Source organism: Protopterus annectens, chromosome 4.part0 (assembly GCF_019279795.1).
Source record: "Protopterus annectens isolate FY-2018-M chromosome 4.part0, PAN1.0, whole genome shotgun sequence".
Lineage (NCBI taxonomy): Eukaryota > Metazoa > Chordata > Ceratodontiformes > Protopteridae > Protopterus > Protopterus annectens.
Window position 1 is genome coordinate 786,667,487 of NC_056733.1, and position 72,089 is coordinate 786,739,575.

The following is a 72,089-nucleotide window of genomic DNA, read 5'->3' on the forward strand; positions in this document are numbered from 1 at the left end:
TTTGTAGGATATGTGTGCTTGCACATCTAGTTTTAATTTTTCTGGTATTTTTTATATTAGAACATTTTTCATCTAGATTTAATTGATAGATATGTATATTTTCTTTTTGGAAATGTTCCATATAGTGATTTCTATAGGCATCAAGAATGTGACCTATATCTGAAACATTTTTGCCTTTCTTTTCATGGAAGATAATTTTAATGTTATTAGCTTTTGATTGTAGTTTGATTCTTGTGGATAAATTATGTAGATATTTGGGAGAAGTGGCCAAGGTATTAATTTTTATTTTTCTAAAGCTAAACTCATTTTATGTGTTAGAATTTCATTCTATTTATTGTTTAATACTTCTACTTTATTTTTCATCTCCAAATGATTTTGATTTTTTCAGCTTTTACTAACAAAAGTTTGGATTGTAGCTCTAATAATTCAGAATCCCATTCTTTGAGTTTTTTAATACCAAGTTAGGGTTTTACCATATATGTAAGCTTTTAATAAGTCCCATAAAATTATTTTATTCATCACTGTGGTGTAATTAATATCTAAGAAGAACTTACCCTGAACTAGCTTGAACTGTTTTTTAACTGTTTGCTGCATTATTTTAAAATCTGCACTTAAAGTTACATTTTAGTCGAATTTGATCGAAAGTTTGTTTGTTTGTTTGTTTAACTGTGGAGGCTGCCCACTAAAGTGTGCTAGCCTGTGTAACTAATTTATCGCTGTTTCTGCATTTTCTGTGTGTTTCTACCAAAAAAACAAAAAAACAAAAAAATAATCCTTGTTTTCCCGCCTCTCCTCGACTAGTTTAGACCAGTTTACAGGCATTGCTGTATTCTGGGCTGTTGTGTAGTTCCTGTGTTGTCCATTACCTTACTTGGATAGAAGGAAGTTTCTTTGCTCACCAGTGGGAGTGGGGAGCCTTGAGCAGCCTACCTGTCCCTGTAGGAAGTGACCTCAGCACAAGAAGCTGTAGTAATTGGTAGTTTTGGACCATTTCTAGCTCTTTTGTAGTTCACTGTTTAAAATCCGCCTCTGGGCATTTTTTTTCTGGCTATACTGCTCAGACAAGCTCCTCGTGGTTCTGCAGAGTGGTCCTAGCAGCAGGGAACTCAGAAAAGCGACTACTTTCTGGATTTAAGTATCTTTGCTTTTTTTTCACTTGGAATAGCTTCTGTAGCTTACCCTGAACTAGCTTGAACTGCTTTTAACTGTTTGCTGCATTATTTTAAAATCTGCACTTAAAGTTACATTTTAGTCGAATTTGATCGAAAGTTTGTTTGTTTGTTTGTTTAATTTAACTGTGGTGGCTGCCCACTAAAGTGTGCTAGCCTGTGTAACTAATTTATCACTGTTTCTGCATTTTCTGTGTGTTTCTACCAAAACAACAAAAACCAAAAAAATAATCCTTGTTTTCCCGCCTCTCCTCGACTAGTTTAGACCAGTTTACAGGCATTGCTGTATTCTGGGCTGTGGTGTAGTTCCTGTGTTGTCCATTACCTTACTTGGATAGAAGGAAGTTTCTTTGCTCACCAGTGGGAGTGGGGAGCCTTGAGCAGCCTACCTGTCCCTGTAGGAAGTGACCTCAGCAAAAGAAGCTGTAGTAATTGGTTGTTTTGGACCATTTCTAGCTCTTTTGTAGTTCACTGTTTAAAATCCGCGTTTGCACGGCTTTGTGCGGTTGTGCGGGCAGCGCCGGTTAAACAAGGTTAAACTTTTTCTGGCTCCGCCAAGTCTGCTCTTCAAATTTTCCCTTAAGGAAGCTCTACTCTTAGTATAACCAGACTACTCACTATATTATAAGCTTAGCACTTGTTCTCAATACTTCTCTACTAAGTAAGCACTCTTGTACTAAGTAAAGCACTACATCTACTTACCACCCCTGTGAATATCCACTTCCCTTAAAGGTACAGCACTCCCTTATACTGTTCTAGCATGTCAAGTGGTAGATTACTGGCGCCTCCAATTCAGCTGGTCAATCTGGGTATCTTGAGACAATGCTACAATTGTCCCATGTACACAGACAACCCTCTCCTCCTCCCAACAAACACAAATACATGTGAGAGATGCAACTATATAGCCAAACTGGAGGCTGAACTCTCTCAACTCAGGGCTGGCATGACCAGACAGGAGGAGATGGCAACCACACACACAACAATCCCAGTCCCACATAGACCTACCACAACTGCAAACCAAACACATAAAACACAAAGACATACCCGGAGGCTCTAATAAAAAACTTACCAAAACAACAGAGGCTCCCAAAGCAGACATCCAAAAATCCACCACCTCAAAACAAAACACATGCAACACATACTTCAATAAATCAGTGTGTCAACTAATCACAGCCCTTAAGGCCAAACACCTTGCCTGATACACTAGTAATAGGTGACTCTATAGTCAGACACACTGATGTCCCGCTGACCAGGCTGAACAAGGAGAAGGTGACTGTGAGCTGTCTATCGGGAGCTAGGATCCGCCACATAACACACACACTCAAGTCACTCCAAAGCAAGTACAAATATGACTCCGTCATTGTCCATGCTGGTGTGAATGACCTGAGACGTACCTCCCTGGACTACATGAAAAGAGACATAGAGGAGCTCTCCGATTATGTAGCCCAGGCTGGTATGACCCTGACCCTGAGCAGCAACTTGCCCTCACCAAGAATGATACCAAAATACAAAGACAAGATGATCAGCTTTAACAATTGGCTCAAGTACTGGTGTCATTCTAAGGGGATCCAATGTCTGTCTGCCTGGGATGACATGTTGGACAAGCCACGCTGCTTCGCAACGGATGGCTTACACCTGTCACCACTGGGCTTCCAGATATTGGCTAAGGCTCTTGCCACCCCCATAGTGCCTTTTTTAGGCAAGGCTCAAAAGACAAACCCACCTCCTTAGAAAACAAAAATGGAAAAAAACTAAGGGTAATGCTGCTCAACGCCAGAAGTCTAAATCTCAAGATGCAGGCACTTGATGCACTCCTCAGCATGGAGAACATTGACGTCTGTGCAGTAACTGAAACCTGGTTCAAGGCTCCTGAGAGCACCCCATTGCTACCAGGCTATACCTCATATCATGCTTTTCGGCCGCAAAACCCAGGCCGAACCACAAAGGGAGGGGGGAGTGTCCATATTCATCAAGGACACCCACACCTCCAGGTTAGTAGCAACACATGAAGCATCAGAGACCATACAGGTGCAACTAACCATAGGCAAAACTGCTATACAACTGGTAGCATGTTACAGACCACCCTCCCAATCTCAGGAACCCCACTCAGCCTTCCTGAAGACATTGGAGGATATGAATGTATCACAAAATACCATCATACTGGGAGACTTCAACTACCCAAACATAGATTGGGTACATTATTCTAGCCCTAATACCCTAGCCCAAAGGTTCCTGGAATTCATAAATTCAAATGCACTGGAACAACTAGTCACCTCTCCCACTAGGGGAGATAATATACTAGACCTGATCATCACAAACATGGGGACAAAATGCTCCACACTGGAAGTATACCCCTCACTAGTGAGATCTGACCACAAACTAATCACCCTGGATATACATATCCCACCTCCACCCCAGCACAAAAGACCACAGTGAAAAACTTCTCAAAAGCAGACTTCACTCTTCTTAAGACTGAGATGGTATCCTTTAAGCCCACTGTGCCAGTGGATACCACATCCCACAATGCCGAATCCTTCACAAATGCTTTCTGTGGACATCTCCAAGAATGCATGGATCATGCAATCCCAAACAAATCCAAGTCCCTCTCCACCAAAGGTAAGCATCCTGTCTGGTGGACCTCAGCCATAAACAAATTGTATAACAAAGAAGGAAGCTACTGCACGCCAGAGCAAAATCCCATGAAGGGAAGACATCTCTGATCAACATTAGCAGAAAACTACGTTCTCTCATAAAAACATCCAAGGCCAACTTTGAGAGAAAAACGCTAAGGACACTAAAGATAACCACAAAGCCTTCTTCAGCTATGTTAGAAACCTGGGCGGAAACCCTCAGATATGCTCAGAGTTGGTTCAAAACAACAAAACATACACTGAACCCACAGATATTGCCAACATTCTGGCTGACAGGTTCAGTGCAAATTTCTCCCCTCCTTCACCCCAAAAGAAGAAATACTTATCCCAGCTGAATGTAATCTCCTGTCATCTCAGATGTCCAAGTGAGAACCGCCCTAAACAAAGCAAAAAACACAGCATCAATGGGACCTGACGGTATCCCGGGTTGCGTGTTACGTGAACTCCAAGAAGAGCTAAACCCACACATAAAAATGCTATTTAACCTTAGCCTTACTTCGGGATATGTACTTGAACACTGGCGTACAGCAACAGTGGTCCCACTCCACAAGGGGGGTGCCTCTACAGACCCTGGAAACTACCGCCCCATAAGCTTAACCAGCCTGGTCTGCAAAGCTATGGAAAGAATCATTATGGCACTCATAAACAGAGACATAGGGGACCTACAGACACTTGACCCCACCCAGTTCCGCTTTGTAAAGGGCAGATCCTGCCTTTTAAACCTGGTTGACTTTTTTGAAACAGTCACTAGAGCCATTGATGAGGGCAAAGCAGTCCATACAGCATACCTGGACTTGGCTAAGGCCTTCGACACAATACCCCACTCAGGCATCATAGATAAGCTCAACAGCTTAAAAGTAAACCCTTATGTCACTAGATGGGTTGCAAACTGGCTAAAGGACAGAACCCATAAAGTTAAAATCGCTGGAGCAATGTCAAACTCAAAGCCAGTCACAAGTGGTGTCCCACAGGGATCTGTCCTGGGACCCCTCTTGTTCGGCATTTATTTCTCAGATGTTAAAGCAAACATGGGAGGGCTGTGGCTGACAAAGTTCGCAGATGACTGCAAACTAGGCGCCATAGTCGATACACCAGCAGACACACACATCCTACAAAAAGGCCTCACAGAAATGGACAACTGGTGCCGGAGTCACGGCCTTAAACTAAATGCCAAAAAATGTATAGTCATCCCCTTTGGGAAAAACAAAGTACCCACAAATTATCACATAGACAGCAACCCACTGAGTATGGAAAAAGTAATCAGAGACCTAGGGACCCAAGTCGACAGTGACCTCTCATTTGACACCCACGTTGCCAAAGTGGTTAGAAAAACATTCTACCTTGCACATCTCATCATGAAGGGATTCACATCCAGATCCAATGATGTCATTGTACCCCTATATTCCTCCCTCATCAGACCCATGATTGAGTACAATGCCCCATTTGGTATGTACCTCACCCGGCATTTGCAACAGCTGGAGAGACCACAAAAGTACCTCACCAAGAGGATCAAGGGTCTCCAACATATGTCTTATTCTGCCAGACTAAAGAAACTTCAGCTCTATTTAGTAGCATACCACCTGCTCAGAGGTGATCTCTGCCTGATGTACAAGGCTATGTCCAATCAGGATCTGATGGACATGCTCCACCTCAAAAAATCCAAATCCATCAGGACCACGAGAGCTAAAGACTTAAACCTCGGCACAAGTATGAATAGGACATGCTGGAGGGATAGATTCATAACCCAGAGGCTTCCCATGCTTTGGAACAAGATCCCAGTTCGTATTAGGCAGAGCCCCTCACTGACTCTCTTCAAGAGAAATCTTGATGAGTGGATGGGAGATCGTAAGTTTACCCCAGGGGTCACATCTGTGTCACTGCTAGACAGGGGCATAGTAAACTAATTCTATTATATAAGGGGACCTTCACTGTGTCACTACTAGACAGAGGCACAGTATTCTAAATTTATTCTGTACATTTCTTGTACCATTTCATGGGGTGGCAAAAGCCACATCACTATGGCTAGGCTTACAAATGCCCCAGGGCAGATAGCCTAGTACTATACTATGAAACTATGAAACTATGAAACTGTAATTCAAATGATAACCAGGGTAGAACTCTTTAATTTTAGTTTATATGCTGGAATTCTGGAGTTAAAGATTAATGGTTTGTACCCATTTTAAAGTTTTAGTATCAATGAATTGTTGTCTGAAAAGAGGCAGGGAGTGATTGAGAAATTAATGATTTTAAATTGTAAGTCATGGACAGCAAATATTTTATCTATTTTATTTTGGGTACTAAATCTCTGATCTTGATGGGAAAACAACAAAGATTTATCTTCTTTAAATGTGAAAGTATCTACAAGATGAAATGATTCTACCCACTTCTTTAAAGCTTTTGATACAGCAGATGTACACATCGGTCTTTTATTTGTAGTTTCAGAAATATCAGATATACAGTTAAAATCTCCTTATAATATTAAGTTGCCTTTATAATTATTGGAAATGAAATCCAAGTGTTTTTTAACAGTTCCTGATGCAATGCCTGGTAACCAGTATAGATTGGCTAGAGCCCATATTCTGTTATTATATTTAAATATTGCTAATGCCATAAGGCCTTCTTTATCTTAATACTTATAAATGATTTCTGGGTTAATCACATTTGTTTTCCATAAAATTGTTACCCCTTTTGTCTTTGTCTTATAAGTGGATTGTGCCAATATCATATATTCCTTAGAATTCCATTTATAATTGTCATTTGTTTTGAAATCGGTTTCTTGAAGGAAGACAATTTGTGCTTTGTTCAGTTTTAAATATTTCAGTAGATTTGATCTCTTGCTAGGATTATTTAAGCCATTGCTATTTAAAGATAATAAAGTTAAATCCATTTTAGGTTATTTAGACTATATATATTTTTTTGTTTTATTGTGACTATTAAACATTTTCCTCTGATAACTATAAAGTATATGTTTGAGCTTTTAAAGGAAATTATCAGTTTTATACTTTGAGTGTTTACCAATAACATAAAGTTTTGGTCAGGCATACTAAAATGTTTTTGTGAAATAACAAATTTAAATAAATAAATATTAATGAAACTAAGATCCGCACTAGCCATGGAATGAAAATCATTCCTAATCTGATGGATAATCCTAAGACCTTGACAATACAGAACATCTGAGCTCCATAAATTGAATATTCATATGGAGAATATTTGTAATAGGAATAAGCACTATTTATATTATTTTGAACAGATATAGTACTATTGTTGATTAGACAGAATTCTAATACAATGTAAATGTCTACTTATTGTATAACCAATTAATATTTACATGAAAGATAGATGACAAGCAATTCAATCACAGTAAATTAGGATGTATACTATATAAAACCTCAGTAAAAGATTATGCCACACAGTCATTTAACATATTCACCCTTATTGATGAAGTCTTTCAAAACTTATTACTTAATATAAATAGATGGTAATAATATTTATACCTAATGTTTATAATGTAATGTATTTTACTGGATATATCAGAAGTTATATTTCATTGTTTGCCAGCATTTAAATAATCACCTTGTTTGTTGCTAACTTAAAGTATCAAGTTTGTTTTATGTAAACATTGATGAAAGTTAGTGCATTTTAATTATCAGTGCATCCCTCTTCCCCCCATTTCCTACACATAAAGATTTTCATATCGTTAATTTCTTATTATAAAATGAGTGAGATTATAGGTGAAAAACAACAACTTCACTTATTGTGATTAATGATTACAAGTTCCCTTTCCATATTCATAAATTGCCATTTTATGGCATATACTGAATGTTTTTAGATTTAAATGGCAACATGCTATTTTCTATAGTCAGCAAAGGTTAAACTGAGTGATTATTGTCAGTTTAATACAATTTATTCAGAATGTGATTGTTACATTCTGTGAAATTCCTAGTTCAGGCTTCTATTGTTTCCCTTGAACAACTTTGTCAGTTTGATGTCATGTATAAAACATTAGTTACCTTGGTAACAGCTTAAGTATTATATATGGTCAAGATATGTTACAAAACCACAATTCAAGTTAGAGGAATTACATGACTTGCTATACACATTTACTTATATGAGAAAAGCATCATGCTTCCCCTTGATGTTCAATATAGTGTATGTCATTTATGACACATTAAAACAGTAATGTTATTATACTCAAGCCCATGTTATTAAACTGTCTATTATCAATTTAATACTAAGTTCAGAATACGGTTGCCACACTCTGTGACATCTCAAGTCCAGGCTTCCACTGTTTCTCTTAAACAACTTTGTCAGTTTGATGTTGTATAAAACATTAGTTACCTGGGTAACTGCTTAAGTATTATATATGGTCAAGATTGGTTGCAAAAGCTACAATTCAAGTTAAAGCAATTACATGACTTGTTATGCATATTTACTTATATAAGAAAATCATCATGCTTCCCCTTGATGTTCAATGTAGTGTATGTCATTTCTGACAAGTTAAGACAGTAGTGTTATTATACACAAGCCCATGTTATTAAATCCTGTCTTTAATATCTAAATTCAGCAGACTGCTTCATCTTTTATGATGATTATATATTTTATGACTAGATTTACTAAAATCATACATTACATAACTATTGTGTATGTCTTTTTTTTATTAAGAATCAACGTAATGAGCTAAATGAAGTGTTGGGAGACCATCAAAATGTGTACATGTGATTTAAAACAGCTCTTTTTTTATATTTTTCTTTTTTAAAGCCAAAAATGTCATTGCTGAGAATCATCTCGGAGGCTCCTCATAGCCTGTCTCCATTACCATAGCAACCTGGGAGCGTCTGTTTCTGTTAATGTGTCTGTATACTGCATACCAGAGGCTCACAATGCACCTGAAGCAAAACTTCACTTCACTGCAACTTCAAGCTTAAATTCCCTCCTTTTCAGCAAGGCAGCAGCAAGGAACAGAACATAGAGCAAACAGATAAAAAAAAAACTCCCAACAAGAGACAACACATTCCTCCAGCCCTCACACCTCTCACTCAGCAGACATACAAAGAAACCATTCTCTGTCAAAATATCCCAAATCACAGTTCTATCCACCCCCTTCCCCTGGATCCAGGCTAAAACACCAAATGTCTCTTCCTAATACACAAGCATCAGTAAACCTCAAGTACAAGCCACAACCCACATCTTCCTGGAGACGAAAATGGCAACATATAACAGCTGACAGGCATAGCTGCATCCACATACACCATGTCAGGCTTAATCAAACAGCACTTGAAGCTATGATGCCTGCCATAATTAATATTAATTATGTTTAGACAGAATAATAATGACATTTGTATTAGCTGCCAGACACGGCTGTATTCATGCACACCATATTGGGATTGATCAAACAGCACTCAAAGCTATGATACCTGCCATAATTGATATTAACTATGTTTAGACAGAATAATGATATTTGTACTAGCTGCCAGACACAGCTGCATCCACGCACACCATATCAGGATTGATCAAACAGCACTCATAGCTGTGATACCTGCCATAATTCATATTAACTATATTCAGACAGAATAATGATGACATTTGTACTAAGAGCTTGCTACTATTATTTAACCAGGATATACATGACATTTCTAAATCATACTTTAACTGAAGAAGGCATTAGTCTCCATGACAGCATTTTTTTTCCAAAACACTCTACTGTTACTGCTATTATATATGATGATGATTTGTTACATGTGAGTCTGAACTCTGATAAATGGTACCTTGTTGAATTAGTTAATTAATTACTTAAATTATTATAAGTAAAATCAATGAAAAATGAACAAGATAAGTATTCATTGAGTTGAAGTAGGGGAATAGAAACTTGTATGTTTGTATTATATGTTGCTTTGTTTGGCTTATATTTAACGTAAATAGTAACCCAACCTGACCTGCCTTTGTTTGTGAACAATTATTGGACCCTGAACATTCTAAATAAATCACTACTGTTTCTCAGTTGTTTAAGAGTCTCTCCTTTTTTAAAAATAAAAACAGATGACAAGTGATGTACCATATCAGTTGATATTTTGAGAGATGTAGTTGTAAGAGTTACTTTTTTGGGACAGCTATCTTGGAATCAGTTTTTTGTTTCTTCTTTCTAGCATCAGTCCAATGATTTGTTACTTTTATTCTTTTAAGAGTAGGGGCCATCCATTCCATTTCTTCCGGGATAGACACTATGTTGTTGTTTTTGATGAATATAGTAGCTTCTTCTAAGTCATTAAAGGTTCTCATCTCATTGGCAAAAAGTATTTTTATCTTGGCTGGAAAGGCCAGGTGTGCTTTAATGTTGTTTTGTTTCAACAGTTTTATTATTGGCCAGACTTTTTTCCTCTGTTCTAGTATTCTGAAAGAATAATCATTGTCAAACCTTATCAGGCTTTGATTGTATTTTAAGGGTGATTTTCTCCAAGTAGATTTTAATATTAGCTCCTTGTCCAGAAATGAAAGAAATTTTATAACTATGGATCTAGGTGGAGTATTTGTTGAGTTAGAAGCAAGTTTCCTCAGTACTCTATGCACCCTTTCATTCCCAAATGAAAGTCCCTCTTTCAAGTCTAAAAATTCAAGAATCCAGGTTGTTAAGAATGAAATAATGTCTTCACCTTCAGTTGTTTTCAGGCAGACCAAAGATCCTTATGTTGTTTCTCCTTTCCCTGTTTTCTAAGTCATCTATTTTGTTAAGCAGCCATGTATTCTGTTTAAGCAGAAATTCTTTTTGGAATACTTTCTCTTTGGGTCTCCCTTCAATATCATTCAGAGAAGTCTCCATATTTGTTATTTTTGTATGGTGTTGCTGTAATAGTTCCTTAAGAGTATCAGTCTGTTTTTGACAATTTAATTTGAGATTTTCTAAGTCATTTTTAAAGCCATCCATCTTCAAAGATAGTTCCTGTAAGGTAGATCTCATCAATTGCAGCTCTTCTTTCAAAGCAGCATCTGGATGAGAATTCCTTGAGTTGTTCATATTCAGTGACTCAATATATCTCCAAGTTACTTGACAGGAAAATTTTTGTATATCTCCACCAAAATTGATATTTATGTAGTTTAGTAGTTTATCTATAGATTTTTGATGTTTTAGACTTGAAAATAATAAAATGTTCCTATATTATTATACTATTTTATGGAGCTCTCAAAATTCACTGATCTCAGTTAGCCATCTAGGCTCCGCCATGCAATTATATGATTAATCTTCACCTTAATTCAAATGAATTGAAATCTTGTAATAATATTTTCATATGACTGATACTTTACAATATATTGCATTAAAAAATTAGAAGGTTAAGTTGTATCACAGGATTTATTTATTATAAACTTCTTCTTCTTCTTTCAGCTGCTCCCTTTAGGGGTCATCACAGCAGATCAACAGTTTCCATTTCTTCCTGTCCTCTGCATCTTGCTCTGTCACACCAACCACCTGCATGTCCTCTTTCATCACATCCATAAACCTTATCTTAGGCCTTCCTCTTTTCCTGTTACCTGGCAGCTTCATCCTTAGCATCTTTTTTCCAATATACTCTGCATCCCTCCTCAGCACATGTCCAAACCAATGTAATCTTGCCTCTCTGGCTTTGTCTCCAAACCTTCCAACCTGGGCTGACCCTCTAATATACTTATTCCTAATCCTGTCAATCCTTGTCACACCCAGTGCAAATCTTAACATCTTCATCTCTGCCACATCAAGCTCTGACTCCTGCCTTTTTGTCAATGCCATTGTCTCCAACCCATATAACATAGCTGGTCTCACTACCATCTTGTAGACCTTCCCTTTCACTCTTACTGGTACTTATCTGTCACAAATTACTCCTGGCACTCTTCTCCACCCACTCCCATCCTGCCTGTACTCTCTTCTTCACCTCTCTTCCACACTCACCGTTACTCTGAACTGTTGATCCCAAGTATTTAAACTCATCCACCTTCGCCACCTCTACTCCCTGCATCCTCACCATTCCTCTAGCCTCCCTCTCATTCACACACATTTATTCTGTCTTAGTCCTACTGATCTTCTTTCCTCTTCTCTCTAGAGCATATCTCCACCTCTCCAGGGTCTCCCCCACCTGTTCCCTACTCTCACTACAGATCACAATATCATCTACAAACATCATAGTTCACGGGGACTCCTGTCTGATCTTGTCTGTCAACCTGTCCATCACCATTGCAAATAAGAAAGGGCTCAGAGCTGATCCTTGATGTAATCCGACCTCCACCTTAAACACATCCATCACTCCCACCGCAAACCTCACCGCTGTCCCACTACCCTCATATATATCCTGTACCACTCTTGCATACTTCTCTGACACTCCCCACTTCCTCATACAATAGCACAACTCCTCTCTAGGCACCCTGTCATATGCTTTCTCTAAGTCCACAAAGACACAATGCAACTCCTTCTGACCGTCTCTGTACTTCTCCATGAACACTCTCAGAGCAAACATTGCATCTACAGTGCTCTTTCCTGGCATGAAACCATACTGCTGATCACTAATCATCACCTCCCTTCTTAACCTAGCTTCCACTACTCTTTCCCATAACTTCATGTTGTGACTGATCAATTTAATCCCTCTGTAGTTACTACAGCTCTGCACATCACCCTTATTCTTAAAAATCGGTACCAAAACACTTTTTCTCCATTCCTCAGGCATCCTTTCACTTTCCAAGATTTCATTAAACAATCTAGTTAAAAACTCCACTGCCATTTCACCTAAACACCTCCATGCTTCCACAGGTATGTCATCTGTTATCAAATATATTGCTCTACATATGGACTACAGTGTAATCACTTACCACATACCATGTTAAAATGTTCCATTTTCAGTGCTACATCTGGTGATTTTTCTGGCAAACTTGAGCACATTATTAAAATTCCCTCTGTCGTGTTCAGACATTCAAGTAAAACAATTATGTATTTCAGTCTTTTTGCAGGACTGCATACATAAATAGTCATTTTTAGCCACAAAATAGACACTCTCTTCTCTCACAATCTAAATATTCCAGCATCCTTTTACTCCATTTGTATCTTATTAATTTTAGGGCAGTTCCTTTATCTTTGCTATCATTTCATATGGAGTCTCAAAAATCAATATAACTTCAGTCCAAACCTCTTTTATCATAAAGGAAAATGCCAATTTATACACATGAAATTTACATTCTTTTATCACTTCTGCACATTGCAGAAACTGTTTCAATGAGTACTCTTGCTTGACATATACAAGTCATCCAGCCATTGCTACTGTTCAGATTGCCAGAATTGCCAAAGAACTCATTCTTTCTAGTAATGAGTCAAAACTAAAATTATTGCAGGTATAGGCTTTCCATGCTTTATAGCTTGCTCCAGTATTGACAAATCCTTCACTATCAGAATCTTCAGTGAATCTTTCTCAAGCCTCGCCCAGTCCATTATCTTGGTTTTAATACAGGTCATCAAGTCCGATACTTCCACATTTTCCACAGTGCCACAAAATCATAAATTCTGATTCCATGTCTTGTCCTTCATTCCAGTCAATAGTTGGTCTGTCTGCTCAATTGTTTTATTTGTTTATTTATTTATTGTTTATTACTTTTGTTTACTGGGAAAATTCGACTGGGCAAACAAGCCCCTTTTCATCGGAGGTCTGGGAAGAAAAGGTCCATAAAAAATTATAACAGTACTACATGGAATACATGCATATGACTGAGTGACCAATAGTCGAATTGCGGCTTCCCTGAACCTAAATGTCAATGCTTCAGGTGTCAAATGGTCAGAATGTAGCATGAAATTCTGAATTCGACATTTCCGACTGCTCTACCACCTAAATAAGCTCTACCATGGGTCAAAATGGGGGGATGTTTTGCTGTTCGACATAATTGTGTTTGCAATTAGGCAAAGTCGCTGTACTGCCGTCGAACATTTTCCAGTCGGCCATCCACCCATCGACCAAATGCATGTATTCTTTACTACGTATCCAACTTAAGGCACTTTTAGCAGTATTACACACAAAGTGAGAAAAAATGATGCAGATAATTTAACATAAAGAAGTGTATTTTGCAGCAACATAATATTGGGTGCATTTAAGTAGTATATATTAGGTCAGCTATAATTATATGGATTTTGTCATAAGAATATTAGAAGACAGGAAAAATAAGGGAGTAAAGAATGTCACTGACATGTATGTGTTCATAGGAGAGGTAGCTTATGAATAATTTAGCCTGGCGAATAGCAGTATATCCAAAAGTCAAGCAGGAAAAGTTTTAATTTATCTTCAAAAACGTGTGCTGTTGAGGAATGTAACTGGAGTGGGAATTGAGTACTAGGGTTTTGCATTACAAACAACATTTCTGCTTTGTTTTAAGCTTTTTGAATTGAGAGGATTTGTTTGTCAGTAGATTGGAGAGCTGTGTTGGCAGACTAGAGACATAGTATATCTCTTCGGGCAGTGCATTTTTCAAGGTGAAAGACTAATCCGTGTGCAGAATGAAGTTGAGAGTAGGTGAGAAGGTGAGATAGCTCATCCCAATTTAATGCTTGAGGGCAATACAGTGATGTGTTGAGTATTGTTTACTGGAAGCAAATTTGGGTATTTTATTGTAGCATTCTTATTCTTTACTTGTCAGGTTGGACTTGAAGTTGATGAAAAGAGGAGAGGCATACAGATGTGCAGGCAGCATATATGTGGATGCTAACGTTATCTGGCTGCTTTGGTCAGGTTCTATGCTTAGTAGCAATTTTATGGAGTCGATGAAGTGGGTATTGAAATAATGAGACTATATTTTCAGGGTATGGATTGGGCTCTTCTATTCTATTCTATGTGGGGATAAATGTTTTTTTATCTCTGATGCTTTTTCTGTAGCTCAAAGGCTTGGCATTTTAGCAAGTTCCAAAGTCAATTGATGGTCATGCAAAAAGTCTACATCCTCTACTGCAAACAATTTCACTTGTTTTAGGTATGGTGAAAACAATATTGTTACGTTCCAATCTTCAGCTCTTATCACCTCTAAGTTGTTAGTCATTTCTGATGTGTTTAATAGCAATAAGCAATCTTGAATCATTAGTTGTTGGTCATGAAGCAGTATGTCCAATCTTTGCTCATTCCATCACCAATTTGTTCACTTTCAGCTGCTTACTCCACTTCTTCCATCAAGAAATGGTTAACAACATTTTTGCTTTTCTTTATGCCAACATTCATGCCAAACAAACTACCTTCACTTTTAAAATGAAATTTAATTATTAGAATACATTTAATTACTAGAATTATGAAGTGACCTGTGGAGGCAAAAGACTTCACCAAGCATGGCAAGACTTTAGATGTCATGGTTTTAAAGTTGACAGCTTTTTTGGAAGAAATGAGGTTGACTATTGAGAAGTGACTGAGATCCAGATTTTCAGACTTTAATAGAAGAGGATCATCAGACTGAACAGATACACTATGGGAAGAACGCTCCAAAACAGACTTTTATCCTCTAAATGTGGACAAATGCAATGACAAGAGACCTTTGATGATTTAGAGCCAAGTATAAAGTTGATGTCAGGGAATGTAAATAGCAATTTTAATACTTTATTGTATTTTCAATTGGCTGCTATGTTTTAAGTCATCTGACTGTTCATTGCAGTCTTGTACAAGTGATATGAGTATGGGATATTTAGATAACAACTGCATGTTTACTCCCTATATTTGTGTGCGTTATACATATGTATATATATATATATATATATATGTGTGTGTGTGTGTGTGTGTGTGTGTGTGTGTGTATTTATATGGGGCTAGTTTAACCACAAAACACCAAGACTATAACATTGAAAACTCACAACACCGAAGAATTACATCGTAATTACATAATACTGAAAATTTAAAGCATAGAGTCATGTATTGAATATGCTACATGATTATGGTTTAATTTGTTAATTTTGTGGTATCACTTTAAGACATTGTAGTTTGCTGTGAACTAACATGACGGATGATACGTTTTGGGGATTTAAAGTAGATTTAATGATGTGTATTAAAAGTTTATTATTAAAACATAATGAGTAAATATTGGTGTTTTTAAGTGATAGATTTATTGCTTTTAAGCAAGTTATGTTAGTGTTGTGATAAGTACCAGGATAAGTGGGTAAGGGAGGAAGTTTTTATTTTGCCAGTATGTACGTGTTTTACGACAATACAGGTACATGAGTTATACATTATTTTTACATTCTGAATGGAGATTGTGACACAATAGAGACTGGGAAATTAACTTTTCTCCACTGCAGTGTGATCTCAAAGTTGGTATATTTAGTTACAGGGGGGTTTGGCGGGCAGAGCCTCCCACATGAGGGTGCAGAGGGGCTTGCCCCCCATGGAAATGTATTAAAAAGTGAGTTTGTTGGTTTAGTTTTATTTTAGGTGGAGGGGGTGTTAGTTACATGTGTGTTATAATTTTTATAATGTTATGAGATGTGGTGATGTAAACTTTCAGAGTTTTGTGGTTTTGTTGCTTTAACATTTCAGTGCTGTGAGTTTTTGATGTTATGGTCTCAGTGTTTTGTGGTTTCTTGTTATGGTAATTCAGTACTTTAAAGTAGACCCATTATATATATATATATATATATATATATATATATATATATATATATGGGTCCACTTCAAATACTGACTTTCAAAATCCCTAAACTCAAAATACTGAGACCAAAATCTCTAATGCTCAAAATAATGAAAACTCAAAATACTGAAAACACACAGGATACCAACACTTATTATATTCCAGCATAAGTACATATTAAAACAAATAAAACACAAACCATATTACTCTTCTCCAAGTATAAGCAGGGGGGCAAGCCCCCTTGCACCCCCCTGTGGGGAGCTGCGACCCCACACCCCCTGCTACTTAAATATATCAACTCTGAGATTGCACATTAGTGTACTGAAGTGCAATCTCGGAGTTGATATATTTAAGTAGCAGGGGTTGTGGGGGGCACAGTCTCCCAAATGGGGGGTGCAGGGGGGCTTGCCCCCAGCCTATACTTGCAGAAGAGTATTATGTTTCTGTATGTAGTTCTGCTGCAACATAGTTGTTTTGCCGTACTGTGTTTTTTTTCAATATTTTGAGTTTGCAATATTTTGAGCTTTAGAGATTTTGGTCCCAGTATTTTGAGTTTAGGGATTTTGAAAGTCAATATTTTGAAGTGGACCCATATATATATATATATATCCATTTGAACTTCGAAGTTTTCAAAGTTCAGTGTTCTGAAGTAGATTGATATATATATCAATCTACTTCAGAACACTGAACTTTGAAAACTTCGAAGTTCAAATGGACGAGACCATAAGACTGAAGTTTTGAAACTTCTAAAACGTAATAAAAAAAAATAAAAACAAAAAAAAAATGTTTACATTTTCGCAGGGGGGCAGGGCCCAATGTACCCTCTACACCTCCTGCTAATTAAATATACCAACTCTGTGATCACAATATAGTGAGAAAAACAGTAAATATACCATTCCATGCTGCACGGTGATCTCCATTCAAATTTTATGGTCTCGGCCTTTTGAAGTTCAAAGTTTTGAAACTTTGAGCTTCTGAAGGGGATATATATATATATATATATATATATATATATATATATATATATATATATATATATATATATATAATGACCAAGGTTTTATTACTAAAGCTGTGAAACATTATGTTTTGTAACCCACCAGAAGGTTTACTTTCATTTTTTTCTTTCTGACATATGAGACATAGGGTTTCTGAAATTAACTCACCCTGGAATGCATGAGGTGTGCAGTTGGTATATTTAAGTGGCTACAGCATGTAACATTTCCCATACCTGAAAGATGAATCCTCATCAACAATAGTAGACTGATATGTTAATTGAGTGGGCCTCACCAAAATAGATACTGAATCAGTGTGGGCACAGGGACTAGTGCGATTGCTGGTAATCTGTGTAGTCATTTTGAAACAGAGCTATATGTGGGGTAATCTAGTTGCAGTAGCTAAAAGTCTGATAGAGCTAAAACTAATTAGTATAGGCCAAAATATCAGAAGGAGAAAACTGAAGGTTTACTCAAATTGAGGTGTCAAGTGACATCAGAAAGGATTCATGGAAAGTTACTAGGCTGGCAGACTAGAGAATCGTTGAAGAGCTTAGCTCAAATTTCCAGTTGTCCCAAGCACTGTTTGGTTAAGTGATTTGTTCAAGACCACTCAGTAGGCAAATGAGGTCTGAGGGGATCAAACCCTGTACCACAGCTCACAGTCTTAACCCTCTGCACTAACTGTCAGGGATTAATTTGTATTTTATGTTGCTGTAGATTGCATTCTGCAAGTAACAGAAATGCATCTACATACATAGGAGGGGTTTAAGTAAGATATGGCCTTGTTGAAGAGTGACAGTACAGGGTCTGAGAAGTTGATCAACAGTACTGCGGGCATTATACCAAGCTGTGGGGATGAATCAAAAGATGAGTCATAGGCAAAGCTCTCAGTTTAATGGTCAGTCTGTGTCCTGATTCCCATCTAGGGTTATGAACTGTGGACAGTAAGGGAAAGGATGAGATTGCTAATATAAGAACATAAATTACTTTCTTTTGCAAGGTTTCTGGGCATACTTTCCACAAAACAGTGAAGAGCTCAGTAATTTGAAACGATCTTGAAGAAGACAGACTGTTCTTTCAGAATGAAAAGACTTAGATGAGATGGTTTAATTACCAAGTGAGAATGCCCCCGGGTTCTTTCTTCAGTAGGTGCACAAGCAAATGTTTTTGCAAGGAGGCCCCAAGGCAGATTTATTTCACACTGGAATGATTAGAATACTCACTTTGCATTGGAATGTTTGTGAATCGTACAGGATGAGCTGAGAGCTGTTTCTGTATCTGTCCTCAACACACTTCATCTGATACTAGTTTGGGGATTGGCATAAGGGTTAAGATGTTTACCTTACAGACACAAGGTATAGGGTTTGAGTCTCACCTTTCATAGATTCATAGGTTCATAGGTATGTACTAGGCTAATAGGCCTGGGGCCTTTACAAGCCTAGCCATAGGATTACCCTGGCATAGTACCTCCCAATCTTAGTCCCCAGTGCCTCTGTCAAGTAGAGCCACTGGAGTTATACCTGGAGTGAATTTTCTGTTTCCCATCCACTCATCAAGATTTTTCTTGAAAATGGTCAGTAAGGTGCTCTGCTTGACATGTATGGGATGTCTGTTCCATAGCATGGGCAGTCTCTGGGTTATGAACCTGTCCCTCCAGCATGTTCTGTTAATTGGGGTAATGAGATTGAGGTCTCTGGAGCATGTGGTGCAGAGGGATTGAGATTTCTTTAGATGTAGCATTTCTAACAGAGCTGGATCATACATGGCTTTGTAAGTCAAGCAGAGATCACCTCTAAGTAGGCGATATGAAGCAGAGAATAGTTGGAGTTTTTTGAGTCTGTCCATATAGGAAAAGTGTTTAAGGCCTAAGATCCTCTCTGTGAGGTACTTTTGCAGTCTCTCCAGTTGTTGCAGGTGTCTAGTGAGGTACACGCCAAATGCAGCATTGTACTCAATGATTGGCCTAATGAAGGAAGAGTAGAGGGAGACAATGACCTCTTTCTTCCTGGATGCAAAACCCTTAGTAATGAGATGTGCCACACAGAAGGACTTTCTGACCACAGTGGCAATGTGGTGGTCAAAAGAGAGGTTGCTGTCAACTTGTGTTCCCAGATCTCTTATAATGCCTTCTGTGTTCAGTGGACTACCATCAATGTGGTAATTCATGGGAACCAGGTTTTAACCAAAGGGGATGACGACACATTTTTTTGGCATTGAGCTTAAGGCCATGGTTCTGACACCAGTCGTTGGTCTCAGTGAGGCCATTCTGTAGGATGTCAGCATCACTTGGGGAGTTAGTAATAGCTCCCAACTTGCAATCGTCTGCGAACTTTGTCAGCCAGAGTCCCTTCGTGTTGGCCTGGACTTCAGAGAAGTAGATACCAAACAGGAGAGGACCCAGGACTGAACCCCGTGGGGCTCCACTCTTGACTGGTCAGCAGTCTGACTTGGAGTCAGCTACTTTCACACTGTGGGTTCTATCTGTGAGACAGTTTGCAACCCACCTAGTGATATAGGGGTTGATGCCTAGCTTAGTGAGTTTTTCTATGATTCCTGAGTGGAGAATGGTATCAAAGGCCTTGGCCAGATCAAGGTAGGCTGTATGAACCACCTTGCCTTCATCCACAGCTCTGGTCACTGACTCAAAGAAGTTGACCAAGTTGAGCAGGCATGATCTACCCTTTACAAAACCAAACTGTGTGGGATCCTGAGTTTGGAGATTCCATATATCCTTGTTTATTAGGTCCATGATGATGCATTCCATAGCTTTGCATATCAGACTCATCAGGCTAATAGGGTGATAGTGCTCAGGGTCTATAGTCGCTCTTCTTTTGTGGAGCAGGATGACTGTAGCAGTGTGTCATTTGGTAGGGACAAAGCCTGAGGTAAGGCTGTGATTGAACAGGCCACACAGGTGAGGCACCAGTTCACTCTGTAGTTCATGTAGAAGACAACCAGGGATATTGTCAGGTCCCATAGAAGCTGTATTCTTGGCCTTGGACAGTGCTGTTTTAACCTGTGCAGCAGTAATACTGGGTGCATGGCAATCTACTGGCATGGTGATTGGTCCTTTGGGGAGGGAGAGAGGGGTAAAGTTGGCACTGAATCTGTTGGCCAGTATACTGGCAATATCTGTTGGCTCGGTATAGGAGGTACCATTGTGCAGTAGCTCAGAGCAAATCTGGGTATTGCCGTGGAGATTCTTTACATAACTATAGAAGGCCTTGTGGCTGTCTTTACTATCTGCTGCAATTCTGTTTTCATAGCTAGCTTTAGAGGATTTGATGAGGGATCTCAACTTTTTTTTGAGGCTGATAAGGGAGTTTTTCCAGTCTTGGGACTTCACCTTATTTTGCATCAGTTTCCTTCTTCTGTTGTAGAGTTTGTTTATGGCAGGGCACCACCAGATTGGTTTCCTTTTTTTGGAGGAGAGCATCTTGGTTTTATTGGGTATGGCGAGATCCATACATTTGTGTACGTATTCGTACAGTGCATTGGTGTATGATTCTGCGGTAACACCTTACTGATATTACCTTGCTTTCCATCTTAGGTCAATTTAAAACTAGACTCAAACAACATTTGTTACTTAACTGGCTATGTCAATGTATCAAGCCTGGCTAACTCTCTCTAGAATGTGTAAAAATCTGTTAACCAGTTTACTGTGTAATTTAATTTAATCCTGACTTGTGCTCAGGATTAACTGTAACCTGTGGAACTTGTTTAACTTGCTTACTTATGTAATCTCTGTAAATAGTCTGTTTGTAATATGTAATGCTGGTATTATGTAATGCTGTATCTGCTTACCCTTGGAGCTTTTCTCTCCGGGCCTCCGCTGAAAATGGACATGCATCCAGTCGGACTATCCCGGTAAACAAATGTAAAATAAAATAAAAATAAATAAAAATACAACTATTCTCCATTTGCATGGGTGCCGTGAAGTTAGCCACCTCTGTTTTTAGAAGCCCAAAGTTAGCTTTGGAGATGTTTTTCATGCTGGTTACCTTTGTAGGGTGGGGGGGGGGTGTGTGTGGATTTCCAAAGTGATAAATTTGTGGTGGGATCTAACCAGGGAGGAGCTGACTATTGGTGTAGAGCAATGATCACCCATGTTAGTAATGACCAGGTCAAGGACATTGCTACCTCTAGTGGGGGTAAGAATGGGCTGGTCCAGGGCATTGGAATTAATGAACTCCAGGAAACGTTGGCCAAGTGTATTGGTAATGAGTAGCTTACTCAGTTAATGGAGGGGTAGTTGAAGTCGCCTAGTAAGAGAATGTTAGGTTGGACCCTAATATTCTCCAGGGTGCTTAGGAACGTGAAGTGCGAGTCTTGGGACATGGATGGGGACCTATAGCAGGCTATGACCTGAATTGCTGTCTTACCCAATGTTAGCTGCACCTGAAGTATCTCTGATGTGCTATGTTGGGCTACCAGTCTGGAGATGTGCACATCCTTTATGAATATGGAAACACCACCGCCTTTGGAGTTTTGGTCCACATTCTGGGGCTGAAAGGTGTAGAATGAGTTATAGCCTGGTAGTGCAGGGGTGCTTTCTGCTGCCTTGAACCAGGTCTCTGTTACAGCACAAATGTTGATGTTCTCCATTTTAAGGAGTGCTTTGAGTGAGTGCATTTTGAGACTTAGACTTCTAGCATTGAGCAGCATGACCCTCAGATTGCATTTGTTTGAAGCTGTTACAGTGGTAATTTGGTCCTTGGAACACTGCCTAAAAAAGGCAGTATAGGGGTAGCATGAGCCTCAGCCAGTATCTGGAAGCCCAGGGGTGACAGATGCAGGCCATCTCTGGCAAAGCATCAAGGTCTGTCAATCATGTCATCCCAGGCACACAGATACTGGATCCCCTTAGAATGGCATATACTGGATCCCCTTAGAATGACACCAGAAACTTAGCCAATTGTTAAAATCAATCATTTTCTGCTTGTACTGTGGTATAATTCTGGGTAATGGTAGGATGCTGCTCAAGGATAGGGTCATACCTGCCTGGGTTACATAATCCGAGAGCTCCTCCATGTCTCTTTTCATGTAGTCCAGGGAGGTACGTCTCAGGTCATTCACACCCACATGTACAATGACAGAGTCATATTTGTACCTGTTGTTGAGGGACCTGAGTGCATGCGTTATGTGGTGGATCCTGGATCCTGGCACCTGACAGACAGCTGACTATTACTTTCTCCTTATTCAACCTAGCAAGTGGGACATCAGTATGCCTCACTATCGAGTCATATATGACTAGTGTGGCATTCTCTGGTTATTAGATAGGTGTGTAAGTTTGCAGACTGATTAGGAACAAGTGCTTTATAGTCTAGATTTATGTTTGGTTGGATCTGGACATATGCAAGACATAAACCCATAACATGGCAAAGGGGAATCCTAATAAAAAGATTGTATGATTTAAAAAAAAATACTAAGGTCCACTGGACCTTCATTTAATGTAACTAGAAAAAAAGCTTTAATGGCAACAGATGAAAAGTAAAATGTTAGTATAAAGCCAGAAGGTTCATAAGGTAATTTGTCATCTTTTATGCTCAGGGTACCAATATAAGGCAGACAGACCTCGCCTGGCTCCATGGTGTTTGATCCTAGTGTAGTATTTTGACACTCTAACACTTACAGAAACCCATCACCCATATGTGGGTACACAAAACAAAGAGCCGTATGGCTGTTTAATACCTGCAGTTGCCTCCACACCAGAGAAACTGAGGGATCAACAGACAAAGACTGACAAAGGTGAAGAACAAAAAAGGAGCCACCCCCCCCCCCCCCAGGATAAGAGCCCTATGACTAAAAGGGCAAATTACCAAAAGAATAAACTGCACCAAAATTAACAAATAAGCAGGTCGATATTCAGATTGATCATAAAAGCATATAATAGTATAGAGAGCACTGTCAGAAAATGAAAGTGAGACACATAAGTATAAAATCCAAAAAAGACTATAAGCAGTTAGGTAATCCATTAAACAAGCACGGGTGACCCTTTAGCTGGCTGAGGGAAAAAAAATCAAAGTAGGCAAAGATAATCAAAAATAATCTCAGAGTCAGAACAATAGAGATCTTTTACATCTGCTGATAATATGCAAAAAAGTAATCTTTAGTTGCCTGATGAAAAGCAATCTAAAACAAACTATGATAACCTGAAATAGTCCAAAAGTCAAAACACTGGGGAACTTTTATTTCTACTGATAATCTGCAAGGAAGTCAGCTCAGACCAAATTTGCTTCCACAAAATTTAAGTTTCCATCATTTTTCACAATCACTGAAGTAGGCCAACAGTCAGAAACTCTTTCCAGTACTTTTACACATGTAGTGGAAACAACTCCAGAATTTCAAGACAGCATCATTCTACAGTATTATATTATAATCCAACGATACTTAAAAACAAAACCCTACAATCATAGAAATATGCAATACTTTAATATATACTGCTTACAACAACCATCAGCAAGCCACCGCTCCCATTTTACATAATTATTCCCTGGATTTAACTGGGTGGCCATGGTGGTGCAGCGGTTAGCATTGCTGCCTCACAGCAAGAGGTTCTCAGGTTCGATTCTCGGTTGGGGTGCCTTCTGTGCGGAGTCTGCATATCTTCCCTGTGGTCGCATGGCTTTCCTCTGGGTGCTCTGGTTTCCTCCCACATCCCAAAGACATGCTGTAGGTGGATTGGAAACTCTAAATTGGCCCTAGGTGTGAGTGCATGCGTGTTTGTGCCTTCTGTGGAAAATTGGGTGCCGAGCTGGCAACTCGACACCGTAAAACTCCACTGCCAATTATGACTGGACAGATGATCCACTGTGGCGACCCCTAACCAGGAAAAGCTGAAAGAAGAATAAGATTCCCTGGATTTAATTGCTTCACCTTGTAAAGACAGGGAAGGTGGTTAGGTGTGGTGGAACTGGAAGGAAAAATGTTGCACTTAGAGGTGATGTGGGAATTAGGCAGGAAGTGACTGAATCATCTGGCAATGTCAGATGTTAAATAGGGTGAGATGGTTGTGTAGGGTCATTTTAAATAGCAATAGTGACAGATGTGGGGTTTTTTTTGTATTACAAGGCCTAGAGTTCTAGACAGGTTTTATGGGGCTAATTCAGAGAGTGCTCTTCCTAAAGTAGAGGCCTATAAACTGTGAGGGAACCAGATCCCTGGGGTCTGAGGTTATAGTAAATAACTGATCTAATTAGCTTATTAGCAAGACCTGATCAGAAGTTAAGATTCATTAGTTTGCAAGCTGTTTTTTTCAGATAATAGTGTCATTGTGGTTATTGTCAGGGTAGCTGTACTAAACTTTAAAAAAAAAGCAGTTGGTTATGACTTTTGTCTGCAAAATTAATGAATAAACACAAATTACAACAGGTACTGAGTTTAATGACTGCAGCCACATGTTTATTATTATCTAAATCAGCCAAACTGAACATTAAGCAACTGTAAACATCCATAGTGGCCTCCTTATAATCTCCAGGGTAAATTGGCAAAAAAAAAAAAAAATCACATGACTTTCTCCTGGGACACCCAGCTTGTTGAGGACCAGAGAATATCATAATCTACCTTATCAGTCCTGCCTCCCACTCACATAATTATGATGACCTATCTGCTAAAAGCTTACCGTTTGTTGGACAGAGCAAAAACATGAAAAAAAACAATAAACTACTTTGTGACCCCCTATTTCAATTACTCTTTCAGGCAACAGGTACTTACCTAACTTACTCTGACCTGCTCTAACACTAATCAATTTTCATCTCTTGACAATCATGCCTATTGTGAACCCCATATGTCTGTGTAGGGAAAGACAATTTGTCATTCACTGCAGAAAGGTTGATCCACCATGTTTCACAGCCTTTTCACCCACCTGTCTAAACCATTCCCTATTGCCTCTACCTTCATGACCTATCTTAGCTGAGCCACACCAAGTCCTAATAATGTCTAACCTCACACCACCAACTTCTGACTTGCTCTGAGCAAGCCCTCCTAAGATAAACATTCTTTGGCTATTGTAGGCTTGCTAGACCCCATTGTCCAGGAGACGGCATTGCCCAACTGGTCATATCACCCCTTTAGAATAGGTACCGATTTCATCTTCTTCACTAGAATAGGCATATACCAACCATAGTGCAGTTCTCACATCATAGAATATACATGCTGTACATCAAGAATGGACTTTAATAGTCACAGCTATATATTTATTAATATCAAATCAGCCATACTGAACCAAATTACATTAAATATTTCATATCAGATGTGTGCAAGGCAGGGTGTTAAGGGAACTACTCCATAATACCTCTTTACAAGGCAAATTGCACTAGGAATATCGGGCCATATTCTTATACCCCAATTTTTTCAGATGTATTCCCATTAGGACACTATGAACATCCCTGCTGACCTCCTTACACTCTTTGAGGCAGGCTGGTTAACAAGTGCCATCGTCCCCAAGATAATCCCCTTGACGAGAAACAAATAACAACCTTGTGCTCCTTCACAAATCTCTTTTCTGCCAAGCACATTTCCTAGGTCAAGGCATAACAATGTACCCAACACTCTAGTCATAGGTGACTCTATAGTCAGGCACACTGATGTTCCACTCACTAGACTAAACAAGGAGAAAGTTACTATAAGCTGCCTGTCAGGTGCCAGGATCCGCCAAATAGCACATGCACTCAGGTCACTCCAGAATAAGTACAAATATGACACTGTCATTTTTCATGTTGGTGTGAATGACCTGAGACGTACCTCCCTAGACTACATGAAAAGAGACATGGAGGAGCTCTCCGATCTTGTATCCCAGGCAGGTATGACCCTAACCCTGAGTAGCATCCTGCCATCACCCAGAATGATACCACAGTACAAGGACAAAATGATTGACTTCAACAATTGGCTAAGCTTCTGGTGTCATTCTAAGAGGATCCAGTATTTGTCTGCCTGGGACGACATGATCGACAGACCATGATGCTTTGCCAGAGATGGCCTGCACCTGTCGCCATTAGGATTCCGGATACTGGCTAAGGCTCTTGCCGCCTCTATAGTGCCTTTTTTAGGCAAGGTTCAAATGACAAATTCACCACTGTAACAGGTACAAATAAGCAAAATCTGAGGGTAATGCTACTCAATGCTAGAAGTCTAAACCTCAAAATGCACTCACTCGAGGCACTCCTTAAAATGGAGAACATTGACATCTGTGCAGTGACAGAGACCTGGTTCAAAGCTCCAGAGACCACCCCTGCATTACCAGGCTACAATTCATACCATACCTTTCGGCCACCTAACCCAGAACGAAGCACTAAAGGCAGAGGCGTGTCCATATTCATTAAGGATATCCACACCTCCAGGCTAGTTGCACAGCATAATGCATCCGAGATTATCCAAGTGCAACTAACTTTGGGCAAGACCGCAATCCAAATTGTAGCTTGCTACAGACCCCCCACCATGCCCCAGGATTCACACTCCTCATTTCTTGATACACTGGAAAGTATTAGGGTACAACCCGACACCCTAATAATGGGCAATTTCAACTACCCCACCATTAACTGGGAAAACTACTCATGTACCAACTCTTTTGCTCAACGTTTTCTAGAATTCATAAATTCCAATGCCTTGGATCAACGTATTCACACCCACATCAGGGGCAGCAATATCCTAGACCTGGTCATTACCAACATGGGAAACCAGTGTTCCACACCAGAGGTCAATTCCTCGTTGGTCAGATCCGACCACAAGCTAATCAGCCTAGACATCCACATCCCACCCCCACCCCCAATTAGGGAAACCATCGTAAAAAAATTCTCCAAAGCCAACTTCACACTTCTTAAGACAGAAGTGGCAAACTTCATGACATCCATGCAGCTGGACAATAGAGGTATGACTGCCGAATCCTTCACAAATGCACTTTATAAGCACTTACACGAGTGCATGGATCATGCTATCCCTAATAGAACCAAGATGTTATCCTCCAAAAAAAGGAAGCCAATCTGGTGGTCCTCTGCCATAAACAAACTCTGCAACAGAAGAAAGAAACTGTTGCAAAAAAGAGTAAAATGCCATGACTTGAGGAACTTCCTGGTCAACCTCAGTAAGAAGCTGAGATCCCTCATAAAATCCTCCAAAGCTAGTTACGAAAACAAAATTGCCACTGACTCTAAAGACAACCACAAAGCATTCTATAGCTATGTCAAGAATCTAAATGGGAACACTCAGATCTGCTCTGAGTTACAGCACAATGGCACTAAATATACAGAACCAACTGATATTGCCAACATCCTACCAGATAGGTTCAGTGCTAACTTTACCCCCCTCTCACCCCTAGAGGGCCCATTTCTATACCAGAAGAACGCAAAATTCCTATAATCACGGCTGCACAGGTAAAAAACACACTCTCCAAAGCCAAGAACACAGCATCCATGGGACCTGACAATATCCCAGGCTGCGTTCTACACGAACTACAGAATGCACTGGCACCCTACCTAAGTACCATGTTCAATCATAGCCTCACCTCAGGCTTTGTACCCACTGAATGGCGCACCGCGATGGTTATCCCACTCCACAAAGGGGGAGCCATGACGGACCCTGGGAACTACTGCCCCATTAGCCTGACGAGCCTGGTCTGCAAGGCCATGGAACGTATCATTGTGGAACTCATAAACAAAGACATTGGTAATCTCCATACTCTGGACCCTTACCAGTTTGGATTTGTAAAAGACAGATCATGTCTCCTAAACCTGATTGGCTTCTTTGAAGCAGTCACCAAAGCCATAGATGAGGGTAAAATGGTTCACACAGCTTATCTAGATCTCGCCAAGGCTTTAAACACCATCCCCCACTGTGGAATTATAGATAAGATCACTAAACTAGGTATAAATCCCTATGTCACAAGATGGGTTGCCAACTGGCTCATGGACAGAACCCACACTGTCAAAGTAGCAGATTCCAAATCCGACATCAGACCAGTGACTAGTGGAGTACCACAGGGTTCAGTCCTGGGTCCTCTCCTGTTTGGTATCTACTTCTCTGAAGTGCAGGCCAACACAGATGGTCTTTGGCTAACAAAGTTTGCAGATGACTGCAAACTAGGAGCCATAATCAAAACTCCTAACGATGTGGACAAACTGCAAAGGGCCTCACTGAGACAGATAACTGGTGTCAAAGCCATGGCCTGAATCTCAATGCCAAAAAGTGTATTGTCATCCCCTTTGGTAAAAACTCTGTACCCATGAACTACCACATAGCTGGTAGTCTACTTAATGCCGAAAATGTGATAAGAGACCTTGGGACACAGGTGGACAGTAGTCTCTCCTTTGATAATCACATCGCCACAGTGGTCAGGAAATCCTTCTACATGGCTCGTCTCATCACAAAAGGATTCTCATCCAGAAAAAAAGAGGTCATTGTCCCCCTCTACTCATCACTCATTAGACCCATTATAGAGTACAACGCCCCTTTTGGTATGTACCTCACAAGACATCTACAACAACTGGAAAGACCACAGAAATACCTCACAAAGAGGATCACTGGCCTCAAACAGATGCCCTATGCAGACCGTCTCAAAAAACTACAGCTTTACTCTATTGCCTATTCAGGGGCAATCTCTGCCTAACATACAAAGCTATGTCAAACCCAGAGCTGTTGGACATGCTCCACTTAAAGAAATCCCAATCCCTCCAAGCTACACGCTCTAGGGACCTAAACCTTGTCACCACAATAAATAGGACATGCTGGAGGGATAGATTCCTGTCCCAAAGACTTCCCATACTCTGGAACAGACTACCTATCTATGTCAAATGGAGCTCCTCATTAGCACTCTTCAAGAAAAATCTTGATGATTGGATGGGAAATGGGAAATTCACCCCGGGGATCATTTCTGTGGCTCTGCTCGACAGGGGCACAGGAAAATAATTTTCTTGGGTGGCGAAAGCCAGGGTACATTTTTGGCTAGGCTTGTATGGGCCCTAGGGCCGATAGCCTAGTACCTACCTATGAACCTATGAACCTACATAAAGTAGCCTCCAACTGCTCTGAAGTTTCCCTCCTCTGAAGTGATAAATGTACTCCATCATCATGTAGCAGAGCCAATTATTGTTGCCATAATTTGTGGGTGTGTTGTGTATGTCTTCCTACTTGCTCATTGCCTTGTCTGTGACATAATTTAATTTCTGTCTGACCCTCTCGGCTACCCAGACTAATCACATCAGCCATTGTAAAGTCTTTGATCATACAAACCTCAGCCTGAACTATTTCAACATAATGGCTTGAATATAATTCCCTATGTCTTTCTTCTAGCTCCTTTATTGTTTCCTTCTAAATGTGACATAATTACCCCACAGCTTTTCTTGCCATTTCATTTACATCAAAAGTTGAGAACACCTCATTTATCAGATATGCTTACACTGAACTTCTAACTGCTTGGCATCCCAACCAACTCCCTCTGCTCATTGCAGCAACTGCCATCTTTCAGTCTCTTGGTGTAGTAATGTCCTACTTTTCACCTACTTCCTGGTGGAGCTGAAGACACATATATGAAAGAAACATTGTTTAAGAAGCTGACAGCTTGACTATTCATTGCATACCATCAGACTCCACTGACACTATCTCTCGGTGGATTCTATTGATGCTTCTGTGTGTATGAGATACAGGTCCTTTTATAAAACAATGTAATTTGTACTCTAGCACCCTGTTTAGTACTACCATAAACTTGAGGGTAAAATGGTTCACACAGCTTATCTAGATCTCGCTGTGTAACTGTTGCTCCTCATGTGGGGTAAAACAATAGCCTTTTAGTCTAACCTGCTGGTCAGCTAATGCTACTGCAATCATTTACTTAAGTTCCACTGGCTCCCTATATGAGGCCACAACCTTACCTGCTGCCCCTTGTTTGTCCCCCTGATCAGTTTTTGACTTTGCCAGCTGACTGCCTGCCCACTTCATGGAAACGCTGACATTAGTGTCCGCTAGCATTTTGAGATTGCTAACTTTAATGTTTGGTTAAACCAGATCCACTACTTAGTGGAGCAGTTCCAAAATTCTGAATACTCCACAGAGGTCTAAGAAACACACCCTATAAAGCAAGGATTCATATTCTTTAGTGCGTATCTTTGGGAGTACTGCTCAACTTTTTTTGAAAATATCTGTGTCTATGGGTTATCTTTTAGCTCTCTCAGAAGACTGCCTTACTTACCTTTTTAACACACCTCTTGCATGGATTGTCTTGGTATTGTGCTCCCCACCCATGATTTCCTGAAACCAACTAATAGCTGTTATGTGCAGGAATTATTCAATTCTCTGTTAAAATAAAACTTACATTATGCGAGCAACTAGGATGGTGCAGTGGTGCAGCGGTAGTTTTGTCACCTCACAGCAAGAGGTTCCCTTGTTCAATTCTTGTCTGGAGTGTCTTCTGTGTGGAGTCTGCATGTCCTCCATACATTTGTGTGGGTTTCCTTCAGGTAGTCTGGTTTCCCCCCACATTACAAATACGTGTCTGGAGTGTTCCTCCTTGGGCCTCCACTGAAAATTGGCTTAGTTCCAAGTCGGACTTTCCCAGTAAACAAATGTTAAATAAATAAAAAACACTGAGGCTCTCTGATCAAAAAAGGTAATCTGGCAACAGGGCAGGAAGTCTGAGCCACTTTATTCTACACAGTCCTTTCACCTCTATGTTTAAATTACTCCCTCATATTCCAGTCCCCCTGATCTATCCTCTCTGACCCTCACCTGACCTAAATGTTTACTCCCACCTCCCTAATACCCCACTACCACCATCCCTGGCTTACTGTGATCAAACCCTTGCAAAACAAGTGCTGCATGGCTGTGGCAGACTTTCCTGACCCAATTATAACAGTTCTCAACATACCTGTCAACTTCTAAGCACAAGAGTTCTGGACAAAGCCAAAAATAATGGGTGGATGGGGGGGGGGGCAAAAGCCCAAAAATAGGGACAATTTTCAATTGTTGCTCTTACAAACTTAAATAGCTGATAGAATAACTCAAATGTTTGTTATTATGTAGTGACATCAGTTCTCAAGAATTTACCAGAATTCCACAAATTTTATGAGGAGGAGACTAAAAATATAAGGCAAAAATGTGGACATTCTGCAAACATCCAGACAGCTGAGAGGTATTTTGCTGTGTAAGATTGTTAAAAAAGTTTTGTCAAGCATTGCACTCATATTTTTATTTAGTTATTTTATTGACATTTGTTAACTGGGTTTGTCCAACTAGGCTTTTGGCCCATTTTCAGTGGAGACCCGCGGAGAAAAGCTCCAGTAGTACATTTTTAAACAAGTACAATTTTAAACAATATTGATATAATAGCAGTTATAGCAAAAAGATTCACATATGATGGGTTACATGCATAAAGTTAAAGTTGCATTAAAAAGAAGCTTAGTAACATCATTTTACATTGATATAGTTCAATAAGTCAACAATTAATTTTTTTTTGTATAAAATTATGCAAATGCATGGTAGACACATTTGAGAGAGAGGTGTAGTGAGGTACTAAGTATGGACCTTTTGAGGGTACATAAAGGGAAGGAAGACTAGCTGGGGTCATGGCAAGGGCAGGTCCTGGAATTGAGAAAATAAGCTTTTAGTTCATTTTTAAAGTGTAAGGAGTGGGAGATTGAACGTAACCAAGCATGGGAAAGGGAGTGTTTGTAGAGTAGTCTGCCTACTTACCTTTTTGGGTGGTAGACATCAAGCAATTGTTGGTTAGAAGTATGGAGTATTTGCTGTTGAAACTATCTGAAATGTTTTAAAATAGAGCTGCCTTACTTAATCAATAATTTGCAAGATACTCAAAAAAACAGAGCTTCTGTTAATACTACTCTATAGCAGGGTTATTATTGATTATTTTATTTGTTTATTTATTGTATTTATTTATTTAGCATTTGATTACTGGCAATGTCTGACTGGGATGAGTAACATGACCCTTTTCAGTGGAGGTCCAGAGAGAAAAGCTCCACATTTAGGTACAAAAGTGTTTTGTTACAGCTTCAGTTTTAATACAAATGTAGAAAAGCATAGTTATATTACATAGGTAAGTTAATAGGGCTAACAGTATTTAAATATTGAATTTGCTTATGGGTATTGTTTGTCTGGGCTGTGACCCCTTATCAGCAGAGTCCAGTGTTGAAAAGCTGCATAAACATAGGTTCATAGGTTCATAGGTAGGTACTAGGCTATCGGCCCAAGGGCCTACGTAAGCCTAGCTAGCAAGGTACCATAGCTTACGCCACCCAAGAAAGTTATTTTCCTGTGCCACTGTCCAGCAGAGACACAGAAGTGATCCCCGGGGTGTATTTCCTATTTCCCATCCACTCATCAAGATTTTTCTTGAAGAGTGCTAATGAAGAACTTGCTTGACATAGATGGGTAGCTTGTTCCAGAGTATAGGAAGTCTCTGGGACAGGAATCTATCCCTCCAGCATGTCCTGTTTATTGTGGTGACAAGGTTTAGGTCCCTAGAGCATGCAGCTTGGAGGGATTGGGATTTCTTTAGGTATAGCATGTCCAACAGCTCTGGGTTTGACATAGCTTTATATGTTAGGCATAGATCACCTCGGAGTAGGCGATATACTACAGAATAAAGCTGGAGTTTTTTGAGGCGGTCAGTGTAGGGCATTTGTTTGAGGCCAGTAATCCTCTTTGTGAGGTACTTCTGTGGCCTTTCCAGCTGCTGCAGATGTCTTGTGAGGTACATTCCAAAAGGGGCATTGTACTCTATAATGGGTCTAATGAGTGACGAGTAGAGGGGAACAATGACCTCTTTTTTCCTGGATGAGAACCCTTTTATGATGAGGTATGCCACGTAGAAGGACTTCCTGACTACTGTGGCGATGTGACTATCAATGGAGAGAATACTGTCCACCTGGGTCCCAAGGTCTCTTATCACGCATTTGGTGTTAAGTAGATTGCTGCCTATGTGGTAGTTCATGGGTACAGAGTTTTTACCAAAGGGGATGACACTGCACTTTTTGGCATTGAGATTGAGGCCATGGCTCTGACACCAGGCATCTGTCTCAGTGAGGCCCTTCTGTAGGATGTCCACATCATTTGGGGACTTGACTACGGCTCCTAGTTTGCAGTCATCTGCAAACTTCGTCAGCCAAAGGCCCTCTGTGTTAGCCTGTACTTCAGAGAAGTAGATACCAAACAGGAGAGGTCCCAGGATGGAACCCTGTGGCACTCCACGTGTCAAGGCCTTAAGGTCAGATTTGGAGTCTGCAACTTTTACAGTGTGGGTTCTGTCAGTGAGCCAGTTGGCAACCCATCTTGTGATGTAGGGATTTATACCTAGTTTAGTGAGTGTAGCTATAATTCCAGAATGGGGGATGGTGTCGAAAGCCTTGGCAAGATCAAGATAAGCTGTGTGAACCACCTTACCCTCATCCACGGCTTTAGTGACTGCCTCAAAGAAGTCAATCAGGTTCAGGAGGCATGATCTGCCTTTCACAAACCCGAACTGGGTGGGATCCAGAGTTTGGAGGTTACCAATGTCTTTGTTTATGAGTTCCATGATGATATGTTCCATGGCCTTGCAGACCAGGCTCGTCAGGCTAATAGGTCGATAGTTCCCGGGATCAGTGATGGCTCCCCCTTTGTGGAGTGGGATAACTGTTGCTGTGTGCCATTCAGTGGGCACAAAGCCTTATGTGAGGCTATTATTGAACATGGTGCTTAAGTAGGGAGCCAGTTAGTACTGAAGTATGTGTAAAACGCAGCCTGGGATGTTGTCCAATCCCATGGATGCTGTGTTTTTGGCTTTAGAACGTGCAGCTTTTACCTGCGTAGTTGTGATTATAGGGACTCTGCATTTTTCCTGTATAGATATGGGCCCTTTAGTGGGTGAGAGGGGGGGTAAAGTTAGCACTGAATTGATCTGCCAGAATGTTGGCAATATCAGTTGGTTCTGTAATTTTTGTGCCTTTGTGCTGTAGCTCAGAGCAGATCTGGGTGTTACCATCTAGATTCTTGACATAGCTATAGAATGCTTTGTGGTCGTCCTTGGATTTAGTGGCGATTTTGTTTTCGTAGCTAGCTTTGGAGGATCTTATAAGGGATCTCAGCTTCTTACTGAGGCTGACCAGGGAGCTCCTCCACTCATGGGATTTTACTCTCTTTTGCAACAGTTTCTTCCTTCTGTTGTACAGTTTGTTTATGGCAGGGGACCACCAAATTGGCTTCCTTTTTTTGGAGGATAGCGTCTTGGTTCTGTTTGGGATAGCATGATCCATGCACTTGTGTAAGTGCTTATAGAGTGCATTTGTGTAAGATTCAGCAGTTGTAACTGTATTGTCCATCTGCATGGGTGTCATGAAGTTCACCACTTCTGTCTTAAGAAGCATGAAGTTGGCTTTGGAGAAATTTTTTACTGTGGTTTCCTTAATGGGGGGTGGGGGCGGGATGTGGATATCAAGGATATGAAATGGATATGTGGATATAAAGCATTTATATGTATATTACAGATGAGCTAGCGTGATCATTAGCCAAAGGATGTGTCAGGTAAAAATATTTCAAAATTACATATAAAAACAAACACATCTTTCATAATAGACATCTTACAATGAGTTAAACATATTACAATACAAATCAGTAAGGGTCAAAAGCAATTTAATATTTGAGTGTTTCAAAGAAGTAGCAATGTCAGAGGTTCCAAAGTAGTAACAATGTAACCAGTTCCAATGTAGTAATAATGTGACAGGTACCAAAGTAAGTAGCAAAGTCATAGACTCCAATGTAGTAACAATGTAACAGGTTCAAATGTAGTAATAATGTGACAGGTACCAAAGTAAGTAGCAAAGTCATAGACTCCAATGTAGTAACAATGTAACAGGTTCTAATGTAGTAATAATGTGACAGGTACCAAAGTAAGTAGCAAAGTCATAGACTCCAAAGTAGTAACGATGTAACAGGTTCTAATGTAGTAATAATGTGACAGGTACCAAAGTAAGTAGCAATGTCATAGATTCCAAACTAGTTGCACTTTGAGCTTTAGGAAGGTAGATGGGGGTAGACCCATTTTTGGAAGAAGAGAACTTGAAGGATAGATAAAGAAGGGAAGGTGTAACTAGAGTAGACTAGTCATGAGTGATGAAAAGGAGGAGAGAAGAATATGTAAGCAGGTATGCAGGGAAGGGCATTCATCTGTGTAGTAAAGTATGGAATGAGCAGTTTTTAGCTGAACACATATAACATAGTTTCGGAATTCCATCAAGTTTATTTGTAAGAGTGCAAGGCAGTGATGGGCTGGTTCTGTTAGTCAAATTAGCAGTGAATTTGGCAATTTTATTGTAACATTGTTTAAGCTTTCCTAACAGGCTGTTGTGTAGGTTAATGAGGAAAGGAATGTTGGCATGAAATAAGTGCGTGCAGCAGATTTCCAACCTAGCCAGTGAGAAAATGGCTTGACTATGTATAGATCTCCAAGTCTTTGGTGAGTTTTCTTTATGACATTATGTATGTGAATATCAGACTAGAGCATATCATCAATTGTTACACCTAGGAACTTGGTATTGGAAACCTGATCAAGTTTAATAGGTTCATAGTTAGGTACTAAGCTATCTGCTCGAGGACATTTATAAACCTTGCCAGGGTGTGTCAGCTTTCACCGCCCCATTGATTAATTAACTGAATCTCTGTCAAGAAGAGCCAATGAAGTGATCCCAGAGGTGTATTTTCTGTTACCCATCCACTCGTCAAGGTTTCTCTTGAAGAGTGTTAGTGAGTGGCTCTGCCTAATGTAGTTAGAAATTTTGTTCCAAAGCATGGGGAGTCTCTGTGACAGGAATCTATCCCTCCAACATGTTCTATTTATTGCTGTGGTGAGATTTAGCTGACTAGAGCGAGTGGCTCGCAGTGACTTGGATTTCTTTAGATGGAGCATGTCCATCAATTCTGAGTTGGACATTGCTTTGTAAGTCAGGCAGAGATCACCGCTGAGTAAGCGATATGCCACTGAGTACAGCCAGAGTTTTTCCAGTTGGGCTGCATAGGACATATGTTTGAGGACAGTAATCCTCTTGGTGAGGTACTTTTGTGGTCTTTCCAGCTATTGGAAGTGTCTTGTGAGATACATCCCAAATGGGGCATTGTACTCTATGATGGGTCTGATGAGTGATGAGTAGAGGGGCACTATAACCTCTTTATTTCTAGATGCAAACCCTTTAGTAATAAGATGGGCTACATAGAAGGATTTCCTAACTACTTTGGCAATATGATTGTCAAAAGAGAGATTACTATCTACCTGGGTCCCAAGATTTCTTATTACCTCTTCTGTATTAGGGGGCTGCCACCTATGTGTTAATTCATGGGTGTTTTGTTTTTCCCAATTGGGATGACTATGCATTTTTTGGCATTTAGCTTGAGACCATGACTTTGATACCAGGTGTCCGTCTCAGTAAGGCCCTTTTGGAGAATGTCTGTGTCAGCCGGAGAGTCAATTATGGCTCCCAGTTTGCAGTCATCGGCGAACTTGGTTAGCCATAGTCCTCCTGTGTTTGCCTGTACTTATGAGAAGTATATGCCGAACAGTAGGGGTCCCAGGACCGAGCCTTGTGGGACACCACTTGTGACTGGTTTACAGTCAGACCTGGAACCCACTATTCTTATCGTGTGAGTTCTGTCTGTAAGCCAGTTGGCAACCCATCTCATGACGTAGGGGTTTATGTTCAGGCTGGTGAGTTTTTCTATAATTCCTGAGTGGGGAATGGTGTCAAAAACCTTGGCGAGGTCAAGGTAGGCTGTGTGAACCACCTTCCCCTCATTTATGGCCTTTGTGACTGTCTTGAAGAAGTCAACCAGGTTTAGTAGGCATGATCTGCCTTTAACAAAGCCGAACTGGGTTGGGTCAAGTGTTTGGAGGCTCCCAATGTCTTTATTAATGAGTTCCATGATGATGCGCTCCATAGCCTTGCAGACCAGGCTAGTCAGGCTTATGGGGCGATAGTTACCAGGGTCAGTTGTGGCCCCTACTTTGTGTAGCGGAATAACCGTTGCTGTGCGCCATTCTATGGGCATGTAACCTGTGGAGAGGCTGAGGTTAAACAGGTTGAACAGTGTGTTTAGGTGGGGGGAGTTAGTTTGTTCTGTAGTTCATGCAAGACGCAGCCTAGGACACCATCTGGCCCCATTGACGCTGTGCTTTTGGCTTCTGAAAGGGCTGTTTTCACCTGTGCGCCTGTGATTTCTGGGGCACTACACTTTTCCGGTATTGTTGTGGGCCCTTTTGGAGGTGAGAGGGGGGTGTAGTTTGCACTGAATCTATCTGCCAGGATGTTGGCAATATCAGTAGGTTCAGTATATTTTGTGCTATTTTGCACTAGCTCAGAGCATATCTGTGAGTTGCCACTTAGATTCTTGACATAGCTAAAGAAGGCATTGTGGGTATATTTCGAATCCTTGGCTTATTTTTTTTTTTTAAGTTAGCCTTGGATGAGTTTATGAGGGACCTTAGTTCCTTACTGATACTGATCAAGGATGTCTTTCCTTCTTGGGATTTGCTTTTTTTCTGAACTAGTTTCCTCCTTCTATTGTATAGCCTGTTTATGGCAGGGGTTCACCAGACTGCTGAGTGAGTCTTGGTTTTGCCAGGAATGGCACAATCCATGCATCCTTGTAGGTGCTCATAGAGTGCATTTGTAATGGTTCCTGCATCTTGGACACTATTATCCTTTAGCGTGGGGGCTGTGAAACTTACCACCTCTGTCTTAAGTAAGGTGAAGTTTGCTATAGAAAAGTTTTTTACTGTGGTTTCCTTAGTTGGGGTGGTGGTGTGGTGTGGACATCCAGAGTGATTAGTTTGTGGTCTGATCTAACCAGTGTTGGGTTAACCTCCGGTGCGGAACACCTGTCACTCATGTTGGTGATGACCAGTTCCAATATGTTTTCACCTCTGGTAGAGGAGTTTACCAGCTGATCCAGGGTATTTGAGTTGATAAATTCCAGGAAGCTCTGGACCTGGGAGTTTGTACTTGAGTAGTTTTCCCAGTTAACGGTAGGGTAATTGAAATTGCCCAATATCAGGGTGTTCGGTAGTACCTTCATGTTTTCCACTGTCTCCAGAAAGGCGGAGTGGTGATCCCGATCATGGAGGGTGATCTGTAGCAGGCCACAATTTGCATTGCAGATTTGCCCAATGTTAGTTGCACATGGATGATCTCAGAGGTATCATGCTGCGCCACTAACCTGGAGGTATAGGTATCCTTGATGAATATGGATACACCTCCTCCTTTTTTGTTTCGATCCATGTTCTGTGGCCAAAATGTGTGGTATGAGTTGTAGCCCAGTAGTGCTTGGGTGATCTGTAGGGCCTTGAACCAGGTTTCAGTTAATGCACAGATGTCGACATTCTCCATACTGAGGAGTGCTTCAAGCGCATGCATTTTGAGATTTAAACTCCTGGCGTTGAGTAGCATAACCCCCATTTTTTTTATTTGTGCTGTTTACAGAGGTGGGTTTGACTTTTGAGCCTTGCCTAAAAAAGGCACTATGGTGGCAGCAAGAGCCATGGCCAGTATTCAAAATCCTGGGGATGACAGGTGCAAGCCATCTCTTGCGAAGCAATGAGGCGTGTCAAGCATGTTGTCCCAGGCTGACAGACACTGGATCCCCTTTGAATGACAGCAAAAGCTTAGCCAATTGTTGAAATTGATAATTTTTTCTTTATACCGCGGTATCATTCTTGGTGAAGGCAGGATGCTACTCAGGGTCAGGGTCATACCCACCTGGGCTACATGATCAGAGAGCTCTTTCATGTCTCTTTTCATGTAGTCCAGGGAGGTACGTCTCAGGTCATTCACACCAACATGAACAATGACAGAGTCATATTTGTACTTGTTTTGGAGTGACCTGAGTGCTTGTGTTATGTGGCAGATTCTGGCTCCTGACAGGCAGCTAACAGTAACCTTCTCCTTGTCCAGCCTAGTAAGTGGGACGTCAGTGTGCCTGACTATAGAGTCGCCTATTACTAGTGTGTTAGGTATGTTATTTTGCCTTAAGGGCTGTGATTGTGCGGCACACTGATTTTGTGTTTTATGTGTTGTCTGGTTTGTGACAGGAGGTGCAGGTTTTTTGGGTGTCTGCTTTGGAGTTCTGTGATGCTTTTGCAGGTTTTTGTTTAGAGCCTCTGAGTATGATTTCATGTATTTATGTGTATTTTTTGCCAGTGCATATTTAGTATGTCTATGTGAGGCTGGACGTGTGGTGCAAGTGTTAACCGTCTCCTCATGACTGCCTGTTCCAGTGTTGGGTGGAGTGAGCTTAGCCTCCAATTTAGCTATATAATTGCATCTCTCACATATGTTCATGTTTTGTGGTAGGAGGAGAGGGTTGTCTGTGTACATGAGGCACTTGTAACATTGCCTCAGGATAACCAGGTTCACCAGCTGGACTGGAGAGTATACCTGAAATTGCCCTTTGGTCATGCCTGAATAGTAGGGTGAGCTGCTTAGTCACTTGGTTGGTGAGGGGTGAATAATGAGCCTTGCCCTGCTGGGCAATCAAGTGTCGGGGTATATTAGTGCTTGCTATTAGGTCTGAGCAAGTGCTGGACTTTTTAAGTGCTTGGGTTGAGAGTTAGACTAGTTTCAAGGGAAAAAACGAAGAGGAGACTTGGTGGAGCAGGGAATAATTTAGCCCTAGCTAACCAGCGCTACCCGGACTTGCAAAACCATGTGAATGCGGTTTTTACAGCAGGGAAATGAAAGAGATAGAAATTAGCCCAAAATGGCCTATAAACTACTAACTTCTGGGCTGGAACCACTCCTCCAGGGACAGATGGCTGCTCAAAGCTCCCTCTCTCACAGGTGAACAGAGAAACCTCCTTCTATCCAAGTAAGGTATGAGCAACTCAGAAACTTGTAACACAGCCTTGAATTCAGCACTAACCTGAAAACTGGACTATACTAGCTTGGATAGGTGGGAAACAAGGAAAAATTTTTTTTGAAAAGATAAGGCAAAAACAATAAAAAATACACTTAAAACAGCTTTAAACAGCTACAAACATTAAAAATACACTTAAAACAGCTTTAGATGACTACAAGCAATTAGAAAAGGCTTTTAAACAAATTACACAATTAGCCAGTAAAAAAATTTCAGAACTGAGCCCTGTTCCTGTAGTCTTCAATCAGACAAGTTCTCTAACTGCACACTCCTGCCACTGGGGTGCAGGGGAACCTTCTCCAAAAAAAGTAGGCCTGGATTAGTGCTCAAATTATACAAACAAAGCTAGATTCAGCAGGCCTGAATCTAGTTTATGTGACAGCAAACAAGGCACACCAATTTCAGTAAGAAACAGTTCAAATATGCAGGCACTATAAGCCTCTAACCAGAAATTCCTAGCTCAGAAGGGCAGAGTCCAGCCTCTCCTCCCACAAGAGAGCAGACCCCAAACCTTCTTAATGTGAAATGACTGGCCTGAAGTCCAAGTACTTAAACCAGAACTAATACACTTTTAGAATAACAGACACTGAGCCTTCAATCAGCAGTTCCCAACTTAGAAGGATGTAAGCTACCTGTCCTGCCACAACAGTGTAGACCACAAACCTTCTTAATGTAAAACAACTGGTCTGAAGCCCAAGTGCTTAAACCAAAAGGCTTAGAATGATATCTACACTTTAATCAAGTTACTACCAAGCAGTAATAAATACAACTGAATACTTTTAAGAAGGCCTGGATTAGTGCTCAAGTTATACGCACAAAGCTAGATTCAGCAGGCCTGGATGTTTTCAGCGGAGGAAATATTTTAACTATTTGAGCTTTGGGAACTAGATTTAGAGAGGAAAAGCATCCATTTATTTTTTAACATTAAGTGTAAGGTGAGTGTTATCTAGCAACTCTTCTAATGCCGAGTAAGTTTTCTGTGTAACAGTCTGTAGGTGACCCAAGGAGGGGTCAGAGCAAATGCTTGTAGCATCATCTACATATTAAATCATAGTGGATGATGATATGACAGTGTAAAGCTTATTTATGTGTGTGTGTTGAATGGTAAGGGTCCAAGAATGGACAATTGTGGGACACCTATAGAGAATGGGAGAATGGAAAACCATGTGTTTTGCCATCTTACTGCTTAGGTGCCATTACTTAGGTAATGCTTGAACCATGATAATGTGTGAGTTAAGTTCAGTTCTGCTAGCTTTTGAATTGGTTTTAGGTCTGATAAATAAAATGAAAATTAAGAACTAACATCTGAGGCAGTTATCAAAGCAATCAAAGTAGGTACCACATAGCAGTAAAGCATAGTCTGTAAGTCAGAATGAGAAATGATGTTTAGATCCTCTTGGAAGAACTGTATTGGACACTTAGTCCAAAAAAAAGATGAGACAGTGCTATGACATCTAAAAGTCACCAACACCTCTTTTGTAGGACCATTGCAGGAGGCGGTTGTGATTTTATCTGATCCAGTTGCAATATAATGTTGTTGCCGGTACTGAGGAAAGGAGAAACAGATCACTGCCCCATGGTGATCAAGTGGTGATATTAAGCAGTGGGGGTCTTTTGGTGACATGGGATTAGGATTAAATCTCTGACTGACAGAGAAAAACACATTATAGTGGCACACATGCAGAGGTGCCTAGAGGATAGTGGACAGTGAATGTTGCTACCAAGATCAATAATGTCTATTAGTTTTTTTTCTCTTTTTATAAAAAAAACTAAATCCTGATGGTGTTTTTACCATTTGGCAAAAACACAGCCCCTACTGATTACCACATCAACTGCAACCCCGATTACATTACTTTCATAGATAGCAGAATTAACCAAAAACTAAGAAGGGATCTAATAGGGAAAATCACATGGTGCCTCTCGGAGGGAGAAACCATCAAGCAGCAGCTACTTGATTGATGCTCTACGAACCCACCGCAAATCAAGCGGTATAGCCTTCTGAGACTTCATGCCTAAGATATAGAACGCTTATTCCCTCATATCTTCCTACTGACCCCAACCATAATTATTTCAGCTGTCATTCAAGCTGTAGGAAAACCTGGGCTCCTATTTGTCAATCTGGATGTAGAACAACTGCATGGTTAGTCTGTATTTTTCTACTTTACCAAATTGTTTCTTGCATTTTGTGGAGCAGTCTGCAGTACTCTGCATCTGAGCACAATAGCACAACACTGATAGCAACTTGCCTCATCTTACACTTGTATAATGCATGCAAGCCATCACAGTAAGTGCAAACTGCTTAGAAAGGCATACTGGGAACTACATTAGTGTGTACATGGTGTATAATGTATGAAGATACTTTGTGTAATGCATGCTTAATAGAGATTCTTATCAGATCTTTATGCAATGTTGTTCTTCTTTCGGCTTTTCCCAGTTAGGGGTCGCCACAGCGGAACTTCGGTCCGCTAATGATTGGCAGTATATTTTTATGGTGCCGAGGTGCCCATTTATGCATGTCTTTCAAACATCACTCGACCACAGGGAGGACATGTAGACTCCACACAGAAGGTGCTCCAGCCGAGAATCAAACAGGAGAACCTCTTGCTGTGAGGCGACAATGCTACCGCTGCACCATGTGTTAAAACTCCATGGCTCACTACGGAAAACAGGTATGACAAACAGGACCTATTTAGGAAACAACAAACATGCAAATGAATAAATATTATGGCAAAGTGGTTGGAGTGGTAGGCTACAGAACTAGGTTTGAATCCCTCTAATAATCACTTTTATAGTGCATGTCATACTAAGTAAACTGTATATCTCCCATATCCTCACAGGTAATTTCTGAAAAAGGGGTCTCATTTCCAGTGAGCCTATTCTATTTAATTATTTATCTATCTGGCTGACAACATTTAAATAATCAACTAAATGTAAATGTTCTTGCAATTTGATTAACTGATTTTGTAACACCTTACTCTTCCAGTCAGAGAGTATATGGTTTCTTTTTGAGCATGCAGAAACTGGACTGAAAGAACAGAAACTTGATCTAAGCTGATACTTTATGCCTTTTATTTTTTTCTTCCCTTTTTTGTTTTTCTTTCTTTTTTTTTTTCCTTCCCTACTGCCTTGGCAAAGATCAAGTGATGTTAATGTCATGTCTTTGTGCTCAGTTTCATCTGAGTATTTCAAAGTGCTTAAAGCCTGGAATTGTGGGTGATGGCCACCCTTGCAACATCATCTGCCCTCAGTGTCTCTGGTCTCCAGCTTCCGTCTGCAAACAACTTAGCATCTGAATGCATGTGGTCAGCTGTCACTGAAATAGGAGGGCTGCAGTTCTTTTGTGTACTAATGAACTTATTTTCCTTTCAGGAAGCCAGGGCAATGGAAGCCCACACTTACTTATGGATCCCTGCTGAGATATTGAGCTTCCTTCAAATAGGCACATTTTCTCACCTTTGAACTCTGCCTCCTGGCTCTACCATGGTCGGTTACCAGGATTTGACAAAAATAACTGCCAGTAAAAGAAAATGATGCCTGCGCGTGTGTGTGTGTGTGTGTGTGTGTGTGTGTGTGTGTGTGTGTGTGCGCGCGCGCGCGCATGCATAGAGGCATATATACGCACACCATACCTCTCAACTGTCCAGATTTTTACAGAATGTCCACATTTTTCTTTCATATTTTCAGTTTATTCCTCATAAAATTTGTGGTTTGCTGGCAAATCACTGAGGATTGAAGTTGTTAAATAAATTACATACAGTTGAGTTTCAGTCTTCATATTCATCAGAAAATGCAAAGCTAACACAAATCCTGTTATTCCACCATATTTCTAAATTTATAAGAGCAATATTTAAAATCTGTCCCTATTTTTGGGCCTTTGTCCCTCCATTATTTTAGGTTTTGTCCAGATTACTAGCGCTAAGAAGAAGTTGAGAGGTATGACTTGTGCACACACATATACACACACAAACATACATGCATGCACATGCACACAAGCTCACGCTCACGTGCGCACACACACACACACAAACACACACACACACACACACACACACACACACACACACACACACACACACACATACACACACCTCTCAAGTGTACCTGATTACGAGGAACGTACTTCATTTGGTGTCTTAAAAAGTTCATGTTCCTCAAAGTTCCACATTGAAAGAGTCACATTCAGTGTTAGGAATTTTTTTTAAGTGAAATCCATGATAAATAGAAATTTATCATATTGATTCATTAAAGGATCTTCTTTATAAGTAAAACAAGCATATTTTAACCACACTATGACATTCCTAGTTGAAGTTGTTAGTAAGCCATTGGTGTGTTCCACATTTTGCCCATTTGTTCCACATTTTAAAGGTGAATGTTCCTCATTTTGGCGATGGAAGGTTGAGAGCTATGCACACACACACGCACACACGCACACACGCACACACACACATGCACATACACGCACATGCGCACACACGCGCACACATGCGCACGCACACACACACACACACACACACACAAACACACCCCACACAAACATAAATATTACATATATGCATTTGAATGTGTGTGTGTGTGTGTGTGTGTGTGTGTGTGTGTGTGTGTGTCTGTGAAACAAGATTGCAGGATAGGGGCATTGCTGTTGTCCTTTCATCTTCTGATGCCTTAATGAGTAAAAGTTAAGGAAAATAGGGATAGTAGAAAGGGATTACAAGAAATGGAGTACAATAATAAAGAAGGGGACTAGATTAAGTTGCAAAAGGGTGGGAGGTTGGCATAGTAGTTAAGGTGTTCACCTTATAGACACTAGCAGCAGGGTTCGATTCGCACATGTGATGATTAGCTGGGCTTGGAATGGCCTACAAGGATAGTTAGCTCAGTACTAATTCCTGAGCTTATGATCCTTTAGGATGGGAGGTTGGCATAATGGTAGAGGTGTTTACCTTACAGAAACAAGGTACAGGGTTTGATTCTCACATGGGGTGTTTGGCTAGGCTTAAAATGGCCCACAAGGGCTGTTAGCTGAATACTAATCTATGAACTCAACCACAAAGTTTCTGAATAAGCAAAGTTTAGTCTGCCCCAAATTTTGAACCATCTGAAATGACGTGTGCATCCATGCATCTAAATCTCATTGGAAGTGTCACTTCCACTTGCTGACTGCAACCATGTTGTGTTCTTTCACTTCTTTCTTGTATATTGGCATGGTGGCTGGTTGCCTAAACATTTGGAGACTGAGAGGCAAATTATAGTTTCTTACTGAGCAGTGATCCACATTAACATTTCTAAAGAATGATTCATAGCGGTGTCCTTCTAACACTGCAACTTTAATAATTATGTCAGCTCTTCAACATTAAATTTGATCCTCAGCTTGATAAAAATAGCTTGCTGGCTGAGCTCACTAATGGTATACATTAACAGAGGCTATTCACAGCGTATTTTGACCCTTGAATGTTGAAACTGCCATATTGAAACACACTAAGACTTGCATGAAATGTGAGCACAGTGCCAGCTTTAGAGTTTTGTAGAACCCACAGCAGAAGTTTTCAAGTCAGATTGTCCCACCAGGATTAATGGAACTGCAGGCCTCCCTGTGGAATTAATATACCGGGGGTGGGGGGCAGCAGAATTAAAATTGTGGTTGAACATTTCACAACCTTTTGCCTTCTTGCTTTTCTGTTGGACATCATCCGAGCTCCATTGTACTCTGTTATTGTGGCATTATAGGTGTTTTGCCCAGATGCTTGGCATAACATTTCAGTGGGTAGATCTCCCAACTCTGTTGCAAAATCTCATGTTGTTTATAGGACTGTCCTCGATGAAGTACTAGTGCTTTATGTAGTCAAAGTACAGTTTTCTCTGAACTTTATATTACATGTCCTAATCTCAGCACAGCTCGCACTATGTCAGAGTTTAAAAATGGAGAGCATGAAACAGCTGGGACTTTGTATTTGGTTTGTTAAGAGTCAGAAGTTACATCAAGTGAACCCTGTTCTAGCAAGGATACAAAGACAAGTTTTCCAATGACTGATCCATGGAAAGGTAAGATAGTGCATAGTGGTGCCATATTCTACTTGTAGTGTCTTATTTCTTTTCTTGTGATGTACATCATGTGACACTAAGGAGTTAATTTGTGTGGGTGGGGGGAGGGTCAGTGGATAGCCAGATATCTAGGTGTTTGAAGATGGTTACATTTTCATTTTGAACTAGGTTAAAGGTGAACATGGATTACTTAGCAGTGCAGATAGACACTAGTTACTTATTTTATTTGAATGCATTTGTTTGTTTATTGTTTGCATCTGTATGTCTGTGTATCTATCTATCTATCTATCTATCTATCTATCTATCTATCTATCTAATCTATCTATCTATCTATGTCTATCTATCTATCTATCTATCTATCTATCTATGTCTGTCTATCTATCTATCTATCTATCTATCTATCTATCTATCTATCTATCTATCTATCTATCTGTCTATCTCTGTCTGTCTATCTATCTATCTATCTGTATGTCTGTCTGTCTGTCTATCTATCTATCTGTCTGTCTGTCTGTCTATCTATCTATCTATCTCTCTATCTGTCTGTCTGTCTGTCTATCTATCTATCTATCTATCTATCTATCTGTCTATATATCTGTCTATCTATCTATCTATGTCTGTCTATCTGTCTATCTATCTCTCTATCTATCTGTCTATCTGTCTGTCTGTCTGTCTATCTATATATCTATCTATCTATCTGTCTGTCTATGTATCTGTCTATCTATCTATCTATCTATCTATCTATCTATCTATCTATCTTTCAGTGAGCTAAGAACTCTTTTACAAGGATGGCATGGCAAAAAAAAAAAAAAAAACAAACCCTGGGACAGTTTTACAATCAATCAGACTAGGTAGCATATTTTTGGGGAAAAATCCACAGACAGAGAAGGAGAAACTATAAACTGGAGACAGGAGAAGGTAGCATCAAACCCAAGACCCTGGTGGCAGCATCTCTGACCACTGCATCATGGTGTCTGTGTACCAAAAGGCAGCTTGTATGAACATATTATGTCCTGGCTGACCTTACCTTTAAAACCTTTTTCTTGTAATTTGAATCCATTTTTCAGTAGTTTCACTGCATACGTATAAGCCGCCTTTGAAATACTCACAGCAAAAGGTGTTCACCAGCTTCTACTGTGAGACAAAGGACCTAGTAAGTAAAAACATAAGCCAAGCCTCTTTGTCAATGGGCCCCATGGGGGGGGGGGGGGTGTAGTAAATGCAGAGAGCACTGGTGCCACAAACTATGTTTATGAGCTATGTAATGATTAAACAACACTGTATACACTGTATAAGTGTAACATTTGTGAACATTATATACTTATAGCACATGTATACACTGTATATTTGTTACATTTGTATACACTGTATACCCTTATTTCATGTTGTCATATCTGTTTATGACTTTTTTCAGGGGGTGATTCACTGGTCTGATGAGAAAGCATAGATTACCACTCACTTGGCTGACTTTTCTAGGTTGCAAAGAATCTTGTCTTCAGCAAAGTTTCCCAGAGCTAGGCTGAGTGTATTTACTCTGTGTTACAGTGTCAGATTACAGCACTCGAGGCTAACCGCTCATTCACAAATGTTCCACACCAGTAGTAACAGAGGAGTCAAGTAACGGCATGCAGTAGCTGTAGACATCAGGAGAAGGCTAGTTAGTGTACAAGAGTTCTCAGCGTGAAAGCCTTATGTGCACATTACGTCTTAATCAGAGCTATTTATAATATGTCACACCAGTTAGAATGCAGCACTGCTGAGAAAGGGCTCAAGTAAGGAGTACAGATAGGCATGTGAGGACTACAGCACACCCAACAAGCGGCAGCTACTTGGATCAAAAGCACATTCCCCGTGCAGTACAAACGAGTGAACTTTGACACTGTTTTTGACAAACTAAAAGATACAGCTGGGGCAGCAGAAGCTGTACTGACGGTGAACCATTGTTTATTTACTGACTTTCTGCTGAATGAGATATTCCACTCTGCATTAATACATCTCTGTTTAAAGGAGACCCTAACATTTGATACTTTAACAGATACACTGTGTAATTCATACAACAGTGACAAATTATATGGAAAGTAACAATAAATAACTAAATAAAAAAGTGCTCATGCTCGTGCCCAAATTACAGTAAAAGGTAAAGATGCAGTTAGCATCTAATCGTACAGCAGGTCAGAATCATGTGCGTTTATACAGACGGAAAGAAAAGTACAGAGCAGTACAGAATATCTCACAGAAAAGAAGACAATTCAAATGAGTATTCAAGGAGCATTTGTAGAGAGGGGGTGGGGGTGGGGGTGGAGAAAGGGAAGGACATAAATGGTGTGCTAAAAGGCAGAGAGAAAATTGGTCACAAGGCTAAGACAGGAGTAAGACAATCCACTGACCAGCAGGGCAGACACAGAGACTAGAGGGATGATAGTTTGTTAGTTCTTCACGTAGTACCTAAAGCACAGTCACCGCATTCTGAGCTGAAGGGCTTCTTTGACTTCATTTTAAAAGTCAAAGTCAAACAGTCAAAGAAAACGTTATTGTCATTCAGAACTGCACAGTAGTGCGGGTGAACGAAATTACAATGCTTCGTTCTCAATGGAGGAAACAGTTGCACATATAGACAGAGAAAAATGAATAAAATATCACAGTAGAAATTTAATAAATAGCAATTAGTAAGTAAAGTAGGACAGCAGTGACCCACACCCATCTCAGAACAGGAGACAAGGAAGACAAAGAACAATATGAAGGTAATATTGTCAAAGTAACATTGAAGCAATAGCTGCATATCTATGATTAGACTGAATTATTGCACAGTTTGTATATTGCACTTTACAGTCTTTCAGTGTGTAGGTGAGCTACCTTAGTATTGCACTAGTTATTGTACAGCCATAAAATAAGCTCCTTGATAGGCTAGTTATGTAACAGATCTCACGATTCGTTTCTCCCAAGAGTTCAACAGTCTTATAGAGAGTGGAAAGAAACAGTTTTTTAGTCTAGTTATCTTACAGTACAGGCTTCTGTATCTCCTGCCTGAGAACAGGCAAGTGTACAGACCATTGGCAGGATGTGCAGGATCGCTGGAAATCTTTTTGGCCCTGTTGATGCACCGGCATTTGTGTATTTCTTCCAGAGGTGTAAGGGAGGTGCCAATGATTCTTTCTGCCATCCTTACAACTCTCTTTAGAGCCTTCCGATCCTGATTTTTACAGCTCCCATACCAGACTGCAATGCTGTTGGTCAAGACACTTTCAATGGTGCCCCTATAAAATGTCTGAAGCATGGAGCTTGGTAATTTTGCCTTCCTAAGTTTCCTTAGAAAGTGCAAACGTTGCTGAGCTTTTTTGACTGTGCTGGATAGATGGACTGACCAGGATAAATTCTCCATGATATGAACACCCAAGAACTTTGTACTCTTGACCCTTTCCACTGTCATCCCTTTCATCACTAGAGGTTTGTGTGGCATTTGAGATCTGAAATCAACAATCAATGCCTTTGTCTTGCTGACATTCAGTGCTAGATTGTTGCTGTCACACCAGACCAGTAGTTGATCAATCTCATTCCTGACGGCCTCTTCCTCTCCGTCTTTGATCAGGCCTATAACAGTGGTGTCATCCGTGAATTTGATGATCCTATTCGTCTCATGTCTGGTCATGCAGTCATGTGTCAGCAGAGTGAAAAGGAGAGGGCTTAAGACACACCTCTGTGGTATTTCTGTGTTCAGGATGATACTTCCGAAGCTGTTGTCTCCCACACGAACCTTTTGAGACCTTTCCGTAAGGAAGCTCAGAATCCAGTTGAGAGTCTATGCCCAGTTGAAGTAGCTTCAATATCAGATTCTGAGGGATGACAGTGTTGAAGGCAGAACTGAAAACGATGAATAGCAGTCTTGCATAGCAGTTTTTGCCTTCTAAGTGGGTCAATGTTTCATGAAGACATAGTGAGACGGCATCCTCTGTACTGCAGTTTGTCCTGTATGCAAATTGCAGTGTGTCCAGTGTCACAGGTAAGATTGAGGCTATATGATCTTTGACCAGCCTCTCCAGGCACTTCATTACCATCGAGGTTAAAGCAACTGTTCGGTAGTCATTCAGAGTTGTTGGCTGTGGTTTCTTGGAATGATAGTCATCTCCTTGAAGCATTTCCGAACACTGGGTAGATAGAGTGAGGTCTTGAAGATGTCAGTGAGTACTGGAGCCAGTTCTGTCACACATTCCCTTAGTACCCTGCCCCTGATGTTGTCAAGGCCAGCTGCTTTCCTTGGGTTGACACATTTTAGGGTTTTGGTGACATCGATTGTATTGAAGATCAGTACCTCTACATCCTTGTCTTCAAGGATTCTGCATGCTGTTGTTTTGTTGTCAGCATCAAACCTACTGAAGAATTTGGTCAGCTGGTTCAGAAACTTGATGCTATCATCACATGAAGCTGATGTAGGTTTGTAGTCGGTGATGGTTTGAATTCCTTTCCAAAGTTACCTGGTATCCTTTTGGTCCCTAAAGTGGCTTTGGAATTTTCTGCCATAGGATCTTGTTGCCTCTTTGATACCTTTGTTCAGTTTGGCTCTGGCCATACATAAAGCTTCCATAACTTTTATTTATTTTTATTTATTTATTTATTTTACATTTGTTAACCGGGCTAGTCTGACTGGATATATTTCCATTTTCAGCAGAGGCCCGGGGAGAAAAGCTCCACATATGGACATAAGAGATTTATAATGAGTACAAATATTACAAGTTACAAATAACAAGTTACAGACTTGTAACACTTCAACCAATGCATCTTGATTACAAAAAGAAGGCAACTGGAAAAACTAAAATACATTCTATTAAACATCAATACAACTTCTAGAACCTGATAAATAATAAGAGAGACCAGGGGAAAAGAACTAAAACATTGAAACCTAAAACTAGATTACAAAGAAGTACACTACCTAGACTATCTAAATACTATCATCTTTAGCATAATTACATATTGTAGCATGAGAAGAGAGAGTAAAGGGACAGGAGTTAGCAAAAAAAAAGCAGTAGAAGGGCAGTGTAGAGTTGATAAAGATATAAGCTTCCTGGGAATAGGGTCAGAGACACAAGAAATAGGATTTGTGAGGAGAAGGAGGCAAGGTGGTGAAAGGCCAGTTAAGGGCGTAATAAAAGGGAGAGGAGTGGTAGGTAAGGAATTAACATTTAATCAGGATTTGAACAGGGACACATCCAGTGGCTTTTCAGGTAGATTCTAAGTTTTTGTTTAAACAAAGTAGTAGATGCCATAGAAGTAAGTTCAGTAGGAAGTTGATTCCAGTGTTTACCCAAGGCATTTGAGAAGAGGGAGTCACCAGCTAGGTTATTAGATTTTGTCAAGGAAACTAGCAGTTTGTTTGATGAGGAGGGAGTTTAGATTAGAATATGTGGTTAAGAGGTTAGAAAGTGCAGGTGTATTTTGACTTTGGTATAGAGCTCTATGGACAACTGTAAGTTGGGAAAGAAGTAGCATGTTAGACAGTTCAAGCCAGTTAAGTTGCTGCAGATTTAAACAGTGATGTGTTCTAAAAGGCTTACCAGTAACAAATCTGGCTATGTTATTGTAGGTGGTTGATAGTTTGTGAAGATTGTTTTTGAGGTTAGTGTAGATTGGTGAGGCATAGAGAAGAGTAGAGATGAGGTGAGAGTGGGCAAGAGTAGCTTTGGCTGGGAGGTTAAAAAGTCCTAATTAGATAGAGAGAGCCGAGTTTCCTGTTTACATTTTAATGGTATTATTAATGTGACCGTCAAAGGTAAGGTTGTTGTCTATTGTGACACCTAGCAGTTTGGTAGTGGGGTCAGGTGCAATAATGGTTCCATAATTAGATAAGATCGTGAAATCTAGTGCAGGGATCTATTAGTAGGCTTAAAGAGTAGGAGTTTGATTTTTTGCGTTAAGGAGTAGGCAGCGTTTTAAGAACCAAGTTTCGACTTTGGAGAATATATCTTGCGTATTAGTTTGGAGTTCAGCAATGGATTTAGCAGAGCAAATTAGTGTGGAGTCGTCAGCGTATTGTATGCATGTAGCCTGGGGAATAGCTGCTTGTAGGTCATTTATAAAGAGGGAGAAAAGAAGAGGTCCGAGGATAGAGCCTTGGGGACCCCAAGTGAGATAGGTAGAAGAGATGATAGTTTCTTATCCCAGAACGGCTTGTTTCCTATTAGAGATAGGAACTGAACCAGTGGACAGCTTTAGGCTCTAAGGAAAGAGATTTGAGAATTTGTATAAGGAGAGAGTGATTAACCATGTCAAAGGCTTTGGATAGGTCGATAAAGAGAGCTGAAGACAGGATGTTATCATTACGATTCTTGTTAATCTGGTCAGTAAAGGAGAGGAGAGTGGTAGTTGTGCTATGAAAAGGCCTAAAGCCATGTTGACAAGTAGTAAGAATGTTGTTTTTTATTAGGTGGTTCATTAACTGCTGGTGAACACATTTTTCCATGATCTTAGCGAGTGGGGACAAGAGAGCTATGGGTCTATAGTTGGAGTAATCATAGGAGTTACCTCCTTTGTATAAGGGTATGATGTGTGAGATTTTCCAGATGTCAGGTATGGTTTCTTCACTTATAGTTCTATTAATGAGAATGGATATGGGATAGGCTATTTTGGAGGCTGCTTTTTGAAGGAATTCAGATGGAAGTTGGTCTGCTGAACGGGCCCATGGTTTGAGTTGATGGATACACTTCTGTGTAAAGGAGGTAGAGATGGGTAGAAGCCTAAGGTTGGTAGTTTGAGGATACAAGGTCAGGGATGTTAGTGTTGTCACTAGAGATGAGAGGCCAAGGCATTAATAGTGTCAGTAAAGAAAGAGTTGAAAGTATTGGCTATATCAAGGGCAGAATTCTTTTCAGACCCAGATGGGGATGGAGTGGAAGTCTGTCCAGGGTGAAAAAGTCTATTTAGGGTTGACCAGAATTTTTGAGGGTTGTTGTGATTAGCTTGCTGGAGGTTACTAAAATAACTCCTTTTATCAGTGAAGATGGCTTTTTGGTAGTGTTTCTTAGGTGCCTGAAAGTCTGTTGGTCTATAGAAGATTTGCTAGTTAGCCATTTTTTCCATGCTTTATTTCTAAGTAACATTTTTGTCTAGTGTCATTAGATAGCCAAGGGGCAGGTTTAGATTTAATTCGGATGGGCGTTTTGGAGCATGGTAATCTAGAATTGTTAGGAATGTGGTGTTAAAGTATTGGACAGCTTCTTCAAGAGGCAGTGTCTTTACTGGGTTCCAGTTACAGGCATTTAGTTCAGTTTTAAATTGAATAGTGTTGAAATGTTTGAGATCGTATGGTTCTAAAAATTGGAGTATTGTAGGGCATTTTCTGTCTTATAATATAAGTTAAATTGTGATCACTAAAGTCATCAGGTAATGTTCCAGACTTATATTTTAGTAGAGGTTTATTCACGAGAATCCAATCAATAATACTTTCTTTGTTATTAGGTTTGTTTATCCTAGTAGGGGTGCTTATTGTCTGTGTAAAGCCATGGAGGATGATATGAGAGGTTGGGTTATTAGTGTTAAAATAGGTCCAGTCTAGATTAAGGTCTCCTAGTATTATGGTTTCTTGTGGGTGGGTGGAGGTGGACCAACTGAGGATATTTTCTAAGGTAGTAATGTTGTTGCCTGGTGGTAGATAAATACAGATTATATAGATAGATTTTTTTAGGGTTAAGTTGAAGCTTTGAGATAAGAAGTTCAGACTTGCTAATGTCCAGGTTGTCAAAGGGTACTAATGTTACATTGAGTTCATTTTGAATAAAGAGCTACTCCTCCACCTTTTTTAGTTTTGCGGTCGAGTCTTAAGATGTTGTAACCTGGGGGAGTGATTTCATTGTCTGTAGTGAAGGGTTTTAACCAGGTTTCAGTTAAACAGAGAATATCAAAGGAGTGGTGTTCAAGAAGGGAGTGGAGATGGGTGATTTTGTTATTTATACTTTGTATGTTAAGATGCCCTATGAGTAGGGTATTAGTGTTGGAGTTTGGTATCAGTGAGGAAGAGTTTAGTGTGGTTGGGATAATGTCTGATGAGGTAGGGAAAGGCCCTGGATTTGGGTGAATGTCCCCATCTGCCAAGGTAGAGTGGGTAAATTCAAGGTGAGCTTTGTTAGACAAGTTCAGGAAGTATTTTAGTTTCTTAAGCATGAGATTTTGAACTTTAATATGAGATAGCCTGTGATATTTAGCTAGGAGGAAGCTGGGGGTAGAAGTTATATTTAAGTGTGTAAAGTTTAGGCTATTGAAATCTGAGGCTGTATGTTTGGGAATGTGGTGAAAGTGGTAATTGAGGCATGATTCATAACAGGTTAGGAAGTAGGGTAGTGTGAGAGCAAGCGAAATAATCAATAGAAGTATTTGTTTTGTTCGTGCAGTTTTTGTTACAGAGTTTTTAGAAGAAGTGTTGAAAGCTTTGCAAAAGGAGTTAACTAAGGAGTTAGGTCAGATTATAGAATTAGTAAGAGAAGCTAGAAGGAAGGGTTAAAGTAAGTATTTGTCTGTGTGTGGGAGGGTGGAGATAGGGGAGGTAATGGAGGAGGGTGTGTTTGGGAGGGAGGTACAAACTAGAGTAGGAGTTTTGGATAGGTGTAGTCAAAGGGGGGGTGTGGTATGTGAGGTATAAGGCTGAGGGCCCATGGGGTGGGTGGGATAAGGGGGTAGGGAGGGGAGCGGCGGGACAGAAATAGCTAGAGGGGAGAGCGAGTCAATCAGTTTAGTAAGCTGAAACGTTACTGTTTCCTAAGCTATGTAGTGTAATCAGAAGGGCTTGTTGGGGAGAAAGGTACAGGAAGATGGAGAGGAGAAGGTAGTTTTACAAAAATATAACAGGTATAAGGTATATGTAAGAATATATAGGGATTAGCAGTGGGTCCCTGAAAGGAGTAAGTGAGAGTATGTAGGTAAGCAGAAAAGTCAAGATACAGTCATCTAGAGAATCAATAGGTGAGAAGAAGAGTGAGAGGAATGCAACAGCCAGGAAAGTAGTGTAGGTACAGCGAGGGAACAGAAAAGGACAGGCGAGCAGGACGTCGCTACAGAGGTGAAGCTGGCAGAGGAGGGAGACTCTAGGCCAAACAGGGGCAGGAGGGAGTAACTAGGAAAGATGAAAGGGGAACTAGTAAACTGCAGGTAGGCAGGGGACAAACAGTCCTAACTGGAGCCACGTGAGTGCTGCCCACAAGAGGAAAACACATAGAATAATATAATTCAGCAAATAGACGTACAGTCCGTAATGTTGAGAGTAAGTATCACTAGACCGTCATTCAGGAGGAGCTAGGGGTGCTTCCTGGGTGCCAGCACAAAATGGCCTGCTTTGTATCTTCTGGGAATCCAAGTGAGATAGGCCAATAGGGAGGGGACACCCGATGAGGAGCACAAAGCTTAAAATGCTGTAATATGGCGGACCTACCGGAAAGAAATGCAGACAATAAAAGGATTTGAAAGCTGCGTTTCTTACTTTCAAGAGCTTATACACCTCACTAGTTAGCCAAGGTTTTGATTTGCCCATATGATGATGTGTTTGGTGTTTGTTACATCCTCCTCACACTTAGAAATGTAAGCTGTGACCAAATCAGTGTATGTGTTCAAGTCAATATGGTTGTTTGTCACAGCAGCCTCTCTAAACACTGACCAGTCTGCACAGGCAAAGCAGTCTTGAAGAGCTGAGATTGCTCCCTCAGGCCAGATCCTTATTTGTTTTCTAGCCAGTGTACTGGTTTTCAGTACAGTTAACATGTGAGTGTTTCTGCCATTTCACACTGAGCTAATCGGAGGAAGTTGAAGAAGGGCTCTGAGCGAAATAATCTGTGATATATAACATTAAGTATCCTGTTTTTTGCTTATTTCTGAGTTATTTATAGCACTTTTATTGTCTGCATATACTTTGCTAGCTAGTTTCACTGTGTGTGACCCTCCTTCCCTATTGGTATCCTGTTTTTATACTTGGTAGCTTTGCAGTTGCCCACCCCTACTGTAAATTTGATCTGGGACACTCCTCCCAGTCTAGTGTCATTACCTCATTCTACCTATTTCAGGGAGAACATTTGAGAAGGCCAACCCAGTTAGTTTCTGCTCCTCCTTTCCCCTTTCCACTTTACAAAAAAAAAATTTCTAAGCTTGTTTCCTGCCTTTCCTGTAAGTCGTCTAGTCCAGATCCAGATTTGCTGTATCCAGGACTGTTTGTAAACTTCTGAGCACCCAAGCCTTTCTGTGTTGGAAGGAAGCCTTCTAGGTTAATTTTGGTTCTTAGAACTAGCCAGTTTTCTAGTTTCAGCACTCAAATCTGTTTCTTTGAGCTCAGCACTTGTTCAGAACTCAATGTAAGCACTAAATAAGCTACAAATGACTACAGCACTCGACTTTCCTCACTTGTTAGAGGAAAACAGTTTTTAGTACTTAATAAATAAGCACCTATCCAGGCATGTCTAAGGGTCAGCTCCTGGTGTTTTCTCCTGTCTACCTGATGAATCTGGGCATCTTGGGGCAATGCAGCAATTGCCTCATGTACACAGACAACCCTCTCCTCCTACCACCCAACACTACAACCATTGAGAGATGCACATATAGTCAAACTGGAAGCAAAGCTCTCTTCACCCAAGACTGAACTAGACAGTCAAGAGGAGAAGGTAAACACTTGCACCACACCACACTCATCACATAGTCCTTCAAAACCTACACCATCAAAACACACACATAGAAACACAAAACACACACCTACATTCGCGGAGGTTCTCAAATAAAATCTACCCAAGCAACAGGGACCTCCAAAGCAGAAACGCAAGCAACCTCCACTCCCCCAACACAACATAAATGACACATAGCCCACAAACTCAGTGTGCCACTCAACCACAGCCCATAAGGCATAACGATGTGCCCAACACTCTAGTCATAAGTGACTCTATAGTCAGGCACACTGATATTCCACTCACCAGGCTTAACAAGGAGAAAGTTACTGTCAGCTGCCTATCAGGTGCCAGGATCTGCCACATAATGCATGCACTCAGGTCATTCCACAACAAGTACAAATATGACTCTGTCATTGTCCATGTTGGTGTGAATGACCTGAGACGTACCTCCTTGGACTAAATGAAAAGAGACATGGAGGAGCTGTCCGATCTTGTAGCACAGGCAGGTACGACCCTAGCCCTGAGTAGCATCCTGCCATCACCCAGAATGATACCACAGTACAAGGACAACATGATTGACTTCAACAATTGGCTAAGCTTCTGGTGTCATTCTAAGGGGATCCAGTATCTGTCTTCCTGGGATGACATGATCGACAAACCACAATGCTTTGCCAAAGATGGCCTGCACCTGTCTCTCTTGGTATTCCGGATACTGGCTAAGGCTCTTGCCACCCCTATAGTGCCTTTTTTAGGCAAGATTCAAATGACAAATTCACCACCATAACTGGTACAAGCAAGCAAAATCTGAGGGTAATGCTACTTAATGCTAGAAGTCTAAACCTCAAAATGCACTCACTCAAGGCACTCCTTAAAATGGAGAACATCGATATCTGTGCAGTGACAGAGACCTGGTTCAAGGCTCCAAAGAGCACCCCTGCATTACCAGGCTATAATTCATACCACACCTTTCAGCCACCTAAGCTGGACCGAAGCACTAAAGGCGGAGGCGTGTCCATATTCATTAAGGATATCCACATCTCCAAGCTAGTTGCTCAGCATAATGCATCCGAGATTATCCAGGTGCAACTAACTCTGGGCAAGAATGCAATCCAAATTGTAGCTTGCTACAGATCCCCCACCATGCCTCAGGATTCCCACTCCTCATTTCTTGATACACTGGAAAATATTAGGGTACAACCTAACACCCTAATAATAGGCGATTTCAACTACCCCACCATTAACTGGGAAAATTACTCATCTACCAACTCTTGTGCTCAGCGTTTTCTGGAATTCATAAATTCCAACACCTTGGATCAACTTATCCACACCCCCACCAGGGGCAGCAATATCCTAGACTTGGTCATTACCAACATGGGCAACCGGTGTTCCACATCAGAGGTCAATTGCTCGTTGGTCAGATCCGACCACAAGCAAATCACTCTAGACATCCACATCCCACCCCCAGCCCCCATTAGGGAAACCACCATAAAAAAATTCTCCAAAGTCAACTTCACACTTCTTAAGACAGAAGTGGCATACTTCACGACACCCATGCTGATGGATAATAGAGGTACGACTGCTGAATCCCATACAATTGCACTTTACAAAGCACTTACACGAGTGCATGGATTGTGCAATCCCTAACAGAACCAAGATGCTATCCTCCCAAAAAAGGAAGCCAATCTGGTGGTCCCCTGCCATAAACAAACTCTACAACAGAAGAAAGAAACTGTAGCAAAAAGAGTAAAATCCCATGATTAGAGGACCTCTGTGGTCAGTCTCAGTAAGAAGCTGAGATCCCTCATAAAATCCTCCAAAGCTAGTTACGAAAACAAAATCAACACTGATTCTAAAGACAACCACAAAGCATTCTATAGCTGTGTCAAGAATCTCAATGACAACACTCAGATCTGCTCTGAGTTACAGCACAATGGCACTAAATATACAGAACCAACTGATATTGCCAACATCGTGGCAGATAGGTTTAGTGCTAACTTTACCCCTCTCTCATCCCCTAAAGGGCCCATCTCTATACCGGAAGAATGCAAAGTTCCTGTAATCACAGCTGCACAGGTAAAAAACACACTCTCCAAAGCCAAGAACACAGCATCCATGGGACCTGACAACATCCCAGGCTGAGTTCTGCATGAACTACAGAGCGAACTGGCACCCCACCTAAGTACCATGTTCAATCATAGCCTCACCTCAGGCTTTATGCACACTGAATGGTGCACAGCAATGGTTATCCCACTCCACAAAGTGGGAGCCACCACAGACCCCGGGAACTACCACCCCATTAGCCTGATGTGCCTGGTCTGCAAGGCTATGGAACGTATCATCATGGAACGTATAAACAATGACATTGGAAATCTCCAAACTCTAGACCCTACCCAGTTCAGGTTTGTAAAAGGCAGATCATGTCTCCTAAACCTGATAGACTTCTTTGAAGTGGTCACCAAAGCCGTAGATGAGGGTAAGGTGGTTCACACAGCCTATCTAGATCTAGTCGAGGCTTTCAACACCATCCCCCACTCTGGAATTATAGATAAACTCACTAAACTAGGTATAAATCCCTATGTCACAAGATGGGTTGCCAACTGGTTCAGTGACAGAATCCACACTGTGAAAGTAGCAGACTCTAAATCCAACTTCAGACCAGTGACAAGTGGAGTACCACAGGGTTCAGTCCTAGGTCCTCTCCTGTTTGGTATCTACTTCTCTGAAGTACAGGCTAACAAAGAATGTCTTTGGCTAACAAAGTTCACAGATGACTGCAAACTAGGAGCCATAATCAAAATTCCTAACAATGTGGACATCCTACAAAAGGGCCTCACTGAGACAGATACCTGGTGTCAAAGCCATGACCTCAAGCTCAATGGCAAAAAGTGCATTGTCATCTCTTTTGGTAAAAACTCTGTACCCATGAACTACCACACAAGCGGTAGTCTACTTAACACCGAAAGTGTGATAAGAGAACTTGTGACACAGGTGGACAGTAGTCTCTCCTTTGATAATCACATCGCCACAGTAGTCAGGAAATCCTTCTACGTGGCACACTTCATCACAAAAGGTTTCTCATCCAGGAAAAAAGAGGTCATTGTTCCCCTCTACTCATCACTCATTAGACCCATTATAGAGTACAACACCCCTTTTGCTATGTACCTCACAAGACATCTACAACAACTGGAAAGGCCACAGAAATACCTCACAAAGAGGATTACTGGCCTCAAACAGATGTCCTATGCAGACCGTCTCAAAAAACTCCAGCTTTACTCTGTCACATATCACCTACTCAGAGGTGATCTCTGCCTAACATACAAAGCTATGTCAAACCCAGAGCTGTTGGACATGCTCCATTTAAAGAAATTCCAATCCCTCCAAGCTACACGCTCTAGGGACCTAAATCTTGTCACCACAATAAACAGAACATGCTGGAGGGATAGATTCCTGTCCCAGAGACTTCCCATACTCTGGAACAAACTACCTATCTATATCAATCAAAGCTCCTCATTAGCACTCTTCAAGAAAAATCTTGATGATTGGATGGGAGATAGGAAATTCACCCCGGGGATCACTTCTGTGGCTCTGCTTGACAGGGGCACAGAAAAATATTTTTTTTTTGGGTGGCAAAAGCCAGGGTACCCTTTGGCTAGGCTTATATAGGCCCTAGGGCCAATAGCCTAGTACCTACCTATGAACCTATGAAGCTGGAACTAGCGTGATGGCTAGGTGGTCAGAGCTCCCTAGATGTGGATAAGGTTTTGCTTTATATGCACCTTTGATATTAGTGTAGACCTCATCTAGTATATTTACCCCCTTGTGGCAAAGTTTACATGCTGGTGGTAGTGGGGTAATACAATCTTTAGGTTAGCCTGATTGAAGTCTCCTCAATTACTATTGCATGCTCTGGATTTCTGTTTTGCAGGTCACTTATAGACTGATATAAGGCGGACAGAGCATCACTGATATTTGCATCAGGTGGGATGTAGACTGCTGTGATGCATATTCCATTGAACTCTCTTGGCAGGTAGAAGGGCCTTTTAGTGACAGAATTTCAGTGTTTTCCGAGCAGAAGGTGGTGGTCGCTACAGAGCTGCTGCACCAGTCGTTATTAACTTATATGCACACTCCCCCTCCTCTGGATTTGCCACATAGTGACTGAATTCTGTCTGCTCTGAATAAAGTCATGCCCTCTACATTTACTGTGCTATCACTTATATTTTAGTTTAACCAAGTTTCAGTAAAGACAAATAAATTGCTGTTTCTCACCTTGTTTTGTGATGAGAGTTCCAGTCTTAAGTGATCCATCTTATTTTCAAGTGAGCGTATGTTGTGAGGGTTTACCTTCAGTCTGACTTAAATTCCTGCGCTGGTGCCTCTTTTCCTCAATATGGTACATCTTTTCCTTTTTTTGTGACTACCAGTTGCCATGAACAAGCGATCTGCTCGAAGTTTGCATTCATCTCCATATTCCAGCGAAATTCTTTGCTGTAGTAGTTCTTGTAGTATGTTTGAGCTTACAGGCCTCACTGTAAGAAGCTGATCCAACCACATAATGCGAATGCAGATCAGATTTTAAAAGTAGAAAAAAGTAATTTACCATAGCAAGATACTATATATTTTTTTATAATTAACAGACATCCTTTGCAATCACTCCCACAAATCCAGTAATTCGTACTCTGTGCATATAGTTAACACAGTTTGAATTTCTACAGCCCAATACTTAAAAAGAAAAAAAAGATTTGAATATTGCAATAACATTGGTACAAGCCTTGCAGTTTTGTACCTCCTGGGTTATTACAATGTTGTTTTTTATGTCATATCCCCCCCCCCCCACTTGCTAACTACATCCAAAGGCAACTCCCCTCTTTGGACCATGCCTCCCCTTTGAAAGGGAAGTGTAAACAATGAGTGGACTTGCCTTTGGATGTAGTTAGCAAGTGGGGGTGGGGGAGAGGGGATATGACATATAAGATAGGACATGTAAAAGAAACCCCTCTGAATAGAAGCACGGATGGCTGAGTTCCACTTTTAGGAAACACAACCAGCCCCAGCAATACTGGAGTAAGTCAGGGAGGGGGTAAGAGAGTGGCTTGATGACCTACCATGGATATGGGGCACTGGGGGCCAGGCCAATAGGATGAGTTCTAAGTGAACTAAAACAGAGATATGAAGGCAGCCCATGCAATCCTCATTTCGTCTCTTCTCCATGCTGGCAACTTATAACAGAAGGGAGAAAGACTCTACAATTTGAGATTCAACAAGTCCAAAAGGTATACTTTTGTGCTTTTACAGAATGGAGTGGGGGATCATCTGACAGGGCATGATCAGCTAGGAGCCATAAGATACCAGGACACCTGAAGGAAAGATACACTGTTGCCAGAATAAATGAGGAATCCACCATCCCATATATACATTAGCTGTGATCTCAAGCACCATTTCAAATTGCAGAAGTCTACTAGGAAACTCACTGTTGAGAAATTTACCCTGCATACCTGTTCAGTGACATGCCTCATCTGAAGCAGAGCAGGAAGTTTCATTGTCAACCTTTTGCACATCACTGGTTCAAATACAGCCGGAAACCCCTTAAGGAGTTAAAACTGTGCAGAAGAAGGAATTCATCACCTTATCTAATACAGGAGATGTAAAAATTCTGGATGATCACCACCACAATTACCTGAAATTTACTTGATGCTTTAAATGAAATCTCAGTATTATTCTTGTATTTTTGGAGGAAAAAACAAAACATGGTCAAGAACGGGGAAACTTATACCACAGTTGTCTCCTTCCATTTACACCTTCCAGCAAACAGATAGATTGTCAAGTAGAGTGAGCAACCAGGTTCCCTTCTTATCAGCTCTTTGACTGGGGGTTCACACCTAAGTGTTATTTCCAGGTAATAAAGCGTAATGCCACCCCTTGGTACCTGCAAATCTTATAGGTTCATAGGAGATTACTAGGATAACAGCTTAAGGGCCCTTACAAGCCCAGCCAATATAACCCAATTGTACCCAATATATGGTCCCTAGGGACAAGAAGATGGCATGGACTTGTGTCTATGCATTGAGTATCTTACAGATTGCTCCTGCCCATAAGGGACATAGGCACTACCCCAGGTATGAATTTGCCATTCCCCATCCATTGATCCAAATTGCATTTGAAGAGGACCAGGGAAGGACTCTGCTTAATGTGAATAGGAAGTATGCTCCAAAGAAGGGGCAATCTCTGAGACACACATCCGTCTTTCCAGCATGTTATGTTTGAGTCACTGACTAAGTTTATATCCCTAGATCAAGTGACCCTCATGCTGTTTAACTTGCAGATATGTATCAGCTCCATCAGGGCTGGATATGTGAGTGCATTGTAGGTCAGGCACAGGTCACCCCTTAATAGTTGGTAGGAGACAGAGTAAAGGAATAGGGCTTTTAGTCTATCCACATGGTTTATGTTGTTTATGCCCTGTATTTTCTTTGTGAGGAACCTCTGAGGTCACTCCAGCTGTACATGCCAAATGGTGCATTGTACCCGATTATTGGTCTAATGAGGGCTGAGTACAGCAGGACTATAATTTCATTGGGTCTGGATGCCATACCTTTACTTGTAAGTTGTGCCATATAAAAGGACTTCCTCACCACTATGGACACATATGAAGGTCAAAGTTCACGCTACTATCTATCTATCTGTGTACATAGATCTCTCACCTCTGAGTTTATTCTTAGGGGTGCGCTACTGATGTTGCAATTTGCAGGGGTATTTGACTTCCCAAAGGGTATGATAATGCATTTTTTAATATTTGGTCTTGGGCCATGGTTCTGGCACCAATCATTTGTCTGATCTAGACCCTACTGAAGGATATCTACATCACTGGGGGATTCAGTGACTGGCCTCAGCTTGCAGACATCGGCAAACGTTGTCATCCAGAGGCCTTCCATATTAGCCTTGACTTCAGAGACTAATCACAATACCGGAGGAATGCCAGGCACCCAGCATTACTGCAGCACAGATTAAAGCTGCATTTTCCAAGGCGAAGAATACAGCTTCCATGGGACCCGGCAATATCCCCTGGCTGTGCTCTACATGAACTACAAAGTGAACTTGTACCACACCTGTGTGCCCTGTTCAGTCACAGCCTCACCTCAGGCTTTGTCCCTACTGGAAGGTGCACTGCTACAGGCATCCCTCTCCATAAAGGGGGAGTGACTACAGACCCTGGGAATTATCACCCCACAAGCCTGATGAGTCTTATATGTAAGGCTATGGAGCACATCATCATGGACCTAATTAACAAGGATATAAGGAATATCCAAACTCTAGATCCCATGCAATTTGGTTTTGTGAATGGTAGATCATGCCTGCTCAACCTGGTTGACGTCTTTGAGTCAGTCACCAGAGCTGTGGATGAGGGCAAGGTAGTTCATACAGCCTACCTCAATCTGGCCAAGGCCTTTGATACCATTCCCCACACAGGAATTATTGATAAACTCACCAAACTAGGCATAAACCCCTATATCACTAGGTAGGTTGAAAATTGTCTCAAAGAGAGAACCCGCAGTGTGAAAGTAGTGGACTCCAAGTCAGACTGCCGACCAGTCACAAGTGGAGTTCCACAGGGATTGGTCCTGGGTCCTCTCCTGTTTGGCATCTACTTCTCAGAAGTTCAGGTCAGCATGGAAGGACTCTGGCTGACTAAGTTTGCAGATGACTGCAAGCTGGGAGCCATTATTAACTCCCCAAGTGATGTAGACATCCTACAGAAAGGCCTCACTGAGACCAATGACTAGTGTCGAAACCATGGTTTTAAGCTTAATGCCGAAAAATGCGTCATTATCCCCTTTGGGAAAAACTCAGTTCCCACTAATTACCACATCGATGGGAGCCCACTGAACACTGAAGGCATTATAAGAGATCTGAGGACACAGGTTGAGGGCAACCTCTCCTTCCACCACCACATTGCCACTGTGGTCAGAAAGTCCTTCAATGTGGCACATCTCATTACCATGGGTTTTGCATCCAGAAAAAAAGAGGTCTTCATCTCTCTCTACTCTTCCCTCATTAGGCCAATCATCGAGTATAATGCCCCATTTTGCATGCACCTCACTAGACACATGCAACAGCTGGAAAGGCCACAAAAGTACCTAATGAAGGGGATCCTAGGCCTTAAACACATGTCCTACATGGATAGATTAAAAAAAAAAACTCCAGCTATTCTCTGTCTCATATCGTCTGCTAATCGGCGTTCTCTGCTTGACTTACAAAGCCATGTCTGACTCAGCTCTGTTAGAAATGCCACATCTAAAGAAATCCCAATCCCTCCATACCACACACTACAAAGACCTCAACCTCACTACCACAATCAACAGAATATGCTGGAGGGACAGGTTCATAACCCAGAGACTACCCATGCTCTGGAATAGACTTCCCATACATGTCAAGCAGAGCACCTCACTGGCCCTCTTCAAGAGAAATCTTGATGAGTGGATGGGGAATAGAAAGTTCACCCTGGGGATCACTCCAGTGGCTCTACTTGATAGAGGCACTGGGAACTAACATCGGGTGGCACGATGCCAGGGCACTTCTATGGGCTAGGATTGTAAAGGCTCCAGGGCCATTAGCCTAGTACACATCTATGAACCTATGTGTCCTGTCTGTGAGCCACTTGGCTATCCATCTGGTGATAAAGGGATTTATGCTCAGTTTTGTGAGTTTATTTATAATACCTGACTGGGTAATCATGTCAAATGCCTAGGCCAGGTTGAGGTAGGCAGTATGTACTGCTTTACTGTCATCCATAGCCTTAGTGACTTTCTCAAAGAAATCAGCTAGATTCACTAGGCATGACATGCCCTTACCAAAGCTGAATTGGGTTGGCTCTAGTGTTTGGAGCTTTGCTGTGTCACTGTTTATCAGGTTTATGGTTTTTCTTTCCATGGCCTTACATATAAGACTAGTCAAACTTATGGGTCTGTAATTTCCTGGATCAGTAGATGGTCCCCCTTTATGCAGACAGATGACTGTTGCTATTCTCCACTCCACTGGAACAAAGCTAGTCCAGAGGCTGTGGTAAAATAGAGATCCAAATGGTTCTGATAAGTCCTGGTTTTAGCCATTTAAGAGACAATTTGAATATCGTTAGGCCCCACTGAAGTCATGTTTTTAGCTTTAGACAGAGTAGTGGAAACCTGCTTTTTGGTGATAATTGACAGTGGAGTGGTGGAGGGTATTTCTTGTGTGGGGGGGGGGGGGGACTGGGGATGATGGTGAAGTGAAAGTTGACCTGAATTTGTCAGCCAGCAAATTTGCTATATCTTCTGGCTGAGTATAGATAATGCCATCTACAATTAATTCTGCACATTGTTGGGTGTTGCCCTTAAGATTATGGACATAACTGAAACTGTTTTATGGCTATCCTTAGCTTTGGGGGCTTTTTTTACCTCAAAGTCTGCTTACAGAGACTTGACTAGTTCCCTGAGTCACTTGTTTAGACTAGTGAGGGACTTTTTCCTCTGTTGTGCACATTCTCTCTTTCTTCTCAACAGGATTTTCTTTCTTTTGTTGTACAAACTATTATTTATTTATTTTATTTATTTTATTTATTTCAGTTTGATGACCGGAGAAGTCCACTGGGCCATGAAGAGCCTGGTTTCAGTGGAGGCTTGTGGGGAAAAGCTCCAAAAAAGAAAAGAAAATTTGATATAGAACTTACATGTTGCAAGATAAACAAAATTATCGAGAAATATACAGTAAGAAAAATATAAAACATATAGTCATTGAAAAGCTCCAGAAAAAAATTGATACAGAACTTACATGTTGCAGGATAAACATAATTATCTTGAAATATACAGTAAGTTAAATATAAAACATATAGTCATTGAACATAGTAAGTTAGGCATACATTGAGCATTGAAAAATAAGTATACAGTACTTGAAACAGTAGAATACCAGGGGTCCACCAGGGTGGCCTGTTTTTGCAGTTTGACCTATGTTTATTTTGGTCTGGTACTGCCATTTCTATGCAGTTGTTTATATGGTTGTAGCGTAAAAGTGACAATTCCAGGTATGCAAGAGTGCTACTGTGGTAATCAACACTGTTGAACACAGCTTAAAGGTGAATAATTTGGCAGTGAACAGTTTCCAGGTGAGAAGAGAAACAGAAAAGACCTCAGGTCTTCTACAACATATTGTGGTGGTGTATGCCATGTTATGTGTTGGATTTAAAGTCCTTTAAACATTAGGATGACAAAAACTGAGAGACAGAAGATGACAGCACAATTTGCATGGGGACACTATCCTAAAATGATTACAGTTTCACACAGGAACTTGGGACGCACTTTCACCATTTCAAATGAAAGAGGACACATATTAACTCAACAGTGTGGTCAAAAACATGATACTGTATTCACTACTGTGCTCTCTCAACAAAGTTTAACAGACTGATAATTTTGGAACTCAAGTCTATCATACTATAAAGATACACTCCTCTACTCAGTTTAACTCAGCTCTGCTTAACTCAACTCAATGTTCATTGCAGTGCTTTGCCACAAAACCCTTTAGAAAACAGATGACAATCAAGTAAACAAATGCTAGGAAAAGAACATCAAATGTATACTAAATAAAGTATATTTCAATGCACACTAGAAACAAAGGCTATTAATTTCAATAATAACATACGGATATTAAGATGAAATATAAATTCACATCAAAGCTAACACAAACATCAAACAATTCAGTATCTCAGAATCATATCAAAGCAACATTTTGATGTGGCAAATAAAACATAGGCACAGATGTTCATGGAAGAAACACCAAGGCATTTGTATCAGTCAGAGAACTAGAAATTAGACTTATTTATTGCTAGTGGGTCTCTTTCAGTTCTCTAACACTTCCTTATTGATCAGATCAGTTTTGGTCTTGTGCGTGCATTGCACTAGACAAGTTGAGAAGCACTAGAGAACCCTCTTCAGACTCTAAGCACTCACTGCATTAGGTGCTTTTGTGAGTCTCACTGAAAGATCATTTTGGTCTTCACCAATGCAAGCATATTGTAATGCAGAAGAAGAAGAACTTATTTTACATACAGATTAATATAGTTAAATGTCTTACAAAGCATTAGTATCTTCTGGTACACTTTGTCATCATCATACTTTTTTACCTTTAACCTTGAAGCTGCCTAGTGCTTACCCCTCCTCATCCATTGATCCACTCCTCTGATTCCCACTGTCCAAATGTAGGTGGAAGATGAGGAATCATGATACCCATTCAGTAGGATTTTTTTCCCTTCTATATTATGACTCTAATCCTACCTAAGATTCCTGATGTATTCACCCCCAAAGAAGGATCTGCTACGATAGCCCACTGACATACACTTACTTCTACAATTCCACTGAAAACTCCTTACTACAAAATTACTGTCTGGCACTCTAGAGCTTGTGCCTTTGGCTGTCTAGCAGTGAACCCTGGACTACCTTTCACCCAGCATTGTTGTGCCAACTTTGGCCATTCATTCACTGTCCTCCTCTTTCTCCACATCTGGCTTTTCTAGCATGTGGCCACTATTGCATCTGAGTGATGCCTCCAGGTGCATCTGCAGTTAACTCCTACTGATGCCTCTAGGCATCAAATATTGCTTGTTCATATTTGCATCAATAATTTCAAAGCCATGTTATGTACAAGGTTTTAAAAATGTTCATCTTAAAGCTTACACAATGGCAAACTCAACTGTATTAATATTTGACCTCTGTATAGTGCAGGTAAAGCAATAGTAACTGTTGTTTTTATGATATTAATTTATATAGATAGAATTTTCACATTTTTTTAAGTATCTCAACAACCAAGTAACAAAGATAGAACTCCTTAGCCACATATGAAAGCTATCAGCTAGATGAATAAAATGCTGCTGACAATATGTGTGTAACTTGAGTGGTTGCTGAGATAGGTTGTTTCAAAAATTTATAAATGTAATTGTTACAGTGTTTACTGTGACTTATAAAATTCTGTTTATGACCTAGAACCTAAAGAATACTCCTACTATAAAAACAATTTGTGTTGAAGAGTTTGCCATTTATACTTCTTTTGTAATCCCTATGGTTCCAGAGATTTGAACATTTGTTTGAAATGTGAGGACATAATTTGATTCTGTCAAAAGGCTTAGGCTCTGCCCATTGGAAGTTACAGTGCAAACTTCATGAGCTCCATAGGTGTGAATGAGTTAGTAATACTGGGTCATTTGGGTTTTTGGTGATTTTTATCTCTCATAGCATGAAACCAGTCTTGTCACCATCAGGCCTGATGGCTATTGAGAAGGTAAGTTTTCAATCTAGAAAGAAGCCAACATGTTTGCATTCTGGCATGATCTCAGTAGAAAATCCCTAGCAGGTAAAGGTAGTCAACAGAGGTAGTCTGCTATTGCAGTATTTTTGGAAAGAAGAACAAAGGATAAACTATATTTGATTTACTAGGTTTAAGGGGAAGCTTCCTACCCAAAAGACATATTTGAAGACAGAATTCTTCTCATTTTTCTGATCTGATATTTCAAAATTGAGAGACAGAGTAAGTGAGGACAACATTGGCTGTACGTGTCAGTGGCCCACTATTACTGGAGACCTACAACATGTTCTTAGACTAACAGGTCTTGTCAGGTGAACTAATGTATCTCAGAAAAGGGTTCACATAAATTACAATACTGCATATTGTCACTGACGTGTCACAAATCCAACTGAGGGCATGTTCTTCAGGTCAAAGATGAGTCAGTTTGTAGAAAGTAGGGCATAGTTTACAGAGTCAGATGAATCTGGGTAATGTCAAACAAAGCAAACAATTAAAAACAGCTAAACAAGCCCCAATTAAGTAAAATATAAAAACAAATAACAAAAGCTATGACTTCCTCTCAACAGACAAATACTTCACATGCAGAGCTTCAATGAAATACAAAAGTAGAAACATTCCAGATACATACATACATATATATATATATATATATATATATATATATATATATATATATATATATACACCAGCAGGAAATTAATCATTTAATCACATAATAATCACAAGTTAATTAAAATTACAATTTAATTGAAATTGCAAATTATAAAGCCCGGAATTTTAATCTGAACATTGGTTATAGACTATTGATAATATTAAGACCTGGTGCATGATCAGTCCTAAAGATGTTTATCCACTTATATTCTATTAATTCAGTAGATGTAACTAAATCACCCCCACATTCATTTTTATATATCCTTTGTATAACTGTAAACTTAAACACGTTACTTAATCTTACATACACTATGTTTATACAAAGCATTTGTCTCTACTCCTCTTCGTATCTCAGACAAATTTTTTAAAAATACCAGTATCAAATATACCATTAATGAAAGATACAGTAACATCTAAAAATTAATTTCAGTTTTGGAATAATTCATTTAAAAAAATAGAAAATGTTGTAGATTTTTATAAATCATCAACAAATTTATATGATGTTTCTTCTTCACCTGTCCAAATAAAAAAATATGTCATCTACAAAACCATTTATAGAAGGCTATATACTGAGCATAGGGTAGGTCAGTACTGAATATGTTATCTTCCTACTGGAGAGTGTTATATTAGCATATGTGTTAGCCACAGGCATACCCATGGCTACACCTAATTTTTGGTGGCAATATTCATTGTTAAAAAGAAAGACATTGTTATTTAACACACCATCCAGTAGGAGACAAACCGTGTCTATTTTTCTTCCTTAAAAATTACTATATGTATATAGGCATTCTCTAACAGCTTGGATATCATATTCATTTGGTATAACAATAAACAAAGACTTAAGATTCAAAAGATTCAAAGAAACTTTACTGTCATTTAGGACCACACAAGTGCAGCCTAAATAAAATTACAAATGTCAGATCATGAGAGAAATGCAGTGCAAATAACGTAGTTACAGCGGTATCAAAGAATAACATAAGAAAGAAAATAACACTTATGACATGCAAGCGGTAGTTCACATTACATAAACACATTCAATACCTATTATCCAGTGATAAATAATAAACAAATACCCACCACCAAACCCCTACACTGTTAAGATATAGAATAAATAGAGACTAGTGAATAGCAGCGGTTTCGTTACCATATTGCACTTGTTAACCTTAGACGTGACTCAGTATAGCCATCATATTACATAATAGTAATGCTGGTGGTAATTGCTCTGAGCAGCAGGATTAAATGAAAAAAAAGAGGCTTCAGTGTATCAGGTATTATGGTTGGTGGCTGTATTAATAAGTCTTGCAGCTGTAGGATATAAACTGTTCCTGAATCTCGTAGTCCTACAGCGGAAGCTGCAATACCTCCTTCCAGACGCAAGTTGTGAGAACCAGTTATGGGCCGGATGGGTTGAATCAGCATGTATTTATATGTTCTCTTTCTTGCTCTTGTAAAGAAAAGCTCCTGAATAGAAGGGAATAATTAATATCTAAAGTAACTAAAAATAAATTCAGTAACTTATCTTTCTCAGACCAATAACACAAAGAATAGGAAAAATCATAAGCATCTTTTATATAACTCTTACAGCAGCCTAGAAAAGGTTTTAACTGAGTTTTTAAATATTTAGAAACTGTTACTGTTATCCATTTATTCCCAGTTACTATCAGTCTCACTGGAGGATTAACGCTCTTCTTATGTAATTAGGTAAACCATATATCAAAGGGGTGACAGGATTTGATATATACATATTTTATTTTTATTTTAGTTAACATTTGTTTACTGGGAACGTCCAACTTGGAACGAGCCAATTTTCAGTAGAGGCCCAGGGAAAAATGCTCCAAACACAAGTCCTTGTAATGTGGGAGGAAAGCGGAGTACCCAGAGGAAACCCACACATGCAGACTCTGCACAAAAGGCACCCCAGCCGAGAATCGAACTAGAGAACCTCTTGCTGTGAGGTGACAATGTTAACCTCTGCACCACTGTGCCATCCAAACAGTTATACATCTCAGTAGTAATTGCATTCTTAAGCATCAAATCATATAATAATGTTTTAATGTTATACATAACACTTTCTACAAATGTTCTATCTATCTGAAATGTATTAAAATCTAATAAAATATAACTATCATGATCCATAATCACTGTCATGCCACCTTTGTCAGC